At 36.6% G+C, this 72,089-nt stretch overlaps 1 protein-coding gene across 1 annotated transcript; it reads left to right on the forward strand.

The window, feature by feature from the left end:
- The first annotated feature begins 29,982 nt into the window (after positions 1-29,982).
- LOC118995737 (small ubiquitin-related modifier 1-like) lies at positions 29,983-48,558 on the forward strand. Its single transcript, XM_037058829.1, has 3 exons — positions 29,983-30,203; positions 45,277-45,586; positions 48,550-48,558. Exons 1-3 carry the CDS (start codon positions 29,983-29,985, stop codon positions 48,556-48,558), a joined length of 540 nt encoding a protein of 179 aa, XP_036914724.1.
- Positions 48,559-72,089: the final 23,531 nt, after the last annotated feature.

Here is a 72,089-nt window from a genome sequence, read left to right on the forward strand (position 1 = left end):
AAATCTTTAAATATTTATTATAGTTATTTTGGTGACTATACATTTTTGAGGTAATTATCAGATCTTTGGTTTCAGGAAGGTTGATGGATGGCCCTGCCCACTGTATGCTAAATCCCATTGCCTTGTTCACAATGAGGTCGCAGTTCCCATAGGTTACTACCCATAAGACAAAGCTGAAGAGGAGAAAAAAGAGCAAGCTTGGCTTACAGATGTTAGATTGTATGTGCTTCCAAGGCTAAAATAGAGTTTGCATCATACTAAAATGGAGGTTGCATCATACTCACATTCAAGAACATCAGCAAAATACGGTGGATAGGGAAAAATCTTCGTCATGAGTAGGGCTCTACTGTGCATCTAGTCATCCACTTCAGGTAAAGAAGAAGTGGCCCCATATGAGACTATATACAGCTCCCCGTTTAGGGACTTAATGGACAAGAACTAGAAGATTATGGATAATATATAAAGTCATTTGGATGAACATATGCAGTGGTCAGGAAAATTAAAGATTTTTTATATCCAATGTTAATACCTCCCAGAATGCGTCTACCCCTGAAGAACCACAGAACAAAGATATAAATCAGCTGATGTAAGCCAGCCTTTATCATTGGTCCAAAAATGTACCCATTATTATAAGCCCAGTACCATAATAAATTCTCCTTAAGGTCTCCTAGCTACTTCTGGTTATAAATGTCCATTATGTCAATAATAGAGACCAATATGCACCCCAAATATGGTATAATTCCTAAAGGACACCAAGTGGCCACTGAGTGGCAATTCAAATGCATCAATCCTCTTCATTCCTGGAAGGACCTGCAGTTAATCCTCAAAGGAATAGATAACTGTATTCCAGATACAGCTTGTCCTTTTCCTCCCACAGGACTTCATCCAGTCTCTAGAAGGACTTCTCATAATTCATACAGAATAACATATGACCAGGGGACCCATTTCAAAGTGAAAGAGATGCAGAGTGGATTCACAAACATGGGATCCACTGATTATAACACATATAGGACCATTCAGAAGCAATTAGCTTTGTAGAATGCTGGAACATTCTCCTAAAGATACATGGGAAACACAGCTTAATAGCAACAATATGAAAAGATGGAGTGCTATCCTTCAGAATGTATTAAATTGAAGATCTTGGTATGATACTATGTCTTTAGTGGAATAATGCATGATTTCAGATGTATTATAACCACTAGATGAAAAGAAGAGTAGCAATTCTTATCACCACCCCCAATACTTTCCTGGGGCCTTTGCGCTTCTCACCCTGATTCTTTTAGGTGTTATGAGATTAGAAGTTTTTATCTCCCAAGGAAGTGCTCTTTTTTTCCAAGGCACTTAGCAAGGATCTTATTAAATCACAAATTCAGCAGCCAATAGGGCATTTTGGATTTCTTGAGTCCAAAGACCAGAAGGTAAGATGGAAATCCTCATAATTTCAGAGGTGATTACCCCAATTGGCAGAAAGAGGTGGGGCTGTTTTTATACAAGGGCAGAAAAGAGTAAGTGTACAACACAGATGATTTATTTGTTTGCATTTTGGCACTTCTATGTCCAACTGAAACTGTAAACAACACATATAGCAACCTCAGATTGAGAAGGTGATTTTCAATGGTTTTGACACCTTAAAATGGAAGGTTTGGGACGTATGAGATTTACGTCAACCATACTTGCCAGTTGGTGGAGAATTCAAATGATAAATACCAGTTACAGAAGACTGCAATGGCAGACTATAGTTTGTCCCACCAATTTTTCTCTTCTAAAGTTCCTCTCAAGAAAAGTGGTGCGTTGGAAGCACAAAGAAGTTACTCCTCAAACCCCTGTGCAGACCCAGATCCCTGACTGTGCGGAGCATAACAGATTTCCCATGAGCAGTTTCCAGCCAATGGCCACACATGACAGGAATGCCGAGGGAGACATTTCCTGGTATATGCAGGGCCCTGATGGGCAAACTTGTCCTGAGGACTCTCTAACAATCTTCCTGAGAGCTGCACTTCAGCCTAAAACCCAGCGACGGGTCTTCTTTCTTTCTCTCCCTGTTTCACATAGTCTCATTCTGGTGGCTTTCCTAGTGTTTCTCATTTCTCTCCCATTTTTTTTCCCTCACAGACATTTCCCTTAATTATTTTTACATCTAAGCTCATCTTGGCATTTGATTTTTAGAGGACCTAGACAAACATGATTTTATAGCCCTTGTATAATAATCCTCAAATGTGTTTTTTGTGCATTTTAAAAAATTAACTGATTTTTCCTTTAACTATAGGTCATACAATTTTCATACATAGTAATTGTTTTATTTGTAGTAAACACTGTTGATCAGTTGTGAACACTCTGAATTCTGATAATCTCCTCTGCCTCTGGAGAATGTTGAATTTTATTCAACAGGCTGTGAAGTAACTGGTGGATTTTCTTGAACTTATGAAGGTGTGGGCAAGAAAAAGTCAAGTCTGGTTTTACTCTTCATCTTAGGGTGAATATTTTTGTCCTTAGAAATGATCTTAAAGTGTGTCTTTTTTGGAGTGTCATTGGAAAATGAAGCATTGACTGGGTCGAATTAGGAAGGACTTGAAGTCTAAACTCTGTCACTCTTGTGGTGAGAAGTAGCTAAAAATCTCTCCACTTCTCTGTCAGTGTTACAGCTACAGCTTCGGATTGGGCTCCTTGGAGTCTTTTGTGCACAATCAGGTAAATTCTAAGGTTAGCGATGAATTTGAACAACTTTCATATGTACATTTTGGGAGTCCTCCTATATGTCTCTCTCTCTCTCTTTCTGGGATGCTTAGTCATTTTGGTCACTAGACTCTATACTGCCCATAATTAGATCAATAAAAGTATAGATTGTCTGCTTAAATTTTAACAGTTGGTACTGCTGAGAGTAATTGGGTAAAAATTTTTCCCATTGTGTTCCCCTCATTTAAAGGATTTGATTCTCTCCAGTTGCTACCTAATTTTGATTGCTCTCTAGTGTTTTAAGTTCTTCTTTACATCATTTTCACAGTTAAATATTGTTGTCTGTGGGAGGGTTAGTCCACTAACAGGAATTCTGCAATTATTGGAAGCCAAAATGCCCAATCAGCTTTTTAATGTCACAGTCTTAGGACAGTGCTTTTATTATTTTTTAACTGAATCACTATCTTACAGAATAGAGTGGTTTGGCACATAGTAAGTACTAAATAAATATTTGTTGAATTAGTAAATGTTTCTGAATATTTGAAGATCATGAAACAATTTTCAAAAAATCTCAAATATGAAGATTAAAATGAAGACAGAACAAGCCAGGAGAAACAATGCAGGATCCCAAGAGATAAAGAGAGATAGTGTAGCTATGATACAAGTAAAGCTATAAACATTGGACTAGCAGATAAGATAATAAAAAAGAACATTTGAAAATTTCAAATAGTACAGATAATAATATTTCATCATTATTGTTGAAAATATAAACTAAAAGACATTTTCTAAAAAAGAATAAAAAAATTTTAAAAATAAGAAATAAAGATGAATTACTTAAATGATCAATTAGGACATCAAACAGCTTAGTAAGCAGCAAGTAAAGACCAAAAGAGAAATAAAGTGAGGAGATTATACACTTTGCAACAGCATGGATGGAACTGGAGAACATTATGCTAAGTGAAATAAGCCAGGCGGTGAAAGACAAATACCATATGATCTCACCTTTAACTAGAATATAATCAACAAAAGAAAAAAGGAAACAAAATATAACCAGAGTCAGAGTCATGGAAATTAATAAGATTAACAATAGCCAGAGGGGAAGGGGGGAAGTGGGAAGAAGGGTTTTCAGGAACTACTAGAGGACAAGTGGACAAAACCAAGGGGAAGGGTGGAAGCAAGGGAGGGAGGTGGGTTTGGAGGGGGTGGGGAGAATATATGGATAACTATATTCCATTGAACAACAATAAAATAATTTAAATTAAAAAATAAATGGCAAAGTCTTTATTAAAAAAAGAAATAAAGTGAGGACAGACAATATGGAGAAGAAATAATAAAAATAAAAGAATATTGCCTAGTATTAAATGACATAAGACTGTATATTTATTGAGCTAGCTGATGCTTCTAATAATAAATGAAGATAAAATAGATACAAACCAATGAAAGTCATGTAATTCTTTAGAATACAAGAATTTAAAAGTACTCTTACATCTTCTAGAGAAAGTAAATAGGTCATACATGACATCAATAGCCCAAATAGCAATGGATGTCTCAGGAGCCAAAGTGAAAGCTAGAATACAATAGAGAGATTATTTTAAAATCTGAGTGAAATTATTTTCAACTTAGAGTTCTATACCTGCCAATCAATCAAGAATGAAGATAGAGTAAAGCTAATTACAGGCATTTGAAGACTCAAAAATTCTTATTTGTTAAATGTTTCTGTTTGGGGGAATCTATTGAATAGTGTGGAATACAAAATGAGGGTATAAAATTTGGCAGAGCTTTTGAGATTTTGAAAATGAATAATGGATATATAAAAACAGTCAAATGAAAAAATGAAACAATTATTAACTCCTGGGGGAAAAATTAAGAAGTGCATAAAAAGGAAGCATAATTTACACTTTGACTCAAGAATAGGAAAACGACATTGGGGAAGAGAGGAGAGCAGAATCATCACCTACCAAGATGGGAACTTAGAAGACGGTGCCTAAAATAATTTTGCTGAAGGATGTCAATATAAACATTTTAACAGTTTTTGTAAATAAAAGAGAAAGTGGCCATATGAATTGAGAAAAGGTGATGCTGGTAAGCAATATTTGGAATAAAGAAAAAATGTACAAGATATTGCTATTTTCACATTATATGTTTTTCAGCAATATTTTATTTTAAAAGTATTACCTTAATAACTTCTATTTTCAAATAAATTTTAAAGAGTTGGAGAAAAGAATAAATACCAAGCAATTTAATGTAGGAAGGAGAACAGTTTCAAAGGCAATGAGCATACAAGCCTGTTAGGCATTGAGGATTTTTCTTTTAAGATAGTGGATTGCATTGTTGCATGATCTATTGGGGCTTTCCTGGCCAAGATGGACTTCATCCTATAATGTTTGGGTACTAGTGACCATTTCTGATCAGGGAAGTTGTTTAGTGAATTTAATAGGCATCACTGTGAAACAAGAATAAATATTTGGTGATTAGGTAAAGATTGTGAATGTAAGGATAAGATTTGGGTATGGGAAGAAAGAAATGGGTCTCAGAAAATCTGAAGGAATAACCATCAGAGAGATATGGACCACTGATTGATGAGTCAAAGAAGATTCAGAAATTTAAGTCTGAAACAAAAATATATACATGTGCACATATCATACATATATACATAAAAAGTAGGTTTAATTTTGTATTTTCAGTTTGAGAAAAGCTGACAGAAATGTTCAAAGAAGTATATTAATAATTATAAATGTACTTAAAGCAATGAGGTAATTTTTATTTATTATTATTTTTTTATTGTTAAAGTACAGTTATTTCCATTTTCACTCTACCACATGTCCTGCCCCACCCATAACTTCCTCCCACCCTCAAACCTATGCCCTTGGTCTTTGACCATGTGTCCTTTATACACCTTCCCTGATGGTCCTTCCCTTATTTTCCCATTATCCCTCTCCTCCCTCTCCTCTGGTTACTGTCAGTTTGTTCTTTATTTCAGTGTCTCTGGTTATATTTAGTTTGCTTGTTTAATTTGTTGATTAGGTTCCACTTATAGGTGATATCATATGGTATTTGTCTTTCACTTCCTGGCTTATTTCACTTAGCATAATGCTCTCCAGTTCCATCCATGCAGTTGCAAAGGGTAGGAGATCCTTCTTTCTTTCTGCTGCATAGAATTCCATAGTGTAAATGTACCATAGTTTTTGAACCCATTCATTTACTGATGGGCACCTAGGTTGCTTTCAACTCTTGGCTATTGTGAATTGTGCTGCTATGAACATTGGGGTACATGGGTTCTTTAAACTGGTGATTCAGGATTCTTGGGGTATAATCCCAGCACTGGTATTGCTGGTTCAAAAGGCATTTCCATTTTTAGTTTTCTGAGGAAATTCCATACCGTTTTTCACAGTGGCTGCACCAGTCTGCAATCCCACCAACAGTGTACTTTTCTCCACATCCTCTCCAGCATTTGTTTGTTGATTTGTTTATGATGGCCATTTTTGATGTAACTTTTAATATGCTTTTTATATTATAGTATAACTTTTTTAACATAACTTCATTGGAAATTGTATTTTAAAATTATAAAAAATACCTAATGGATCTCGTTTTCACAATTTCTAACTTCCCCATTTGTTTATGATGACCATTCTGACTGGTGTGAAGTTCAGAAATTACTACAAACAACTATATACCAAGAGATTTGAAAACCTGGGTGAAATGGACAAGTTTCTAGAAAAATATAATCTTCCAAAACTGAATAAAGAAGCAGAAACCCTGAACAGACTGATAACAGCTGGTGAAATCAAAGCAGCAATTAAAAAACTCCCAGGACACAAAGTCCTGGACTGGATGCTTTCACAGGAGAACTTTATAAAACATTTAAGGAAAAGGTAACTTCTATTCTTCTCAGACTATTCCAAAAAATCCCAGAAGAGGGAAGACTCCCAAACCTTTTTTATGAGGCCAGCATCATTCTAATTCAAAAACCAGATAAAGATACAACAAAGCAAGAAAAGTACAGGCCAATAATTCTGATGAACATTGAAGCTAAAATCCTCAACAAAATATTGGCAAACCACATCCAGCAATACATTCAAAGAATCATACCCCATGATCAAGTGGGACTCATCCCAACGATACAAGTATTTTTTAATTTTCTTATTAAAAACATGAAAAGTTTTACACAAATATAAAAGTATCCCCTTGAAAGAAAAGAGCATCCTAAAACGTCATTTCATTGCTAAGCAGTTTACCTCTAAGGAAATAAGAAATGAGCTAAATTCTGTCACTAAGAGAATTTGTAAATATGAAATCTTCTGAGATGGAGCAGCTAATGCTCCAAGATTATGGTAGGCCCATCACACCCTATCAATCACCCTATCACACCCTGTGCTATTAGAGCACAGAAAAGATCCTTTTTTCTTTCTATTTTTTTAATGAGTTAGGAGAATATCTGATTGTTTTAGAGGAGATCAGGAGCACTGTGTAATCTAACATGCCTTTTTTGTTTAGACAGTGTAGTTAACTTAAATTTCCACAGTGTGCTGTAAAATAAAATTGCAAAGCATGGAGTTAGGCCACTCTAGTTGTTTGTTCTCTAAAGTGAAGGTGCCTCTGAAAAGGAACAATGCATGACAAATAGCAAATGAAAGTATAAAAAAAGATGTAAAGCAAATTAAAAATGGATTTTTCAATAATTTCCTGAGAGAACACTGAGGTTGGAAATAACACATAATATCGAAGTCAGACTTGCTGAAAGACCAGGATAAAATTTATCCTGTATTTCTGGGTTACTTGAAGATATGCAATGATTTTCAGAAAGAAAACAAAAACTATAACTATGTAAGGGACCTCAGTAATATTAGGAGTCTATACACAAATAAACAAAAAGAATTATTTGAAAAAGAGGAGCAACCTATAAACAAAATATAAAAGAAGTAGTGTCCTTTGGCTGCTAATGCATTTCAGAGATTAGTCATTCCACCATTTTCATTAAATAACAACTATCCACTGAGTTCTACATAATATTTAAGGCACAATCATTGCTAAGATCACATTTTGCTTCTGTTCACAAGGACATTTCTGGTGATGTTACCCTCTCTGAGTACATGCAGCTTAAAAAAAGTCTTGTGTTGGATTAAACTTGTATCTCTTACTAAGTTTTGTAGAATTTCATACTAGCCTTCTATCTGGAATTCAAGAAAATATTGTTAGATATTTTTCAAGTTATAAATGAGACAGTATATTTAAAAAGATAAGTGAAGTAGTTAATACAAATTCCTAGGAAAAAAGACGCATATATATACTTCTTTTATATTGACTTTATTATCTGCAACAGAACTATTTATCTGTTAGTACCCAAGACAATAAATACTGCTGTGACAATTTTTTAAAGATGACAAAGTACTATTCAAATAGAAGGTGTTAATAATCTACAAACCGATAAGTCACTTGATTTCAAGAATTAGCTTATAATTTTCTGTACTAACTAAACTGCTATGATATAGAAGGAGAACTATTGGGACTATTTTGAAGGGGTCTTTTCTACAGATCACCACACAAAAGGGTAATCAGTGCCAAGGAGGTTTATAAAAAAAATCAAGTCTATCACTTGAAGGAACCCAGTTCTTTTCATTGAGTTACGAACATTTAAAGAAATTGTCAGTTAGAATGCTTGTGTACATAACACGGAGATGTCAATCATGCAACAGATAGGGCAAGGGAGCAGAGAGTCTGACTTTAGCAAATCATTTAATGTCAGGAGTAGGAAGATCAGAATCAAGAGGGTCAAAGAAAGTCACTCGGGCTTCAGCCCATTGATTCTCAATACCACTGAATATTTTGGCAATGTGACATCAAGGCTTGTGAGTGTTATTTTTAAAAAGCCACTGAAGGATTTAAGGCAAGGAAGGTGAGTTATAGGATGATTTACAAAGAACCTCACTCTTGCTGCTTTGATGAATATGGACTGGAAGAGAAGAGAGTTTGGAAGTGTGAAAAAAGATACCGTCCAGGTGAAATAGATATGGTCCCCCCTCTCCAATGGCTGTTCCTTCTCGTTCACCTTTCCTGGTGCCTCCATTTTGTTGTCCCTCTTCGTTTTAGAAGCTTTCATAGCCTAGCCCTTCTGTTTCCTATCTCCACTCTCTCCTTTGATGATCTCATCAAGCCTTGAGGCTTTGTCAAATATTTGCCAACAATTCCCAAATGCATACCTCCAACTCAGACCTTTCACACAAACTTCAAGCTCATACATCCAAATGCCTACTTGATGTTTTTTTCTTAGATATCTAACAGATGCCTCATATCCAAATGTTTAAAACCCAACTTTTGAACTCTTCTTCACATGTATCCTATTTGCATCTCAATAGATGGTAATTCTATGTGTTCATTTGCTCAAGTAAAACTGTGGAGTCATCTTTTTCTCAGCCCATATTGAATGTATTTGAAAATCCTCTCGGCTCTACTTTCAAATAATCCTAAATCCTAACATTTCTCATGACATTCTCTGTTAATACCATAGTCCAAGCCATGGCCATCTTCACCTGGATTATTGCAATGGTTTCCTATTATGTCTCTGCTTTAGTGCCTTATACCTTGTTCTCAGCCTCATAACCAGAGTAGCAGCTTTAAAAATAGATCAGACCATGTCACTGTTCTTCTCTAAATCTCATAACCTCTAAACCTTCATTTACCTCCAAGTGAAAGTAGAAGTACTTTCAGTGATTTTAAGATCATGCTATGCAATCTACACTTCCACCTAGACATACCAAGTGAGAGAAGAAATACAAGAAAGCTCCAACCCCTAGTGAATGTAGATTAGTTTAATTTTAATCTTGGTTTGTACTAGTTGTCTATTTTTACATAATAAAGTAACCAAAACTTAGAAGATTTAAACAACAAACATTGAACATCTTACAGTTCCAGTTAATCAGAGATCTGGAGACAGTTTAGCTCAGACATTCTGGCCAAAATTGCTGTGGGGCTGTTGTTACACTGTCAGTACGGGCTGCAGTCTCATCTGAAGAGCCAAATGGAGAAGGATCTATTTCCAAGATCACTCAAGTCTTGGTTGGGAGGCCTCAATTCTTTGTGGGGTGTTGGCTAGATTCTTCAGTTCCTCCCCACATAGGCTTCCAATAAGTATCCTGATAAGATGGCATATGGCTTCCCAGAAGCAAGTGATCACAGAGAGAACACATATACGAGTTTCCAAGACAGGAGCTTCAGTCCTTTTATAACCAATTTTTAGAAGTGATATAACATAATTTCTTTTGTGATCTATGCTAGAAGCAAGTCGATCCAGCTCATTGAAATGGAGAATTAAGCTCAATTTTTTTTTGAAGGAAGGAGTACCAAATTGGTCAGATAGCAACCTAAAATACAATGGAATCATTGTCATGTCCACTGGTGGAAGCATTTGTCAGCCTAAAGTGGCAAGGACAAGAAATAAATTGTTATTATTGGATCCCCAGGGGTATCAGCAAGAAGAATCAGGCCCATTGCCACATTTTGACTCCAAACCTGTGAGTATTTGCTATGAAGAGAGGTTTTAGTAGACACTAACTGCTTGATCAAGGGGAACAGAATTGCCGTAAGAGCTTCCCAGTGTGAACTTGGTATTAATCTTTGCCAAAAAGCCAACCAGTGAATTGCATGAAGTAGTAGCTCAAATACCCTTATCCCTTTATCCACGTATGCACATTAACTTATCTCTCTCAGTTCTATCCTATCACCTCACATGAATTTCTTGATAACTGACTGAGGAAGAAATAACTCAGGCCTCATTTACAGATGTTTTTTACAATGTGCAAAAACCATCTGAAAGTGGACAGCTGTAGCACTACAGTCCCACTCTGAGTTGGCCCCGAAGAATGGGAGTAAATGGGATATTCCTCACAGGGAAAAACTGTGAGCAAAGCATCAGGCTGTTTATTATGCTGGGAAGGAGATATGGCCAGACATATACGTCTACATTGAATGATACAGTGTGGTTAATAATCTTCCTGGGAAGTCAAGGGCTTGGAAGAAAGTATAGGAAAAAGATAGGAGGATATACCTCTCAGAATGGCAGCAGGTGTGAAGATTTTGTGTTTCTTGTGACTTTTCATGAAAAGATACCTCAGCAGAGGAGGATTTTAATTAGATGGATAGAATGGCTCTTTCTGCAGACATTAATCAGCCATTTACCCCAGCTATTTCTGTCACTGACCAATAGACTCATGAACAAAACAGCCACCCTGGTAGGACTGAAGGACATGCAGGAGATCAGCAACCTGGACTTCCACTCAACACATCAGCTCTGATTACAGAGATATAAATCTGCATTGAATTATGGACTGTGGTTAGTAATCCTCCTGGAAAGTCAAGGGCTTGGAAGAAGGTATAGGAAAAATATATGTGAATAAACCTCTCAAAATACCTAATACTGCTGAGTACCTAATCTACTAACAGCAGAGATTAACACTGAATTTATAATAAGGCACCATTTACCAGATGGATCAGCCAAGGTACCAATGGCAGGTAGATTAAAATGAATTGTTTTTATCCTGGGAGGTAAAATCTTTTCTCACTGGAATAGATTTACTTTGGATACAGTTCACCTTTTCTGACTGCATTGCCTTTGCCAAAACTACTGCCTATGGGCTTACAGAATACCTTACCTATCATTATTTTGTTTTACTCAAAATTCTTTCTTATCAAATAACTAACTTCACATTAAATGAAGTGCGGTTTTAGGCTCATATTCATTGACTGATTTTACCTTGTCCCATCATCCTGAGGCAGCTAGATTGACAGAAGAGTGGATGGCCTTTTGAAGACTCCATTACAAGGCTCACCAAGAGCCGCCACCTTACAGAGCTGGCACAGTATCTTCTAGAATGCTGTAGGTGTGCATTCTAAATCAGCACTAAATACAGTGTGTGGTTCTCTCCTGGGCAGCATTCACGGGTTCAGGAATCAAGGGGTTGAAATGGGAATCTCTCCTTTCACTATTACTGTTAATAATCCCCTAGCAAAACTTTTTTTAAAAGATTTTATTTACTTATTTTTAGACAGAGGGGAAGGGAGAGAGGAAAAGAGAGAGAGAAAGAGAGAGAAGCATGAATATGGTTGCCTTTCCTGCACCCCACTACTGGGAACCTGGCCTGAAACCCAGGCATGTGCCCTGACTGGGAATCGAACCAGTGGCCCTTGGGTTTGCAGGCCAGCACTCAATCCACTGAGCCATACCAGCCAGAGATAGAAAGCAAAACTTTTAAAGTATAAATGATTATATTTATAAACCTGTGTATGTATGTATGAATATTCCTAAATGCTATATATATCCTGTATAGAATTTAATAATCCCAAAGATTTTAGAGTCTCCCGATACCTAGACAGGGTTCGAAGTGATTTGTAGCAGCTGTGAGTATTCTGAATACAGAATATTCTACAAGTACTTTGGCCAATGTACTTATAGGAATCGATTGGTTTGGTTTGAGCCTTACATTTTCCTGTGGTTAATTTCCAGTCAAAACTATGAAGATGGTCACTACTATATCCAGGGCCTACTCCATTTCTTTTTATTAAGTAAAATATCATCAGCGGCTGATCAGAGTCCTGTGTCTTCCTTCAAGACAACACAGAAATGTTATGGCAGTTATAAAGGATGAGTGACTATACCTTTGAGGTCATAAAATGAATGTGTATCTAATATCTTTCTCATTGTCATTTTGTTCTTGGCTCTGTGTTGCAGTCACATTCACCAGCACAGGAAAAGCAGCACCAGCTCATTCCGTTACCCGGCAGCCTGCTTTCTTGGGGCGGATAATGTTGAGAACTGTGAGCCCAGAAAGGATAACCTTGGTTAATTCCCTGTTTGCTATGTTTTTCATTCAGGGATTCTGCCTACAGCCCTTCATTTGAACCATAATGAAGTGTATTAACTGTTCACTCTCTTTGTTCATATGTTTGCAAAATTTAGGGTTCCAATCACAGCTTCTCTCATTAGCTGTATTTCTTCCTCCTTGCCTTGTCCAACACTCCTAGCATGAAAGTGCCTCTGGTGTTGGTTACTTTTCTGCCTTTCTCCTTTCTTCTGGCTTTAGACTTAGGCTGCTTGAAAGGGCTGTGTTTGTTGCCATCAGAGGATGACTGATATTAGGCCACTCCGAGATTCCTGACCTCATACTTAACACTTTTTAATTTGAGACCTCTTATATCAATTTTTATAACACATTTCTGCTAAAATCTTGTTTGTGACACCACGTGAATGAGACCTGCAGGTGGCTCTGTGGAGAACGAACATAACAAACATTCCAGTGCACAAAAGTTATTTAAGTTGCATTCTTATATGAGCAATAATTGTAAGGGAATCATATTTCAACAAAGGATAAAATAGTACTGGCTAACAGATGCTTAGTGAGTGAAATTTTAGCATCTCTCTTAGCCTGCTAAAAAAATGCCCTTAGAATCTACACATACCATTCAGAAATTCCACCAGGACCAATTACTTTGTATGGCTGCAAATACTGTTTGGTTGAGTCCCATTACCCAGCTCTAACTTCTTGATTCCAATTATTTTTCTTTCGTCCTCATCAGTGTCATATTGCTGGTTATCTATAAGTTACATAGCAAATCCCATCAAAAATATCTCAGGCTCATGCACGTAACCCTCTACATTTCAGAACCAGCAATGAGATATCAAATTCTTCTCATGCTGACAGCTCCCTATGACTTCAGCTGGGAAGGTGCCTCATTTTTAAGAACTCATGTGATTAGACTGAGTCCACTCAGATATTCCATGACCATCTTTTAATCTCAAGATCTTTAAAGGGGGGAGAAGGTACAGAGAATAAGTAGCATAGACAGTAGGTAGAAAATAGACAGGGGGGGAGGGCAGGAATAGTATGGGAAATACAGAATCTAAAGAACTTGTGATTCATGGACACTAATGAAAGTGGGGAATGGTGGGGGAGTGGTGTGCAGGGTGGAGGGGAGTGAAGGGGGGAATGGGACAACTGTAATGGCATAATCAATAAAATATATTTTTAAAAATAGATCTTTAACCTTAATCGTATCTGTGAAGTCTCTTTTACTTATAAATTAAGGTATTTATAGGTTCCAAGAATTAGAGTCAGGATATCTTTCGGGCAATTATTTCCTCTCACCATTATCATTATATTTTTTAAGTCAAATTTTGGGATCAATTCATCAATGCATACAAAAATATGGGCATATTTTAAATCAACTCTTCCCAGATGTATAGTATCTCTGATAGGCTAATAATAGACTCCAAAATATGTCCATATCCTAATGTCAATTCCAACTTGGACATATACTCCATGTGTTCCAGAAACAGATTAGTACCACATGGCCTGACATCTGTTCCTAATAGTATTCTAATATCATAATGTTCAAATAGATACAATATTAATATTTACTGATTTTTATATATTGAAGTATTAATTATTTGAGTTGGATTGGTTGTCTATAACACTCTATTCCAGAGGGTTGGCAAATATACCACTTCATTCTAACTGGGGAACTATTCAATACCTTTAGAACTTCTAAGATATCCAAGAACTCTAAGACATGTGTCAACATAGGAATACATTTAAATACTCAGGACATCTGATCATACTAAATGGACCAAATTTCAGGGATGCTAATTGCTATGAGTACGATGTATCAAAGCTTTGATGTAAGGAATGTGATAAAATTATTAATCTATTCCTTTACAAACCTGAATGCAAATTGATGAGGTGCAACTGTTTGAGAAGAAGTAATATTTCAGCCTCCAAAGCATTGACATAGTTACACTCTAAGTAGTAAATAAGTGGAAGGAAATCAGTGTGACTCGTTACAAATTATATAATCAAATAAAAGCACATGGAAGGCAATACCATATAAGAAAGGAATATTTGTTGTTGTAAAATATCAAAGGCTTCAATTGACCTTTACCTAAAAATCATCTACATAGGTTACATTTATTAATTTTCATTTAACTTTTGACAGGAGTGGGAACATACCTAAATTAGCTACTTTCTGTCACTACTATAAATCTTGAGGTATGTGGTATAACTCTTTTTTTAATAAAGTATTGAAACATGAATCTAAGATTTACTTTTTTTGTTAGTAGAATTCAAGTAAGTCCCATTAGCAAATAATTACTGAAGCCCTACTATAAGACAAAGAAGCTTACTTGATAGTTAATTTTAAAGAATAACTGTTGTGTTTTACATTTAAAAATCACATTATATATATGGTACAAATTTTATTAATAACAAAATGCATTATCAAATTCTATAATCATCTCCATTCTGCAAGATGAATGGAGAAAACATAGTGATAGTTGACCATAAAAAACCATTTGGTTGCACTAGATGCAGAGCTGTCTGTGATTCTGAGGATAAACGGGTGCCATATGGGAGGTCAATTTGAGTAAGGAAACTATGGATGAATAACCTGAATTTTCTTTGTTTCTGGATCCTAATGACTTGCAGGAGGAGGTAGGCATGAGGCCTCCTGCCTCCAACTCTTTTTTTTTTTTTACAAAGAATGCAAAAAAAAAAGCAGAAGAGCACATTTCTTTCATCTTCGTTTACTTACCTAGGCCTATATTTTAGTGTACTGTACCTATTTGGGTCAGAAATAAAATGCCAATATGAAATAAAATCTACCTTTCCATAAGCATTATGGCTACTAAGTGATTTTTCATATTCTTTCTAGTTTTGTGGTAAGTCTTCTCTGTCCTGAAAAAGGTAAAAGTCAGATGCAAGGCCGCCATACCCTGGAGGTTCACCAGGCTGTGACCACTGTAAGTTTTACTACTCTTTTATGGTCTCTGCATTAGAAATAATCCCTTAAAAGTTTTCATTTCAACACTTATACGATTGTCAACTAAGAAACAGATATTTGGCAGTAGATGAGAAAATTGGAGCTGATTTTTTCTTAATATACAAACTGCTCTAATATGTTGTTCCAGGTAATGAAAATAAGTAGGAATATTAAATTGTGAAACATTGCTTGTTTGGGGCTTTAATTTTTTTTCTGTCTGGCCTGTAAATCAATTGCCCTGAGACTGAAATTTAATTCTAAAAATAGTAGTTAATTGGAGAACTTTGTTGAAGATAATTAATTGTTGAGGTCTACATATAAGTAACATAAATCTTATCCTTTCTTGTGTTGCTGATTTCTGGCACATTCTGTCCTTCCTGAAGAAAGACTTTTAAAATGCAAAATATACTTTAAGAAGAATTTAAAACTCCAGTCTTAAACTGTGTAATTATTTTTAGAATTATTTTTAAAGGAATATTTTTTAGTTTTTTTTAGTCCATCCTTTTTGGAATTGAGCTTTCCATTGTTAGTTTTAAAGAGAGTTTGGGGGCATCTTTAAGCAGAAAATAAATATATTATTTAGACATGACAAAAATACTATATTAGGAAAAGTGTTTTGACATGTGACAAATTGCAAGAACTAAGACAATTCTAGCAAACAAATGAGACATAAAAATACTTATATGATATATTTATAATTAAGAAATTAACTTTAGAAAACTGTATCACAATTTGAACTGACTTTATATCTTAGAACCCAAGCTTTGAACACTTCAATAAAAAAGCAGTCAATTTATAACCTAAAAAAACTTTTTTGATTGAATATAGTCAAATTTCTAACTCTTGACTCATATATATATATGAGAATATATATATATATATATATATATATATATATATATATATATGAGTCAAGAGTTAGAAGTTTGACTCATATATATATATATGAGTCAAACCAGAGAGGTGGACATGTGCGGCTTAGTTCTACACTGGTGCTGGGCCCTTGTCCCTGGAGTCATTCCTGATGCTTCTGTTCCACTGGCTTCTACACCCCCACCGCCACTGCAGAGAGAGCATTTCCTAGACTCCTAAAGTCAGCTGCCTTCTGGCAGTGTTTGGTCTATGGGATGCACTGGCAGCATTGCCTAGCATGGGTAGACTGTATTGCAAAGGCTGCATCATTTTTTAGTTTCAAGTCCTGCAGAACAGTTTTATGTGGTTGTAAATTCTTATAGTGTCAGCAACTTGGTACCTTTTTCATCCTGCCCCTTGTCCAAGAAGAGATCGCAGCTTCCAGGTACCCCTCCATCCCCCCCTGATTCTCAGTTTTTCAACACCTGTGCACCAAATCCCTGCATCATGTTCACTCTGCTATAAACACATGCAGGTAATTCACCATTCCTGGTTAGGCTTTGACTGATCCGAGACTCCCACATGTTCTGTAACTAGAACTGATCCTTGTTTATGCATTGAAATCATGTATTTCTAAGAACTTTGCTGGACAAAAAGAGGTTCTGAATCCATATGAAAGGTTTGAAACTCTCAATCTGGGTGCAAAATCCAAATTCCTGGATAATTCAACACCTTCTAGTCTCTATCCATAACCTGAGCTGTTTTTCTAATACCTGGTTTCTGCCCAAAATGAGCTCCAGGAACTCTAGCCATTTACTTTCCCACAACCACATCTTTGCTGATACCATTGTCTCTTATTGAATACATTTCCTTCTTAATTATCCCACTGAAATCCCTACTCAAATTTCATGGCCTTGAATAGATACAGAGAGATTCTCATTAACAGTGGATTTCATATTTGCAAATTTGCCTACCTGCTGATATGTATTTGTACTCTCAAAAACAATACTCTGTCTGTTGCTTAGCAACCTCCTTGGGAGTTTCCCTTGGTGAGATCTGAAACTGGCCTCCAAAGACAGAGGGCAAATGAAAAAGGCAGGCCACTTCATATGGGTAGATGGAAGGTTTAATAAACAAGAGAACTCTTGTTCAATAAACAAGGAGGCTTGTCTTGGGCAGCCATGAATAGATTTCCGCACCTGCCTACCAAATCATGAAAGTTTATATAGAGGCTCTTACTGGGTTCAATAACTCACACAGGGTACTTTTCCTGGGTTCAGTCACTGTTCCCAGTATAGATGGTCTTATCACCAGATTACTGCCTCAAGGCTATCTCCTCAGGCTAGCTCAGGGGGGAGGCAAGCAGAGCACAGATTTCAAGGACAGAGAAGTGGAGAGCCTCCAGTTGCCTTGGTCCAGCTTGAGGGTTAAACCAGCAGTCATGTCTTCCTGATGACCTTTCCCGACAATGGCACTCTCACAGTCATTTGCAGACCATGGAGAAATGCTGAAAAATTTCCAGTTGAGTCACCCACACAAGTATTTTTGCTGAGGTACAACAAAGGCGGTGGTTCTGCCTTCTTATTCCAGTCCTCCTGCTCTAAAGAAATGTCCTATCCTCAGTCTATTTAGTGCTACTTTTTTTTTTTCATTTTCTTTGTGCTATTTGTTGGTGATTTCACTGTTTAAACAGCCAAGTATAGTTCTGAAGTGCTGTTTTGTGTTTCTAGGTGTAAGAAGGCTGGGATGTGACTGCGGTAGAAAATGTGAGTTAGATAAGGTTTGCTTAGGTTTGAGTTATACGCAGTTGGCCATGAATCCAATGCTGATGAATCAATAATACATATTAAATAAGGTCCCTTTAAACAGAAAGACATATAATACAAGGCTGTGCATTGACAGAGTGATAGAAACGTCACTAGATGCTAGAACTCAGTATTTTCCCTAGAAACAGTGTTTTAGTATTTGCAAATGTAATGTTCACAGTGAGTTGATAAGAATAACTAAATGATGAATAGATTCTACTGTACCTCCCTTTCTAGGAAGCTTCCTCTGGTAACTCTTGCTTCCAATTACCTTCACTTTTATTTCCCAAAACCCTTTGTCTGAAACTGCTTTCCTTCTTCTGAGGCATACTTAAATACTCAGGGCAAGCAATAGAAATGTCTTAACAGAGCTTTCACAGAGAGCGAATTCAAGGATGCAAAGCAAATCAAGAATAGTGGGTTGCTAAGGCCAGTAAGCCAGAAAAGGAGGGATAAGTAATGTGTCAAACCATGGAGCCACAGCGAAATAGTAAAAACCTGTATTTACAACCAGAAAAAAGGGGAGTTCATAGCGAATACCAAACAGATGGATTCTAGGAAAGGCCTCTATTGGAATTGCTGTGTGTGACCAGCCTTTATGTGCTCACCATAAGATAGTATTGAGGGAGACCGCGATGCATTGAAAGTGTCATGAATTAGGCAGACAGCTGCCATCATTCTGTGCCTTCTGTGATGCTTCTTTTTTTTAAGATTTTATTTATTTATTTTGGGAGAAGGGAGGGACAAAAACAGGGAGAGAAACATCAATGTGGGGTTGCCTCTTGCACTCTCCACACCAGGGAGCCCGGCCTGCAGCCCAGGCATGTGTCCTGACTAGGAATTGAACCAGCGACCCTCTGCTTCACAGTCTGGTATTCAATCTGAGCCACACCAGTCAGGGCTTCTCTGATGGTTCTTTATGTCCATATCATATCCAATATGCTAGAATATAAGCTCAGGATCTGATTGCGACTCATTTATGTTAATGTCTAACCATTTCCAACACACAATCACTACAAATATTTCTTGAATAAGTATTGAATACATGCAAAAATAAATCCCATTTTATACTCCATTAATGCAAAAACTGCAACTTTTACTAGTTAAATCTGATTCTCAGGGAGAACTTTTTATTGCTTAAGTTTCAGTTACATGGCTCATGATATTTTTCTTTTACTTTTTGAGAAACTAGACAAACTTTGTGTAGTTAATATAAATCCAGTGTAATACCATTAGTATGGATATCTAATAACTTGCAGTTGCTGTGTTATCAGTGTTTGTGTTATTTTTTGCAAAAAGTTTAGTAAATATAATCTTATTAAATGAGTATAGTAGATCATGCTTTTCATAGAAATTATGAGTTTAACATTTGTGAAATGGACTTTAATTAATTTACATGTTTATAAGGAAATGGTGCCTTTCTCTACATCAGTGCCATTACTGCATGGTCATATCTATTACATTTTCTCAAAAGTATTTTCGGTTTTAGAGGATATGAAAAACGAGGTATAGATAGAATTTTAGCCCGAAGGCAATTGTTACTAACAAGGTTATTGCCTTGGTTCTTAGTTATTAAGTATGTCTCATGTAATATAATGGTAAGGTATAATTAATCCAAGTCAACATTTGATAAATTTTTTTCAAAAATTATAAAGAACATTTCCTAGATGTTTGGACCAGTGAGTCACTGATTATCTCTCAGACATATCTTGAGAAAGAAAGATGCAAAACTGATGTGAGAATGAGGATTCCCACAGAGATACCCAGCACTGACAGAGCCAAGTATTGTTCTCTCACTCATTCTTTACTTGGATAATTTACTCCTAATAAAGTCCTGTTATGTAACTCCATCTGCTCATTTTAGTTCTAATTTTCATGGTAGAAACTGAATATTAGAAATTAGTCACCTAACAGATCAATATCTTTATGTATAGTTACCATTTTCTTGGTCTAAATAATAAGAGTTCCCACAACAGAAAATATACAAGCAATGCTCGCAAGGCTTATTCCAGCATCCTTCTGGTTTCATAAATTATGATTGGATCTCTTTCTTCCAATTCCAACTTCAATGGGTCTTTTTCATGAAATTGGCTTGGTTAACAGCATAGAAAGGAAATGCCTGAACAAAGTAATCTTTTGATGTTCATTCACTGAAAAGCTACATTGTGTCTTATTACTACTTAAATTTGCTGAGGAATGAAATGGATTGTAAGGCAATGATCTGGAGAAATGATAGAACTTAAAATAATTCTTTCCTATTATAGAATAGCAGGACATGAATTTCTTTGGCATTTCTACAAAGATAAACTATATGTAGTTTTACTTCTAGCAGCCATACTTGTTTTAGCAATTTTAACCATAGTCTGCTCCACTATAAATTATTGTCAAATATTTTATTGAATCATAATCCTTAATTCTGGATATGGGTAAAAATGGTCTGAAGAATTTCTTATGTTTATTGCACAGCACAGACAATATAAATAAGTTGGAGTAGTTCATCAAATAGTTCAGTTTTAGAGATCCAAAATTCATTTTATAACAGATTCAATTATCACTGCTCCTAAAAATTTCCTTCTCCTCTCCTCTCCTCTCTTCTCCTCCCCTTTCTTCTCTCTCTCTTTCTCTCTCATACACACTCACATACAGTTTTGGGCTCTTTGTTCTTAATCTCTCTCTCTAAAGGTTCTAGTGAATAGTAACTGTTTGTGGAATAGGAAGCTAACAATGCCTTCATGCCCCTTTCTCCACTTGCCACCCAGAACTTAGAAATAAGAGGACAATAGGTGCCCTGGCTGGTGTAGCTCAGTGGATTGAGCATGGGCCTGCAAACCAGAGGATCATGGTTCGATTCCCAGTCAGGGCACATGCCTGAGTTGCAGGCCAGTTTCCAACAGGCGACACATGAGAGGCAACCATACATTGACATTTCTCTCCCTCTCTCCTTCCCTTCCCCTCTAAAGATAAATAAACAAAATATTTTTTTTGAAAAGTGGACGATAGGTGACCTTTGAGGAGTGAACAACAAAGTCTTCAATTCATAACAGCAGACATAAGCCATGGAACTATAACACCAGTCTAACCCGTGAGTAATGTATTCAAAGATAGAAAAGGAGAAACAGTAGGTTCAGTATAATAAGCTATGGTGGTAAAGATCAGACAGTAGCCACAGTGGCACAACAAACTAGATCAGAAGGGACATCCATGTTGACAAATAAGGATATTTCATCAGAATCTTGATACGTCGCCCAAAGCTCAATTCATTTACCTTTACTTTTATTCTGTGCTTATTATGACCAGGCAAATTTCTGATCCGTGAAGCAGATTCTCAGGCATCTCGGAGAAGAAAAGGAGGAATGTGTCTAGACACAGATGTGAGCAGTCCAGTGCCTGGAAATCTGTAGTCTCCATTATAAATCAATGAAGACACCAGGTGTTGATTCTACACTAGTATCAGGGGAATGTAATTATTATTGATTTTTCTCCCCAATAACCACATTATTTCTACCCCTATTGATAAAAGTTCTGTCTCTTACCTATGAAGATAATGACCAAAACCTAGCCCTTGTTAAATGTAGTGCCATAATACCATTCTCTGAGTTCTGCCAACTTTAATAAATCATAATGTAACTGCATGACTTCCTGTCAGAATTAATAAAAATATGATCTAATAGTAAATTATAGAAATTAATTATTGATACATGTAATAATTTTATAGTTACTTTCTTTAAATTAAAATGAGAAAACTCCTCTTAGTTTTACTGATGGCTTCCAATACTGGATATTTCTGGCCGACAAATTTGGTAATTTCACATGATTGACTTAGCCTCATTTTATTTCTCTATTAAGCTCACTCCACTTCTTTCACAATGACCCCCTTATACCTTTTCTTTGTTCCTAAACTTCCCACTCCCCCTCATTTCTCCTTCTACTCAGTACATACCAATAAGAACATTTTACACTTGTGGGTGCCTAAGTCTTCTTTACTTTCAGCCCCGATTTACTTCCCTCACTAACTCCACATTAGTGGCAAAGAAATTAATTTTTGAAGCCTTCTTGCCTGGTTTGCCTGCTGAGTTTGCCAGTGGGAGGGGCTGGCATGAGAGTGAAAGAGCAAAAAGGAAGAAGCCCAAACTCTCCTCCTCCTCCTCCTGTCTCTGTTCTTCGGGAAGTCTCTGGCAGTAGCTTCAACTCCTCCTGCTCCCACTGGGCAGGCTTCCTCTGTTTCCCACTTCCACAGTGTGACCTTAGCCTGAAATCAGAAATGCCACCTCCTCTCTGTGACCTTCCCATATGAGGGTAATCCTGAGAAATGGCTTTTCCTAATCTCGGTGTTATCTGAGAATCCCTGTATTGGGGTTTTGCTCTGTATAACCAAGTTCCTTCTTTGCATTCTTTCTTGTAAACCCTTAAATAAGTGACTTCTTCTTTTTCCATTAAATCCTGACTGATACAGTACCTAAAGAAGTACAAACTCCTAAATTTGAGACCCATTTTATTCCTATTACCAAATCTACAAACTAGCTGAGTCAATTCATCGACTTCTCTCCCATCATAATAAGGAAATTGTTCTCCTGTCAATGGCAGACTCCTCCACATGCCCTTTGTATCCTATCTTCTCTGCTTTTGTCAGTTATTTCTTTAGTCTTAACTCTTTAATTATATAAACAGCTCATAAATACAATCAGACCATACCAGAATTATTCCTCAAAAAGTACTCCCATATCTTGGCCATTGTATATAATGTTACAATGAATATTGGGCTACTTGTGTTCTTTTGAATTAGTACTTTGGGTTCCTTCAGATATATTCCCAGAAGTGGGATCAGTAGACCAAAAGGCAGATTCATTTTTATCTTATTTTATTTTTTCCTGCTCAGGTTCTACCCTAGGCCCCCTGAATCAGAGACTCTGAGGCAGGAGCCAAGGAACCTGCATTTTTATGTCATCACAACAAAATGCTTTTATTTAAAGTTCAACCTCTCTTCTTTTCTTGGCTCTTTCTAACCTCCAACCAAGGGTGTTACTGTATCGTACCACTTTCCCTCCACAGATTCATCTCAGACATGTCTATCTATGTGTGTGTATAGGGTGTTTTTGTGAAACTTCCGAACAGCCACAGAGAAGCAAGTCTGTTTAGCAGGACTCCTCCCCAAGCCCTGCAGGAAGGCAGTGTTATGCTCACAGGACCAATCAGGGTATGGGGAATGTCTCTCCATTCCCCATCCACCATGAATTCATTCCAAATGGCTCTTCAGAAGTTTAAACTAAATTTTTTTTCTTTGGAGAAGGTGGATTCTGAAGAATTCGTTTGTTTCTCTAGCCACAATTCTGTGTTTTACTTAAAATTCCATTAAATCTTAGAAGTCTTTGGTCAAGTTGTTAAGGCTTTGCTAGTGACATAAAAATGAGAGAGAGTCACCAGGCTTCTAAAATTCTAAGCACGGAGTAGAAAGGGAAGGCTGGCCTCTCAGTCACCTGGGGAAAGTATAACTTCAAATGTAAGCACTTTAAAAGTTTTTTTTTTTCAAAAAACCATCTTTTTTTAAAGATTTAAAAAAATTTATTTTTAGAGAGAGGGGAAGGGAAGGAGAAAGAGAGGGATAGAAACATCAGTGTGTGGTTGCTTCTCACATGCCCTCTCACTGGGGACCTGGCCAGCAACCCAGGCATGTGCCCTGACTGGGAATCGAACCAGCAACCCATTGATTTGCAGGCCCGCACTCAATCCACTGAGCTATGCCAGCCAGGGCTTAAAGGTTTTTTTTAAAATTTAATTTTATTTAACTTTTTAAAATTGTTGTTCAAGTACAGTTTTCTGCCTTTTCCCCACCCCTCCCCCAACCCTAGCCCTCTTCTGTTTTCATCCCCCCTTGTTATTGTCCATGTGTCCTTTATAATTGCTCCTGTAAACCCTTCACTCTTTTCCCCCATTAACCCCCTCCCCTCTGCTCTCTGGTCACTGTCAGCCTGCTCTCAATTTCAATGTCTTTGGCTATACTTTGCTTGCTTGTTTTGTTGATTAGATTCCTGTTAATGGTGAGATCATACAGTATTTGTCTTTTACCACCTGGCTTATTTCACTTAGCATAATGCTCTCCAGTTCCATCCATGCTGTTGTAAAGGCTTGGAGCTCCTTCTTTCTCTCTGCTGCATAGAATTCCATTGTGTAAATGTACCATTCTTTTTTGATCTATTCATTTACTGATGGGCACTTAGGTTGCTTCTAGCACTTGGCTATTGTAAATTGTGCTGCTATGAACATTGAGGTGCATAAGTTTTTTTGTATTGATGTTTCAGGATTCTTAGGATATAATCCCAGCAGTGGAATTGCTGGGTCAAAAGGCAGGTCCATTTTTAGTTCTCTAAGGAAATTCCATACTGATTTCCATAGTGGTTGCACCAGTCTGCAGTCCCTTTAACAGTGCACTCGGGTTCCCTTTTCTCCACAACCTCTCCAACACTTTTTGTATGTTGCTTTGTTTATGATGGCCATTCTGATTGGTGTGAAGTGTTATCTCATTGTGGTTTTAATTTGCATGTCTCTGATAGCTAGTGATACTGAGCATCTTTTCATATGTCTCTGGGCCCTCTGTCCTCCTTGGAGAAATGCCTGTTCAAGTTCTCTGCTCATTTTTTAATTGGGTTGCTTGTCTTCCTAGGGTAGAGTTGTGTTAGTTCTTTGTATATTTTGGAGATCAAATCCTAGTCTGAAGAATCATTGACAAATATATTTTCCCATACATTTGGTTCTCTTTTCATTTTAATGCTGTTTTCTTCAGCCCTGAAGAAGCTTTTTATTTTGATGAGATCCCATTTGTTTATTTTTTGCTTTATGTTCCTTGCTCTAGGGGACATATTAGTGAAAATATTGCTGTGTGGAACATCTGAGATTTTCTTGCCTATGTTCTCCTCTAGGACTCAAGGACAGCTTATATTTAACCTGTAAAAATGTATAAAGGGGGATAAAAAACTGGAATTTATTTATAAAAATTGTATATTTATTTGTACATGTTTAAACTTAAGTCACCTTTAAAGTACTCTCTATTTGATGCAATACACCTATCAAGATGTTTTTTCCACTACTCAAAACAGTTTTTAAACTTATCTATTTTGATGCCTTTTAGTACTTCTGCTGTTTTTTGTTTCATCTCTTCCACAATGGCAAAACATTTCCCTTTGAGGACATTTTTTTATCCAGGGAAACAAAAAGAAAGTCATTCAGGGTCAAATCAGGTGACTAGGGAGGGTAGGGCCTGGGGGCCATGCTGGATTTGGTCAAAGAGTGTGGAATGCTCAGCGCCATGTGGGCAGGTGTACTTGTAAATCACCCTTCATGAAATGGGCAAATGTTTGAAAAAGTCTTCAAAAAAAATTCACCAAAGCTGAACACAGCCTCTGACAACAGCACCAGCTAGTACAATGATACAGATGGGTTCCTATAATACTCACCTAACAGGGGAAGCCTCTACTACAAGAGGTCTGCCCTCCAAAAGACAATTCCAGTAAATCTGCATTTCTCCAATTTTATCCTGTCTTACTTATCTCATGAGATAAGATTAATACAAACCTAGCAGTCTTTGCCAAAATCATAGACGACACATTGAAGAGCCTTCTAATTCCAATCCATTAGCATTATAAGTAACCTTTACTAAATGCATATTGTAGTTTTTTTACCATGCTATGCTCATTACAAACATTAATTACTTAATCTTATAAAATACATATGAGGTACGTACTATTAATTACTCTCTTTTTATAGATGAGGACGTTTCAGGAGAGAAAGCTTAGGTGATGAACTGAAGGAATTAGTAACTAATGCAGCCAGGATTCAGGATAGACTGTTCAGTTTCAGAGTTCATATGTATAGCTGTTACACTACATCTCAAATTACGATAAAACCATAGTTAACACATTCATAAAAGTTATTATAGGCCAGGCATTGTTAGCTGTAAGTGCTTTAAATATATTAAATTATTTATGAGAGGTGCATTGGTATTATAATGCCTATTGTATAGATTAGTAAATGCACAGAGAGGTTAAATAATTTCCCCAAACCAGTCAAGTATAGAGACAAAATTTAAAACTGGATACTCTGGCTCAAGTCTGTGCTCTTAATAACCTTCATACTTCCTCTCAGTTGTCTCATTGCCTCTACCTGCAAAACACATTTTGAAGTTTCTTATTTTTGTTCCTAATGGCTAGAGAACGAAATCGTGCTAAGATTCTTAGTAAGGAAGAAACCAACATCCATAAATTATTAGGGAGCTGGGATGGCAATCAGAATATCTGAGACAGATGAGGTCAGGCTCAGAATTCAGGGGCATGTTTAGGGTTGTTATTAAGCTGTTTGGGTCTGGCTAGCTGAGGAGTGTAGGCCAACAGAAGGAAAAGTCTCCACTAATTCCTCCAGCAAGCTGGCTAACAGGCAGAAAGCAGGCAGAATGCCTCTCTTAGTCATTTAGTGTGACATCAACATGCAGGCAGAAATATACATTGTAGCCTCATTTTATAAGAACTGGAGAGGTTAAAGGAGACATCTAAATTGTTAATTTGTAAGTGACCTAGAATTTAGACCTAGGTATCTGATTCATCATCAGGTGATCTTCTTATTATATCATGTAGACTTTCCCCAGGTACCTGTTTAGGTTTCCACAAGCCAAGAAATAAGGCAATAGGTTTGAGAGCAACGAAGTTACATGAAAAAGCAATGCCAGGTGTTGAGAAACAAGGGATTAATATCTGGTGATCATTTTACCAGAGGGCAATTTTAAGAGCTTAACTTCAGTACTGACACATTTTTGTGAAATACTCTTTCAAAGTAAGTTTATATAATTTGGATGAAAAGAGGAAGTAGTAACAGACTTAACTGTGGAATTTTTAAAAATTCTGTCTTTATGTCTTATTTAGCTGATATATTTTCAACTAGATACTAATGAGCTACCAAAGATATTTCTATAATTATAAAAATGCATAATATGTGGGAACAGCTAATTTATATATAATTTAAATATGTCGTGAGAGATGAGCAAAGAACTTCAAATAGAAGTATCACTCATTTGACAACCTAATTACAAAACTGAGATTGAAACACAAAACTGATTAAGTATCCTTGTATATACAACACATTTTGTAACCAGTTAAATTTCAGCAAAAGGTACATAAATTCTCAAAGCTTAATTTTTACATTGCCTTGTATTGTGAACGTTAAAAGAATAAGGTCCAAGGCACCAGAGTTAGATGCAGCAGTCATGTGCAAAGTGGGGCGATTGGAGCTCTCACAGCTGTGTAGAGTACAATTTAATGAATGCTTTGATTGTCACGCTTCCTGAGAAATAACAAGGGACATGCTGGTACAGGACAAGGGTCAATTTATCAAAAAGCCTCGGGACAAGACAGAGAAAGACCAATGTTGTATAGTATCACTTATAAAAGTATGTGGAATCTAAAAAAAAATCTGACTTCATAGAAATAAAGAATAGCGTGGTGGTTGCCAGGGGCTTGTGGGAGGAGAAAATGGGGAGAGATAGGTCCAAAAGTGCAAACTTTAAATTAGAGAGAAATGAGTTCTGAGGATCTAATGTACAACAAGATGACTACAGTTGACCGCATGGTATTGTGTACTTGACATTTGCTGAGAGCAAGACTTAAGTATTCTCATCAGACACAGAAATAGAGTTAACTATATGAGATAATGGATGGAGATATACACATATCTCCAATTACCCCTCAATAAGCTAGGGAAATATAAGATGATCTTAAAAACACATTTTGGGGCCAAAAATTTGTTCCACATTAAATTTGTGTGGAGCATATTTGAAATATTTCATAACCTTCTTCAGGGGTAGCAACTTGCATCAACTTTTAGGCAATCATATTAATATTTATAACAAGTAGGAAGAGACTATGAGTAGTCTCTGTCAGATAAAGTCACATTTTGCTGCAAAGTTAGATCAGGTCAGGCCAGGTTTGCCCTTTCATAATATGTTATAGTAACTCTTGGTTTTCTGAGCTTTGGATTTCAAAATTTTACACATGTAAGGCTTTGTAGATTTCCAGACCTTCCTGGTGATTAAGAGTGACATCTAGTGGCAAACATGTTGATCTGCATAGACATAAAAATTTGTTAATGGTTGTAATCCTGGTAAAACTAAAAGTTAATTAAGCAGTGAATCACGTATTTTGTTTCTGGAGATAAAAATATAGATGAGAAAAATTTTCCTATGTATGTATGAATACTAATTCTACTGTGGATGGAATGAGGACGTGTTCTGTCAATACAATATGATCAGTGTTGTGAAAGAACAGTAACGTGAAAGGGTAAGACTGTTTCTACTAATAAAATGCAGAGGAAATCACTAGCATGAAATAAAAATGGATACAATTATGGTATTAATATAAAATAATGTGAAATAGGCCAAAACGAATGACTCACACTTCATATATAATAATATCCTGAATGACAAATGGTAAAAAAGTTTGCTTATTTCTGTTTGTGAAATTCTATTTTGCTCAATTCCATTGCTCTTTATTATCAACCCTTAATAGAAAATAAAATTAAAACCATATATATCTATAAAATAACCTGAGGCTTTTTGGAAACGTAAAACTATTTTTAGAATAAAAATACCAGAAAGTCATATTTTAATATTTAAGTATTTGCAACCAATAATTTAAACTATAAAATATGGTCAATAATCCAGGCATGAGTAAAATGGGAATTGATAAAAAAGGTAGCCATATTATTGCCTCTTAACAATTTATCATCAAGACATTTACTCTGCTGCTAAAGTATTATGAATTCTTATTTCATATTTTGTCTTAGAGCTGCACCCTTTTTTATTATATTGGTTACCACTCTTTCTGAAATTAATTTTACTCATGATTACAGCATTTTAAAACTTTGTTATTATATTTATACATTCCGAACCATGTTTCCCTCGTTATAATTTTGTTTTCTAGTTTCAAGTATAATACAAATATTTATTTTTTCTGTTTGGTTGAGAATCTCTAGAGTCACCAGTCATGTACGTAAGCTTGATTTCTTTAACTAGGTCTCTGTTTGGATCGCCCCAGGATGACCCAGAGCAGCTGCAATTCAACGGGTTCTTCTTATGGTAGAGGACAGGCGCAGGCTGGGCAGCCAGGGGGCTCAGCCCCAGTGCGGCGGAGGGGCCGATGGAGCAAAAGCCTGTCCTGTGTCATCCTGGACCCCATCCCTCTGGGCTTTATCACTGTGGTTTTGTTTATTTTTTCTAACAAAAACAAAAAGTCACACATTCAAAAGAAAAAGAATTTGCCATGTTCCGTTTTCAGTAGTCACACTACCTATATGTAGACACACACATACACCACAAACAAATGCAACTTCAATTTGATCAAATGATATTCATATTTACTAGATGAACTAGAGTCTGATGTTTTCTAGTCTTTTTGATTTTCCTTTCTTTTGCTTTTATTTTTACTTGGTTGTCTAATGGTAGTCACACCCTGCTCTGTTGATTTCATGACCCACTAATAGACCTTGATATGGAAAATACTGCTCTGGGAAAATGTTAACTTTCTTAGAAAGATTATATGTACAGCAACATACTTCAATAATAGAGCAAAACTATGTATGCCATATAAAGAGTTAGTGTTTGGGGTTCAAAATGGACAGGCCAAAAAGATAAAAAGGTATTCCTATGGGGAGAGGCAAGAATTCAAAAAAGAATCAGTATCAAAAAAGCATTTGATACTCAAAGATTGGATGGTCCAAAGCACCTTTTCATCAGCTGAGAATATCATATGGTTCTAACAAAGGAAAAAACTATACTGATGAAGAGGATTGTTTTCTGATCTGTATGCGTCACATGCTAGTATTCAACAAAGAAAATGTTTGTGATGAATCGCGACAGTGCGTTCGCAACTCTCCTCAGTTCAGATTTGACTGGTTTCTCAAGTCCAGGACTGCGGTGGAGCTCCTGAGGAGGTGCAACTCCTGGATTTCCCTGATTGAAAGACATCGTGGAACTAGAAGAAAAGGGGAAGGCAGAGAAAAGGAAAAGAGGACCAAAGCCTTCAAGACTGAAACGTAAAACGAATGGAGCACCTGATGGTCGGGGAAGAAAACAGAAGCTGAAACTATGAATGCCTATTTGTTTCATAATCACTAACTTTAAACCAGTGGTTCTATAATTTACAGGTCTTCACAAGATGCACTGCACAATACTCAATTGTTATGTCGTTCAAAGACATCAGGTTCATCTGTTTACTGAACTAAAAAATTAGTATGTAGTTTCATTTTTTAAAATGCAATAGCTGTGCTGAATTTTTTATCATTAACACTTGAAATAATAAAATAAGCTTCATTTATTTTTTAAAAAAGGTACTCCAGAAAAAGAGAAAAAAAGCTCATTGTATCTCATTCTATTTAGTGACAGACTATAAAAATCTTATGAATTCTTTCCATAAGAACTGGAAAATATGAATATTCTTTCCAAATATGAACATTTTTATCTCTGGGTATAAGAATTTTGGGGATTACTACAATTTTAGCTGAAAGTGCTACTTTGATTACTAGTTTTTACTGCCTGTACCAATAATGGATTAAAGATGACACAGACTTAAAATTTCATTGATTTTCATTTTTGCTATGGTAAAAGAACATTTTCTTTCTTATGGTGACAGCAGGTATCAAATTGAATATGACTGCTAATTTTTGAAAATTACGGCCTAGATGTCTTGCTCCTACTTCTGCCTTATTCAAGGTAAATAGCTGTTCTTTGAATTGAAACATTCCATTCATTTTGCTAGCCTCATTTCTTTGCCTATTGAAAGTTTAATATAATTATGCCTCAAAAGCATAATGAAAGGTGTGACGCTATTTTTGGATGTCATCTCTAGATTTACAACAGCTTTCAAACTCTTCTTTCCAACTTCTTCTTTCACTTAAATCTGTTCTCCTCTAAAGTCATTATCATCTTTTATCTAGAGAGTAAGGGTCTGGAAATGGGCCTTGAGGAATATCCAGTTAAAAGCCAGAAGGAGAAGAGGGGACACTGGGATAATGAGATCAGTAGTGATCCAAAAGGAAATCAAGGACTGATAAACAATCCAGGAAAGGAAAGCATTTCTATTGTATGCGATACCCAAATGTCATGCACCTTGGATAAGCAAAGAACATTAAGCTCAATAGAAAAGTGGGAACCAGAGCCAGACTGTGAAGAAATGAGAACTGTCTCTTCATTCCCACCATCCATCCTTAGTACAGGTTTTCTTAGCCTTCTGTGTCTTATTAGCATCATCTCTACACAAGCTTCTCTCCATGAGACTGAAAGCTTCATGAAAAGTCCACCTGCTACTTACTTTCGTATACCTAGTGTGTCACGTAATATGTATGCATTTCACTTAATAGGATTTATGTAAATTTCAGATTACTTCTTTTTTTTACTTTGCTCAAACTTCCATTTACCTTGTCCCAATAAATGACCCTTACACCAGGGACATAGGGGCTTCAGCACAGCTAAGAGGCTGCGGCAACTCTATCAGAGGTCTCTTCCTTATTTCTCTGTCCCCTGTCCTGACATACTCTTTTCACCACTGAGACCATATGCCTCATCATATGTTCAATGAAGTGTAAAAAAATACTTTTGTTGTATCTGCCACTGCTCATTAGTTTGTATTGAAACGTATTTCATTTGTGGAACTGTCAAAACTATAAACTCAGTCAACATTTCAAAACCTTATTAACTTTTAAGTTTCAACACAGCAGTGAAGTAATACAATGTTATTTGACATTTCTGTAATGGAAATAATTCTTTATCATAATTTTAATTAGAAAAACTAAATATAAATTGGCTACAATCATAATGAAGAAGGCAGTAAAATATTCTACAAAGTATCCATTTGGGAGTTGAAGTAATAAAGCATAATTATCCAAAGCCATGAGTTCAAAAGAAGAAGGAAGGAAAGAAAATTAAAGTTATACCAGACTGAGAGAGAAATAATTTTAGATGAATGAAAATTTTCCAGTACCTTGGGTATATAATTTTGTAACATGTAATACAGGCTTCACACATTTCTCTTCTCAAATTGTTTATCACAACTTAGAAAGATTCATAAACTATTTTCCCCTTTAGATACCTGGGTTTTCTTCTTATTTCTTCACAAATGAGCTTCTTTGGAAATGCTGATTCATAAAACAGAGATGCAATTTTATTAGCCTTTTGACGTCTGTTTGTTTCTCATTGTGATGAACAGTGGGACATGATTCACTTCCTGACCAGCTTCTCTTACATCCATTAATTATCAGCATCATGTTATTCCCTTGGCTCTTAGCTCTTGGGATCCTTATGCCTTTTACTTCTGTGCTTGCCATTTGTCTTTTATATTTTTTGCCAAGTAGAAATCATAAGGCTTGTGCCTACCCTTCTCATTTTCTTTGACTTTGCACCCTTTTATCCTATTTTATATTGATTTACACATCCTTCATTTTTGTTTTCCTTATAGCTTTCATTTTTATTTTTATACATGTAATATATAACTGGACTCACTTTCATCATTTTTTGACAGGTCAGTCAATAATTCAACAAATCATCTGATGAATTCTTGAACATGGCTTTTATAATTCAACAAATTTTGTATCTTCTGAGTGGGTTTCTTCATTGTTTCCTTTTACAGTCTATAAATTTAGTTTCTATTCCTTTTTTTACTTTTTAATATTTTTTTAAAAGAGCTATTTTTTAAATCAGTATTACAGTCTGTGTGTATGTCAAGGTATAGCAATATGTATGTCTATGACAATATGTATTGTCAAGGTAGTATCTATTGAACAGAAATGAAACTCTTACTTTTCCTCAGCACCTGTAAAAATGCAGACCTATAAACCACTCAAATGAAGCTTAATGTCTTGCTAATTAAAAAAAAGATAATTGTATGTGAAGCTGGATAAGATTCAAGTCAACATATATCATTCTTTGTTTTTTATTGAATGTATGTTATTTTCCAGCAACCTTGTATTTTATATCTTATAAACAAACAAACCAAAAACATTGCTCATGGATTTATCCCAATGAATTTCAGTTCCAATGCTTGGATAGCATAAATTTACTTTCCAAGTCCACATTTTTACTTTCTGTATTATTCTCATTTTCTCTTAGTACAGGCACCATTTTACCCAAAGTTGAGAGTAGAAACTGCCCTCTACTCAGGTGAGAATGTGAATAAGGTCTCTAATTCTTTTATGATGGGAGTATTACCTTGATACCTGCAAACCTGCCATTTGGAGTGTGCTCCCACTTTGATCAAGGGCACAAAATGTTTGAGCACCACCTACTTATTGAAATATTACATTATCTCATTTAATAATGCTGGAAGCCATCAATTCAAGACTGAGTTGGAGCCAAGTTTATTTTTGAAAAAGGTAAACCAATACTTGTCAAGCAGCTATTTCTTTAATTTTCTAAGCTTTATATTTGTGTTAATTACAAAGCTATATACCAAGATCATTCACTTGTATTACCCTAGGAACTACTTCCATACATGGTCATTTAAATAATGCGATATCAAGAGGCAGTCATGTAAGAAAATGTTTCTGCATCACCTTCCAAAATACTCTTATTTCACTCTGCCCCACGGCACCTTGTTTTACCTGCCAAAACACAAATTTCTAGGGGACAAAATTAAAGTCTTAAAGATACTATCTTTTGACTTTTTTAAAGTTCACCTTCGGTAGTTCTATAATGGCACATATTAAAGAAGCACCAGACTTAAAAAAAAAACAGAAAATTTTCTTTTCTAAAGAATTGATATGCTTCATTTCATCAGATAGCAGATAGAAAAATCACCCATGGTGCTTTCTTTTTCCCTTGGCTGCTGGAAAAATCTCAATCAAATTTTATGTTCAGTTACTATGGTTTTCTTATCATTGTTTCCTGGCATAGTATTTACCACCTCTATAATTGGCTAAATTTTTATTGCTTTTTAAATTAATTTTGCCTACAGTGTATATATATCTTATTTAAAGCCACCTTAAACCTTTTGGAACTTAGATGTTTTATGAATATGTATAAACATATTTTCATTTGGACCATCCAGCGATACTACTTGATTTTTAAACATTTTTCTCGATATTTTCTTACATTGTTAAAATGAAAATTTATTTGACTTTCGTATAAAAATGTTGGATAATTCAAATAAGTACACAAAAGAAAATTTAAATTACCCACTGTTCTTTTATGAATTGTTTGGCTATGGACACAGAAACCCAAACCAGCTAAGGCCAGAAGGACGCTGTGCACAGGTTCAGGGATAAGAGGAAGCCTGCACACAGGAGGGCTGGAGAAGCCGATAAGGGGGGAGTCGGGTACGATGGGGACTTTGTTTCCCCTTTCTGCTTATCACCTTTATTTCTTTTCTTTGTAAATTTGTTCATACTGCTTCCGTGCAGTACCTGTAAGCACATGTAGTAGAAAAAGACTGATCCAGCCTTAGTTCTACCATAGATTCCAGTTTCAAATTCCCAGGGACGGAGATTTGGTTAGATTAGCTTGGGTCAGATACCTACTAGCAGATACATCTAAAGCCAACTCTTCACGGATGGTTTTCAAACAAGAGGCTATGGGATCTCCAACTCACTCTCCAAAAGACAACTGCAGCCGCCGTTTCCTTACTACTCAACATATAATTACTGCACTTCTCTATTTTTGAGAATTTATATCTTTTCTAGAGTCATTTTATGACTGTAAATGATATGTATGCTTTGGATCTTATAATTTCCACTTAATTGTAACACAGACATTTTCTTATTAAAAACTTTTAAAAAACATGTTTAAGACTAAAATTTTCTATTACTGCATAACAAAATACCACAAATAAGGCAGCTTAAAGCAACTTAAACTTATTAGTTGGTAATTCTTCGGGTCAGAAGCCCAGGTGGGCTTGACTGGATTTTCTGCAAGTTGTGTCAGGAGGCTGAGAGCCCGAGGTGGGCCTGGGCTGGGCCTTCCCCTGGGGCAGACAGGAGAACGCTTGTGAGCTCATCTAGGTTGTTGGCGGGATTCAGCCCCCGGCAGGGATGTGGTTCTGTTCCTCATTGCTGTCACCTACGGGGCCTTTTCTCAGCACATTTAAGCCACTGCATTTCTTCTCATTTGACCTGCTCTATTCCTGTAATGCTGTAGTAGAAAGTATGTAGAAAACTGCTTTAAAAAGGCTCATGATTAGATACAGTTCACCTGGAAAATACCCCTATTTAAGGTTACTGGGTTATATATAACACAACACAATAATGGGAGTGATATCTCATCATTCAGTTTCCAGGATTAGGTGTGAAATCTTGAGGAACTACCACAAAAAAGGAAGGAAAGAAAGAAAAAAGAGAGAAAGAAAATAAGTAAGAAAGATCCAAAACACTAATTAATAGCTCATAAACAATTTGTTTACTACTCCTTTGATTCTTAATGATTTTTAATTTCATATTTGCAATCTGTTAAGTCAGATAAATATTAACAAATTAGATTCTATTTCAGAGCTATTTGTTCTATTACAGTTTTCACATGCTTGTTGATATATTTTATACCTTAAATAAATGTATTTTCATGATATAATAACTAGAAAGGCAACTCTTCCTTGAGATTTTTTTTGTTTTCCTAATTATCTTATCTACATATGCTTATATCATGCTAGACATTTTGGTGTATTTTTAATTTTATAAAATAATTGAAATTTGATTGAAATTGTATTAAACTATCATTATATTTGAGAAATTTTAAAATCCAATCTAATAATACAAGCAAGGTCCATACTTACATTTCAACATAATTGTAGAAAGCCACCCTATTTTTCACATAGTATATTTTCAAAAATATATTCAAAGGCTTATATCTACAAGTAGATACCAGTTCCATAAGTTAAAAGAGAATTTTTTTCCAAGAAAGCTGAAATGTTGCTATGTGAGTTCTGTTTTTAGTTGAAAAACACTTTTTTCCTAAAGGTTATAAGTAGTAATGTAACAATGGGAAATTACAACAGTTGGGAATTGTAACCCATCCCACCATTCTTTTTACAGTGTTTCTGTAAGTGCTGGCTCTAGTCTGTAGCTTGCAGATGAACAGCGTGTTTGTGTAAGAACCCCAGGAACTAACTTCAACAGATACGGATTCCAGCCTTTAAGCATCAGAGTTCCAGGAGATTTGCTGACCTTTAACCACGGAGCCAGGGTGACAAAGCCAGGGTGATACACAGCGACCATCACTTGCCTTATCAGAATGGACTGGGCTCCTTGACACATAGAGATAGTCCAATATAAGAACTGAATAAAAATAGTTTCCAGAATTAGATACAAAGATATATCAGAATTTAATAAAACACAAAAATTACTTCTGATCCATAGGAAAAAATCTGTATTTTTCAATAAATAGTTTTCTGAAAACTGACTAAATACTTGAAATATTGAATGAATGCATCTGTGTCCCCACCTCACTTCTTGCTTCCAATAAATCATAAGTCAATTTATTTATTCATTTGACACATGGTTTTGAGCAGTGTGATTACACTGGACCTACCTACGTGATCCAGGACAACCTCTCGTCTCACAGTCCTTGGTCACATCTGCAAAGCCCCTCTAACACTGTGAGGTCACATATCCACAGGGTCCGGGGTGGGGATGCGGGCGTCTTTGGGGAACCGCTATTCTGCCTGTCACATTGGTATTACCCCAAACTGGCAAAGTCATGAGGAAACCAAAGACATGGATGCAGCTTCTAATGGATTCAAATTAAAATCCCACATACTATTTAACCCAGTAGTGAATCATGCATCCTCCTAGCAGTAAATCATTTACCTATACTACAGGAGGTTTAATAAAGCACTGTTTATACTAGGGAAAACTTGTAATAATTAAATATTCAGTAATCGGGGATTGATTCAGTACATTATGATACATTCATGTAATGGTTTTTTACATTTGTATAAAATATTAATGATATCTTAATGTTCTAATGTAGAAAAATGCTTAAGCTAACGGAATTGGCAAGGAAAGTATACAAAAGGCGAGGAAAAGATCCTGTTTGTATACTTTTCTAAGGTGTTATTTTTTTCCATGAGCAAAACTTACTTCTGTAACAAAATCCAATCATAATGCGATGTTATGGGTCTCTTACATTTCTTCACATTGGTACCTTCACAAAGGTACTGACAATGTTTTATGTCGGACTATTCCTTCAAGATGTTTGTTTAGTGAAGTCAGAGATAGTCTCCTTCCAGAGCAGAGGACAGATTTACTGACTGTCAGGATAAGAAAGAGAATGTCTCCCTCTGGTGCAACAATCGGGCCAGTTTGCTTGCAGTCTTCTTAGAAAAGATGGATGGAGGCTTCCTAAACCCTGAATTCTCCAGTGTGACACAAACCCACTGCGTGTTTAGCATCCGTCTGTGCTCTCCTGCATCTCACCCCCTGGGACTTGGTAGGGGGACTTGATTGGAACATAAATCTCACACGGTCACTGCACAGGGGACCTAGCCCTGAGTGCATCTGTCTAGGGCCAGCTGTAGTGTGTGGGCTCTTGACTTTGTGCAGGAAACATTTCACAACACGAGTCCAGGTGACGATGAGGGTACGTTTATTAAAGCTGGGGATAGTAAAACAAGTGTCAACATAAGAAACACTCAAACCTGTAGAGAATTTTTGTGAGTTTATTTGAGCCAAACTGATGACAATTGCCAGGTAGCAAAACCTCAACAGATTTGAGAAAATGCTCTGGAAAATAGCAGTTTTGCACCTATTATTTTTTTTAAGTATTTGATTTTTTTAAAAGATTTCATTTATTTATCTTTAGAGGGGAAGAGAAGGAGAGAGGGAGAGAAATACTATTGTATGGTTGCCTCTTGTGTGTCCCCTTCTGGGAACTGGCCTGCAACCCAGGCATGTGCCCTGACTGGGAATCGAAACTCGATCTCTTTGTTCTCTGCGCTCAATCCACCAAGCTACACCAGCCAGGGCTGCACCTTATTTTATACATCACAACTGAGAGTAGAGGCATAAGGGAGTTATATGAAATCTATTGTTAATAGATTAGGGAGATGGGAGAAAGCAAAGTGGGGGGTACCTCTGGATTGGATAAAAGATAAAATGATAGACATATATTTATATTTCTTTTACATAGCTGGGTACAGAGTAGCTCAGCGTAAACAATTAACATGATAACCGTAACAATGCGGGGACTCCTGACCGCCCCATGGTGCAAGGCCAGTGCTTTGAGGGGTCTGGAAAAAAAATTACGCTGACATTCCAAAGGAATGTTATCATAGCTACAAAAAGATAATAGACAGGCTCAGATAAGGTAAAGACTGGCTTTTGACAGGGAATTTTCTGGCCTGGGATATGACTGCCTGCCATGACCTGCTTTTAATTAGAAAGTTTTAATTTCAGACCATCCACTGGGGTTACTTTTGTCCCCGAGTTTGTGAGGACACCATGCAGCCCCCACCCCCACCCTGAGCTTGTCAGGTTTGGTATGTGGCCCCTTTTTGTCCACACAAGGAAGGGCTTAGCCCAGGCTGGGCTGCCTTAACTCACTGGAAAGTCAGAGAAAAAGGGACCGTGGGGACAGAGTCAGGGATTATTCTGGAAGAGCTTCTGCTGCCCATTGTTCCCCTGGTTGCAAGTCTTGTGGGGAACCTTAGAGTTTCAGAGAGATGTGCTGGTTAGGGAAGAACAGGGAGAAGAGAATGGAGCAGGAGGATCCCCAGAGGGAGAATGTGAACTGGGTCCTTCGTCTTGAGTTTCTCTCTCTCTCTCTCAGAGGTGGAAATCTCGGGGAAGGTGTCAGGGGCAGGTTTCAACAGAATATTCATCAGTTCTCCAGGTACTCTTTCAGGGCTACGGTCTTCACTGATTGGTCAGTGACAGGACAGGGGGTCTTTAGTCACTACTGTGGTCAGGGATTGCCGACCTGGTTTTGCTGCTTTTGTGGGCCTGGACCCAAAATACCAGTGAGGCCTAGATGTTATCTCTAGGGAGGTGACCTGTTTTTGACAGTAAGTTGCTTTGCCAGTGTGTTCAGCTATCTGTGGACAAAAAGGGGCTGCATATTAAACCTGACAAACTCAGGGGAGGCCTGCATGGTGTCCTCACAAACTCGGAGACAAAAGTAGCTGCACTGGATGTGAAACCAGAAAAAACACCAGAGTTCGGGCTGCCTGTCACTACCAAACCCAATAAGCAGAGACAGGGATTGAATCTTTATGGGTGCTTTATTCAGATGGCTGGCGATCTGAGAAGATGACAGGTACATACCCTAACAGACCATCCTGCCTTTTCTTTCCAGGCCAAGGTTTTTACAGCAGGGAATAAACAAGGTGTGGTGAGAGGGTTTTGAACTTCAGGGAAGGTCGGATAGAAGAAGCTGCAACATTCCTGTCCTGGGCAGTTAGCTGTTCCCAGGGAACAGTGGTCATCTGTTTCTCCCTGGAACACAGTGGCTCAGATGCCCCCACTTGTCCCAGGCAGTGATCTTTAGCGTTGCCCCAGGAGGTCAGCTATTTTCCCAGGAGCCAGGGTGGGCCTTATCTGTAGTTTCTGAAACAAAAGCTTTAATATATACATTACTGGATAAGCTTATAACTATTTACTTTAAACTAAAATTTTCCAACTCTGAAGTCCCCTATCAGAAGGTCTGAAATGAAGAACTTCCTAACTAAAAGCAGATCGTGGTGGGTAGTCATGTCCTAGGCATGGCATGAATCTTCCCTGACAAACTCCAGTCTTTACCTTGTCTGAGCCTATTATCTTTTTTGTACCTATGATAACATACCTTTGGAAAGTCAGCGTAATTTCCTTTTTTTCCAGACCCTTCAAAGCACTGGCCCAGCACCAATAGGAGGCCACTGGTCCCCTCACTGTTACTGTTATCATGTTAATTGTAGACACTTAACTATCCTGTACCCACCTATGGAAAAATAATAGGTGTCTATCATTTTACTTCTGATCCATCCTAGAGGCCCTGCCCCACTGACAACCCCCAACTCCCCCACTCCTGCTTTGCTTTCTCCCACCTCCCTAATCTATGGGTAGTGAGTTTCATTTAACCTCCACTTTTGATTGTAATGAATAAAATAATGTGCAAAACTGCCATTTTCTGAAGTATTTTCACAATCTGTTGAGGTTTTGCTACCCAATAATTGTCATCAGTTTGTCTCAAAAAAACTCATAAAAATTATTACATGTTTGGACACTTCTTACACTACACATTGATCTGTTTCCCTATTTCACCTGTCCTGGCCCACTGGCCTGTCTGAATACCACTTGCTGTGCTTTAAGTAAATAAGTTTTTTTGCTTCTAACCAAAATATCTTCATGTGCCTTCTGCCAGTGCCCATGAATCTGTGACAGCTAAATTGTTAGCTTCCAAATAAGGAAAAAATCCTTTTATTGTTCTTCACCCACAAATTATGCAAATATTTAAATAAAATAAGATACACAAAGTTGTAATTTAAATAATGCAAAATTTAATTTGTAAATCACACAAAATATAACATGTTGACATATGAAGTTATTAAATACTCTGAATGACCGAACTGTCTGTTAGGAGAAAATTCAACATGGATTTAGCATCCCAGTAACCTCTGGTATTCTAAAAGAGGTTTGCTTACAGTGGTATCTAAGCAGAGCTAATTAGCACATTTCTGTCTGAACGATATCAGGAACCCACATGCGATAGAGGAGAAAAAGCTGAGTTATACTAGAATGCAGTTTATTAATATAGTATTTAAAGGGTAATATAGTAAACATCATGTATTTATACAAATTAAGCAATTCAGAATACTTTGGGGTTCGAGCAACAGATTCTTAAAGTCATGGTCTTGGGCTGCTACCCACATACACAGAGTCCTTCTTCACAAATTTCTGTAGAAACATTAAGTAGGACAGACAGCAAACAAAGGCAAGAAGGAGGAGGGACACTTGTCCCACCCTCTGACTCAGCAGTCCTTGAAATTCTATGTATCTTTTTCAGTCTCTGGGAAAGAAAGCCTTTGAAACTGTGCTTTCATCTCAAGGCCTGAAAAGCTGAAAGGGCCCCATAGTGCCTAAAGGAAGAGGCCCATTAACACCTTTGGGTAGTCATGACCTTGTCCTGGAACACCGGCACCACCTTCACCCATCAATCAATATGTAACTTCTTCAGCCAACCCCCATCCTGCCACCTATATAAATCCTCAGAACCAAGGCTCTCGCTCTCTTGCTCCTGTTTTTGCCATTCCTGAGCTTGCTACGCAGGCATTTGGCCACCCTTACTTCCACAGTTCTTACCCAGCTTTGCCCTGAACCTATGCCTTTCAATCCCCTAACCCCACCTTAGTTAGGCCCGTTCTCTTCCATGAGAGCAGATGACCAATAAATCCTGCTTGCCCACTAATAGACTCACTGATCTATAATACTTTATGGCATTGGTAAGAAGAACTGAGATTCCAGGTTTCTCCTGCAAAAGAAACATCAAATAAAAAACAAACCGTTTGGTATTGACATAATTTTCTTCAATGAATGTCATTCTCCATTATTTAAGATGCTCTCTGCTTTTATGAATAGTAACAACATCCACAATCAGTTTAATTCCTCATCTACTTCCACAAACTCCCAAGAGCCCCCTACTTAGGATGCTTACCACTTGGCTCAGAATTTAAGGTTGTCACTAATCTAAGGTAAAAGCATGGTTTCTTATTCTCCACAGGACAGAAGAAATTTAAGTGTGTTGCTTTAAATCTGGGATCAAACTCTCCTGAGATTATCAGGGTCAGAGTGTGAGTCTGAGCTTTTACATTTGAGGGCCCAGAGCTGCCTGCAGTCACTTACAGTCATTTTGCCTAATAAGTCATCTTATTCTCTTTTTCCTCAACTTCTGCCTTTTTTGAATCCCATCATCTAATTCCTTGATTGAAAATCTTGTATTCTAAGGAAGCCAAAGACTTAATAGGTCTTAAATGACCTATATGGTCCTATATGACCTGGCCACTCCCTTTGGTCTCTGCTTCCATTTCTCCAAAAAGCAGAGCCTAAGACAAATGCTTAGAAGCAAGAAGTTTAGTTTGGGAAGCCATTCCAGGCAACCAGAGCGAGGAAACTAGAGACGAGAAACCTGTCTGAGAACTCATTATGGAGCTGGTGATCTCTTTGGGCACCATAGTTCAGTGATCAGGAACCCTCGGAGGTCAAGGGTCCTCTGTGCCCAGACACGAGGGGGGAAGTTTCATTCACCAGTGGTCATCCCCCGTTGCTCTTGGGCGGCTCCAGGGGTTTGCTCGGGAGTGAGCAGAGAGGAGCAAGTCCCCAGGATGGTGCAGCAGCCCCAGGTAGACAGTGATGACAAGGTCTACACGCCTGCTGAAGCAGCAATGGCCTGAGTGAAAGACTGCTGACAGAGGAAAAATGTGAGCTAACTCCCCACCCCCACAGGCACGCAATGCCTCTCTGAGCTCTCTCCTGCTACGCTCGGTCTCTTTGATGCTCCAGGCACCACTGGCCATGAGGCATTTGCTTCAGGTGTTCTTTTTGTGTGAAATGCTGTTTCCCTAGATGTCAAGTCTTCACTCAGACTGTATCTTCCCAAGGATGCAGATCTGTACCACTCTTATTAATATCAAAGTGAAACCAAAAAGCTGGCGTTTGTGCTGCCTGTCACCTACTAGACCCAACAAGCAGAGACAGAGATTGAATCTTTATGGGAGCCTTATTCAGATGGCCAATGTTCTGAAAAGAAGGCGGATTTGCACCCTAACAGACCATCTTACGTCTCTTTTCAAGCCAGCCTTTTTGTATGACAGAGAACAAAGTGTGGTGAGGGGTTTGGAATTCAGGGAAAATTAGATTTAAAAAACCCTGTATTATTCTTGCCATGAGCGGTTAGCTGGGCCCCAGGCAGTCAGTCATCGGTCTCTCCCTGGAACACATTGGCTCAGATACCACCTTGATTACTTACGGTCCTTGTGGATACAAAAGTCAATCACTGTGGTCTCCTGGAGTCAGGGTGGGCCATACTGCAGTTCCAGAAACAATAGCTTTTCATATGCATTAATTGCTAGGCTTATTAACTATTACCTTAAACAAAAAATTTCCCACTCTTCAGTTCCTCAGCAAAAACATGCCCTTACCCTTATCCCCACACCCATATTCAATACCCCACATCTTTCATCTTTCATAAACTCAACCCCCAAATCTTTCTTTGTTTCCTTCATTCCTTAGCAATGATCACCTTCACATATACCTTATTACTTTTTACTTATGTGTATTGTTTATAACCTTTCCGCCACCCCCAATCTACAGAATGAAAGCCCCACTAGGATCTTTGTGTGATTTATTCTCTAACATATTTCAAACAGTCTTTGTACTGATTTCAGCCCTTTTCTTTTATAATTTGTTTTGATTCAGATAAAAAGTAACACTAATTACCCAGGTTTGAAAATGGAAATCAAGAGAGCAAAGGGCTTACCTTTTTTGCAATAACTATTAGACATTAGTGCTCTTAGAGGAGGATAATTAAAATGTTTGGAATTAGAAAATGTTAATGCTTGAATTTAAAGCAATTTGTACTTTTATAAACATTCTAAAGGCACCAGATGCAAATCTCTCGTTTAAGTAGTTTTCTTTTTATTATAAACCATAGGTCAGTATGCCCTCTTGATGAATATTTAAGGTTAAATGGATGACCACATAATCTAATAGCAACTAATTGGCAGGAATAGGAAGCAGTATTATAAATTTTATGTTTAAAACTTTGTTTTCACCAATTTAGAAATCCTTCATTTTTATTCAACTGCTGAACAGAAAACCCAATATAAAGTTTGTCATTCTTTTTTTGAGAAAGGTGTTCCCATGACTTAGTTTTTTTGTTGTTGTTTGTTTGTTTTTTAAGCTTCATGCTTTGATTACTTTGGCTACTATATTTTATAGCAGAGGCAGGAAGGTTTCTGAGGTGACAGCCAATATTTAAATATTGTCAAATCAAATAATTGAGCATAAGCAGAAAAAGGATCCAGAGATGTCAGAGATCTTCATGTTATTCCCCAGGGCAGAGTGGTGCTAATTAAAGCGTGGCACACAGGCCAGTGACAGGTCTACTAACTGCTTGTCATTGGGTCACGACTAGATAAGTATGGAAATTAGAGTAAGCATTTGAAAACTCTTGTAGCAATTTGTCATTGCAGTGACATCAAAGTACATAACGATTACACTCATCTTGTTAAAGCAGGTGTAGAACAGTTTGGGTGTTGTCAGACTGTCCTGGCGAGTTGTGTATGGCACCAAGCCCTGATCACTCATGCACAAGACATGTACTGACCGACATTCTAAAAGCAAATAAGTGAATACAATTGATCCCTCTACTCAAATAACTTAAAAATTCTTCTGTAGAGGTCTTGTGATTCTCCTGTCTCTGTATTTGAATTCGTCATGGGAAAAAGAAGTTTCAGTTCCATTCTCAAGTGAAGCCTGCCTCTGACTTCATCACTGTTCTCTACCCAGAACACGGTGCCATTGTTCTGAGGACTATACGAAGGGCAGGAACTCACTGCAGCAACCGTGAAGAAGTGATGACCCCCAAGGGGGTTCCGAACTCTTTATAACCTTCTACTAATTGTCTCTAGAAACAATTTTAAAAAAAATATGTGTTTTCTTGAGCATCATTTACAACTATTTATCTATTTCCCTCCCTCTCTTTCTTTTTTTTTAAGGAACAATTCATAGCGTAGTCTAAACCAGTGATGACAAAATCAAATTCTTGACAGTATTAAATAGGTGTCAGAGAAATTATTCAAAACTTAGAAATAAGCAAAAGAGATCATTGGAAGTTCATTCAGTGTACTGTTGGACTTGAGCTTCTATTTATTGCCTAGTTACCACTATACAAGGAAAAATATTAACTTGTAAATTTTATTCCATACAAATGCAAAAACATTCTTTCTTGAGGATGAAAAACCCTAAAGATTTATTGCCTTGCAAAACATTAGCCAGTTTAAGATCAAACCCAAATACTGATTATCCTCACTTATTATTGAGTTATGTCTCAATAAATCCAGTGTAACTTGAAAATACATTTGAGAGATACGGATTTGTAAGCCATGGAGCAAGGTTCTGCCTACCTGAGGTTGCTGCTGTGTGGAGACCCCAGATGAAGCCACCATCACCATGTTTCATCAGGGGGCAAACCTTCCACTGAGGATTTGGGGGATAAGAAGGAAGGAGAACACATTAAACTCAAGGTCATTGGACAGGACCACAGTGAGATTCACTTCAAAGTGAAAATGACAACACATCTCAAGAAACTCAAAGAATCATATTGTCAAAGACAGGATGTCCTAATGAATTCATTCAGGTTTCTCTTTGAACGTCAAAGAATTGCTGATAATCACAATCCAAAAGAACTGAGAATGAAGGAAGAAGATGTGATTGAAATTTTTCAGGAACATATAGGGGGTCATTCAACTGTTCAGATATCCTTTTTATTTTATTTTCTCTCCTCCCAATCCTTTTATTTAAAAAAAAAAGTTCTTTTGTAATGTGGTGTTCAAATGGAATTAAAAACTGGTCCCTTCCCCATCTCTTTAAAACACCTGGCAATTGCAATCCTAGTGCCCGTTCATTATTGGTTGTTTTCATGGTGATTATTTTTGGTGATCAAACTCAGACCCTTTATGGTGTCCTCTCATTTTTAAATAAATAGCACATGTGTGCAGAGGGAGGCCACCTTTTTGAGGTTCATGATAAATAAGGTCGGTTAATACAAGTGTTCATAATGACCTTCTAATTGGCCCTGAAGTTCTAGCTTGTGAGAACTTTATTCCTGGACTATGATTTTCAGTGGGAGGTGGAAGATTTTAAGAGAACTGAACTGTGGAAGGTGACCTTTCCTTAACCTGAAGCTACTTTTGAAACCTAAAGGTCTGGACCAATAGAAGAAGAATATCAGGTTGGAGTCAAGAAGACAGATAAGGGGAGGGTAAGGACTAACTCCAAAGATGGCTTCACTGAAGAGAAAGCATTTTAAGAGTAAAGAAAAATCTTGTCAGAATATCCCAGAAAAGTTCTAATTTTTATTAGCAGTTAGCATATTTATTCATGCCTAAGTATATACAACAGAACACTGTTATTTTTTATTTGTGTATGTTGGCTGGGGATATGGATTTTATATTTATTTACTCATTTTTAGAAAGAGGAGAAGGAGAAGAAAGAGAGATGTCAACCAGTTGCCTCTTGTACATGCTCAACTGGAAACCTGGCCCAAACCCCATGCATGTGCCCTGACCAAGAATTGAACCAGCGACCTTTTGGTTCACTGGCCAACACTCAGTCCACTGAACCACACCAGCCAGGGCTGGGATATGGATTTTAAATGGACATTGTCTGTACCAGCTTCATTAAAATAAACAAGTATTTGTAAAAACTAAAAAAAACCTTTAATACCCCCACCCTTTGGAACATCATAGCCGAGCCTAGCCAACCACAATGTGCCTAGAACACAATACCCAAAAATGCTGGCAACACAGCACACTGGACAGTACAAGTTGTTCACCCTCGTGGTCACATGGCTGACTCGGGGGGTGTAGCTCACTGCCACTCTCCACTCTCACAAGAGAACACTTTATTGCCTGTCACCCAGGGAAAGACTAAAATTCAAAATTCAAAGTATAGTATCTCTTGAACATGTATCACTTTTGCACATAAAGTTGAAAAATCTGAAGTCAAAACATTGTAATTCAGGGACCATCTTTGCATGTGTGTGGGTGTATGCATATACATGCATATGTATATTTCAAATGCTTTTTAAATCATCACATCTTTCTTGATAAGTTTATTTTATACTTATTAGATATAATTTTACCATTTTGAATACTATAGTTAAATATAATGTAGTTAACATGATTTTTTCCTCCAGCCCAATTGAATTGGGTTTTTTAACTTTCAATTAAAAACCACAACACAAAGAAGTTTATTCATTTCTCCTAATTTTGAATTTTCCATGGGAACTGAGATCTGATTTGTAAGTTGTTGAATGAATTAAAATATGTACTAATAATTTTTTACAGAAAAAAGACAAAACTGAATTTTTCATACGTAAAGAATAATTTATATTTAGAGATATAATTTCACTTTAATGGTGAAATTAAATGGCCCATATATAAGAAAGAATTGGCAAAATAAACATTTGAAGGACTATTTCTGTATCATACTATTAATATTGGCCAGTTAAGTGAGATATTATTGATGTATTTATAATTGTTAAGATAGTTTTCATCCTCTTAATCATCATAAAAAGAAGTTTCAGGAATTTTAAAGTGGAGGCAAATATGCAGAACAGCATTAATTCATTAAAGTGAACTTAATTTCAAGAATACTATTGATTACATTGAAGATTAATATTCTTTCTCATTGCCTTTTTTAAAAGAATTGATTTTTTTAAAGAGAGAGGAAACGAGGGAGAGAGAGAGATACACACACACATTGATTTGTTGTTCCACTTATTTATGCACTCATTGTTTCTTCTTGTATGTGCCCTGACTGGAGATCAAACCTGCAACCTTGGTGTGTGGGTCAACAAAGAAACCCACTAAGCTACTAGGCCAGTGCCTCCTTCCCTTTTAACAAAGGAGGTGGAGTAATATCTTGTACTTCAGCTGAGAGAAGGGTTCCCTTGTGAAATATACTTAATTAAATGGCTTTTTATGAATGTTTTCCTACTCTAGTTTGGTCTCTGTCTTTGTGTTGCATTTTAAAGAAATGTATAAAGTATTAACTGAAATGGCGGACAAAGCAGGTGCAAAAAACAATACTAGAGGGACATCAAGAATTCCTGGAAAAATTGTCACACTGGGTGTGAAAATGCAAATTTTATGAATGTTCAGGGCAGGTAAATGTTCCAGGAATTGGTGGCAACGACATACTGGAATAATAGGTTATGAAGGACTTCTATACATTGTCTTATATTATAAAGAACATCATAAAAAACACTGTAGTTTGGATAGAAGTAAATAACAGTGCATGTGTGGCAGCTGAAAAAACTATGGCGAAGAGCCAAGTCTCACACCCTGAGGTATTGATGAGAAGCAAACAATATCTCTCTTGGGCACATCTCCATATGGTCTACAGTCTTAAAGACACTGCGTAGCTCATTTTGAGGATCACACTCAACTTTGATGAACATCCTCTCCCCGTAGTTTTTACATTATTATGTGGTGTTAGAAAATTCTAAGTTGTTTTGAGTGTTATTTTCTCCTTAGAGAGGGAAAAAATGAGCTAAGTTAGATGTACTTAATGTTTCGATTATCTCTCCTAGTGTGCCCTCACTATATGTCTTGATAGCACTTCATTTAAAAAGTCATCTGTATATACTGATAAGCATAACCATAGAACTTAATATTTCAGTTATTAATTTGTTTAACTTCTAATATAGATCCAGTAAGCTGAGTAAATATGATTTACAGGGCATCCCGAAGGGTCCAAATGAATAAATACTAATGTAACCGCAGAGTGTAACCTGCACAATCCTTGATTGGGGGAAGGGAAGAGTGGATGGTACAACATTAAGATACATGGCATAACAAAAGGTAAGTTAACAGCTGTGCCTTCTGGAAAGGAAGAGGGTTGCTGCCCAGGACAGATTGTGTAAGCGACTGTGAAAACACTTTGGGGCTTGTGACATAGCTTGGGGGAAGCTCCTATAGCACCTGTGTGAGAGGCAGCAGGTAGATGCCCACCTTGGGGTTCCCTTGCACCACTGGGAACTTTTGCCTTGACTAAAGATGGCAGTCAGAAGAGGGAAAAATACACTGAGGAGATGACACTCACACACCATAGTAAGGTGGACACTCACACACCATAGTAAGGGCCAGGTAGGAGGTCACTCAGGAAGTTCTGGAGGAGCTAAAAGAGAGGAGTGAGAGCCACAAGGTCTGGAGTGAGAGGGGAAGTGTTCCTGGAAAGGATGGTGGAAGAGCTGATGGAACTGTAAGGGACCTGCCTAGCCAATGGGATTCGTGAGAGATGCTTGGAGCTGAGCTGTGACTGAGAATGCTGAGCTGCAGACTTCTGCTTTTCTGAAAGACAAAACCTCTGAGTGACACATTCTGAAACTGGTCCGGTTTGGCAAAGGGAGGCAGGACTATGTGTTCTTAGGTGTTTTTAAAGGGAGCAGTTCTTAAAGAGGGCAGAAATCTGACATTATCCTAAACCTGAATAACTTTTCAATAAATAACTGCTTTCCTTTTCCACCAGACTCTTGCATTAGGAATCATGCTTCTTGGCAGCAGGCAATCGAAGCCCAACAGTTGTTCCAGAACATTGGCTGCTAGTATCAAGCAATTGAATAAACAGCTTCTTAAAGGAAGCTTAAGATATTCAATAACTTATTCTATAGATATCTATTAGAGTTTATGTAACACATCTTAGTTGCAATGAAAACATTTTATTTGGTCATTGCATGGAAAAATAATGTACATAATGACATTAATACAAATATTAAAATATTCTAATCACATAAATAGCTTGTAGTAATGGCAAAATATACCTTGCAGTAACTTTTTTGTTCTGTCTTCATTTCTAAGCAAGAATAAAATAAATTATAAGGGTTACACTGTAAAGAGGGAACTCATGCAGAAATAACTGTCCTGTAATGTTTCATCAACTACGATGCTTTTAATTGTAATAATAATGTAGTTACTTTAAAAATAAGTATGTATATGATTTCTAAATGTTAGTTAAGACTTAAAAATTGATAAAAATACACATGACCATATGGAAGGACACACCATCTATTCCACTAAGTCGATCCAAAGATTTGAACAACAAAAACACTGACTGCCTCTGTCCAAAGCAACAACAACCACGTTGCCCTCAAAATATACCTGTGTAACATCAAACAACAGAAGAAAATGAAACAATGTCTGTAGAACTTTGAAGAAGAAAATGAGTGCCCAGTCATATCTTAGCAAAGTTTGATAGTTAATAATGCAGATAGAAATCATCTTAATGATTAATGCAAAAAGACCCGCTAAAAACTAAGAATTGAATAAAAATAAGGAGATGATTATCCAGGTGATTTTGACCGACAAGGATTTGACTTTGAGCATTAAGTCAGACAAATATGTAGAGCTAAATAAATTCATTGTAAATTTGCTTGCAAAGTTAACTAAGTAATGAAAAGAGAAAATTAAATAATGATTATATCCTGAGTTAAATTAATGAAATTATGTAAAGGATGAGGAAAGAGGGGGTACTGTTATTCCCAAAGGTGAAACAAAGATGCTACATTCTTAATTCTTCTTATAGGAGTTTCAAAATTATTATTATAATTTTTCACTTATAAGAAAAATGTGAGCATAAATTTTTAAAGCTTTTTATATGGAAATATTAAAACCTTTTGACAGCAGAAAAGAGCTCTTAGAATTTATCATTAAAAATTAATGCCATATTCAGAAAGTAAAGTACATTGAGATCTTTAGTACCATATTATTTTTAGCAGCAGAAACTTGGAAACAACCTCCTTAACACTAGGAAAAGGGTTACATACATATATTATTCATAATGTAGTTTAATAAGTAGCCCTTATGAGGATGGTGAGAAATAATTCATAATTATATGAGGAAATACTTAAAATTTTGGATGAAAAATTCATGCGTATGAAATTTATATGTGCATGGACACACAATACACACTGCATACAAAGTACATAAAAATCAGCTATATAAACTTTGTAAAATATGTTGAAATAAATAGACAAAAACTGGTTGCTATTTGTGTAATAGTTGTGGAACTCTGGATAGTGACTCCTTCCCTTGATACACAGACACACACACACACACACACACAGACACACACACACACACACACCACAGTAGTGATGCTTTACAAAGCCATCCTAAACCCTGAATTAGCGAGCACTGAACGATTACTCTTGGGGAAAATGTGAGGTTATGTGCTACAAGCCTCTGGTCACAACATTTTCATAAAAACATCAACACATACCCTTGTTTTACATTTTTTAAATTTGGAGACACATTATTTGATATATATTCCTTAGAAATAATAAGATGTAGCATTTATTTGTAATAAAACGCTAGCCATGAAAGGTTTAGCATTTTCCCGATTCTGGGTATCTGACTGTACATTTCTTTGGCTTTCAGCTTTACAATAGCGATATTCAGGACACCTTTTTTGAAATGTATTTGACATGTAACACTGTGCAAATTTAAGGTGTACAACAAGTTAATTTAATACATTTGTATATTATTGCCGTTGTAGTGATATGATTGCCATTGTAGTGATAATTAGCACCTCTATCACATTATATAAACACCCTTTCTTCTTTGTGGTTGAAATCATTAAGTGCTAGTGTCTTAGCAAGTTTGGCAATTGTAAAATGGTATTGTTGTCTATGGTCACTATACCCAGTGTTATATTTCCAGGGCTTATTTCTACCTGTGGCAGGTTCATACCCCTAAACAACATCTGCCCTCACCCCCTGATAACCACCATTTCACTTCTGTTTTTATGACATTAGCTTTTTTAGATAAATGAGTGATATCCAGTAGTACTTGCAGGACACTTTTTTATGGATCGTCATCTCATTAATTCACGAATTTAGCCATTTTATATTTTTCCATAGCTTCATACAAATCGATTAATATTTTCTTCTTCTTCCTGGATATGCCATATTGTTCATTTATTAACATGGGGTTCAATGAGAACGGCACTAAAACTCATGCTCTAATGAAGCGTGCCCAACACATGTGTTTTCTTCTCCTTAACACACATCACAGCCTTCTTTTTAGGACACTGAACAGTGCTATGTTTGGGCCGCATTTTAAACAACAAATCGCCAAGAAAAAGCACAAAAATGCAAACCACGTGGCACTGAGTGAGCTGTGTGTAGAGGACCTATTCCCGGTCTAAGAGCTGACACCAGGTCACCTTGCTTGACCTTTGCTGGGAAAATGTGTGTGGTAGGGTAGATCACATTTCTGTTGTTCTTGTACAGATAGTATGAATGACCACACAAATAATCCACAAAGAACATATGAACAACCTTGAAAATATCAGGAGTATTGATGTAGGGGTCATAAATAAATTTGAACTAGTAAGTGACTTTGCAAATGCAATCAGTGAATAATGATTGTGTGTGCATTTGTGTGTTTACATATATGGCATAATTTATTGTGTTCACCTGTTTTATACCTAGAAAATATGAGATAATTGGCTAAGAAAAAGAATTATAAGAAAATTGGTCTATAAAAAATTACTAGTTTTTTCCTATACATGAAGAATAAAATCACATTCATAATGACAACAAAAATAATAACCCCCTTAGAGTTTTACTGATGGAAATTTCTAATTTTAATGAATATCAATTTTAATTATTAATTTAATTATCTTTTAAATTTCATTTATTTATCTTTAGAGGAGGAAGGGAAGGAGAGAGAGAGAAATATCATTGTATGGTTGCCTCTCCTGGGTCCTCTGCTGGGAACTGCCCTGCAACCCAGGCATGTGCCCTGACAGGGAATTGAACTGGGACCCTTTGGTTTGCAGGTCCTCCCTCAATCCACTGAGCTACACCAGCCAGGGCATAAATTTAATTGTTTAATACCAATCAAAATGATCACAAATTTTTTAAGAAAAATTTTAATAATGTTTTGAAGAAATCTCAATATAAATATATATATAGTAGCCAAGCCATATCTTCAAGTGTAGTATAGAATTTCATAGCAAATATTAAAACAAATTATAGTTCACAGAAGACTAGACAGAAAAGATGGAGCATAACAAACTAACTGTAAACACACCTTGTTGTACTGGACATAAGTACTTAAGTAATGAAGAGAAATCACAACCTAGCAAAAACAATAGTTATAAATAGTGTTAGGTTAATAGGGACTCTTATTTATTATATGTGTGTGCTTATACATCTATTTTGCAGTTTTATATTGAAGCATCATTGCTTCTATATAAACTGCAAATATTCTTATTGCTTTATTAAGTAACTGTTTGATCTAGAACACATCACTTAGACCCTCTGCATCTTAGATCTTTCATTTGTAGAATAAGGTGATAGATCTATCATTCTAAAAAGAATGCTGGTAGATGTCTTTAAATGTTCATCTGGAGCAGACTCACAGTCTCATGAAAGCTAATCATGCATCTGTCTTCCCAGTTCCACTTCGAGTGACAGCAAGTTAGTACTGGTAGCTTGAAATTGGCCATAGTGGGAATAGTTATACCAGGGAAACTGGCAAATGCTGCAAATCAGGTGTTTTTCCCCTGACAAAACCAGAATTTAGATATTTATCAACACGTCACTACTTATACCTTTATAGATGATATCTGGGTTATAGGATAAAATGTCAGTCTAAAATAATGTTCAATGAGTAATGATTTCAAATAGTATGAAGGAATTCTCTGTAGAATCAGAATACTGTGAAACTATATTTGATATAGATGTAAAATTAGAGGCTCAAAAAGTTTAGCGATATGTGGGATATAATACACTAAGCGATTCCATTCCAGGCACGCGAATGATCTCTGGGAGTAACACTGAGACGTGACTACACACTGGAATCACATGAGGCACCTGCTGAGTCCTCCCTTCCCAAGAAGCTTATGATTTAATTGGTTTGGACAAGGTCCAGGTGTGAGTGCCTGTTTAAAAGTTCCTGAAGTGATTCTAATGTGTAGCCAGATTGTTCTAACATAATTGCCTTCCAAATTCCCATTTATGCCAAGATGTGCTTCGATATTTTGTTTAGTTTTAAAAGTTGCACTTAAAAATTCCAGTTTTTGTGCCTTTGACATTTGCAGATTAACAGAGGAAGTGGTAGGTGAAGGGGCTCAGAGCTATTTTCTTTGGCTATAAAAAAAACCAGTCTGCCGTGTAGACTATGAATAAAGTGGCTAAGATTCTAAGGCTGGTATATATAATTTCTAAATCAGTGGAGGAAAAAACTGGGAATAAGGCAAATTCAACAATCCAATGAAAACAAAAAGGAGAAAAGTATAGATGCATAGAAATATCAGCATTTTCAGAAACACTAAAATGGTAGAAATAACATCAATTACCATAAACATGAATAGACTAACATATAAAAAGATAAAGAATACAGACTTTATTAAAGAACATCCCTTATGTGTTATAGGTGTATATGGGGGATACATAAAAAAAACAAGGACAAGAGAAAGTTTTAGTCATTTGCTTGTGTTGTTGTTGTTGTTGTTGTTTTCATTGACTTAAAAATGTTTACTATGCCAGACAATATTCTATATTCTAGCAGCACAACCGTAAACCAAACTCCTCCCCTGTTGGAGCTTTTGTTTTTGGAGTCAGGTAAGGTCAAGTGTGGGCACACCACAAACAAAATAATCAGTCTGTAGTATGTTAGTAGGGGTGAATAATTTAGGGAAACATGAAGCAGAAAGTGTTTGCAGAAAATGTAGAGAGAATGCAATTCTAAGAATGATCAGGGAAGCAAGACTAAGAGGAAGAAGTTTATGTAAAGACTGAAGAGAACAATGGTTCAACAACACAGATGGAAGTGAGAGCCGGTGAAAACTGGCCCACCTGGGTACCTGCGTGGCTCTTGAAGGACAAACAAGAAAGACTGAGAGAGCAAAGGTAGAGCACAGGAGATGAGAGCCCAGAAGTACGGCCAAACTGCAAAGAACGTGTTAGGTCATTGTAAGGATTTGGGCTTTTGTTTTAGTGAAATTAAAACCCACTGAGATGTAATAAGCAGTGGATGGACCTGGCTTAGAGTTTAAGAGCAACCTCTACCAACCACGCTGAGAATAGCAGGATGAAGAAGCAGTTAGGTAGGAGGCCGCTGTACTGATCCATGGGAGAGAGGAGGTGGCTTAGGCCAGGATGGTAACAATGGAGGGAATGGAGGGAGGTCCAGCCTACAACATTTTCTGAAAATTTCATGAACATAAAGAGGAATCAGAGATAACTAGCATTTTTGGCCTGAGTTACTGGAAGTATGAAGTTGCCAATTAACAGAGAATTGCAGATAAGACAGGGAGGAGATAGTATTGTGAGTTCAATTCACTGTGAACCTGACAAGAACAGTTTCAGGCTACGAATAACAAGCTTGAAAATGAACAAGAGGGAGGAATTAGAGAGAGTGAGTTTTTGCAATTCTTTCAAATAGTTGTACTGTAAAGAAAATAAAAAGTGAGGCAGTAGCTGCAGGGCAAAGTAGTGTCAAGACTGTATTCATGGGATATGAAAGATCATGTTTGTTTGATGAGGGGGAAAACCTCAGGTACGGAAAATTTTTTAATGAATAAAAGAGAGCACAAAATTTGGGGGATATACAGGCAGCTGTACTATGAAGCTAAGAAAATTTAATCTACAGGGATCCTCACTTTCACTTTTTCTAAAGCCCTGGGAGGTGCCCTAGCAGCGGATTGTCATGTTTTTTAAAAAAATTTTTGGTAACATTTTTAAATGCAAAGTACTTTAAACACAAAACATTAAGATCAGTATTGCCACCCATGTTAACTTCCCTTTCACCCACATACCCATCAGGTTAGGTAGATAGTGTTGAAGTGACCACAGATATTTTGGGAATCAGGTGAAAATAAAATAAAATTGGGGATACCTTTAGTTTGGGTATTTGGAGGCATATTTTGGTAGTTTATGGTCACTTCTACATGATTCACTGTAGAAATTCCCAGCCTTGTATCTCCTCCTCTACCAGAGTGTTAGCTCGCCTGACATCCTGACAATAAGGCACAGAATCAGAGGTCAAATCTCAATTATGAAAGTGACTTACAATGCCCAGCAGCAGAATTATGTTCGTAGAGGGTCAGTAAAACATTTATAATGCGTGGAACCAGAAGCTAGCCTGCAGAAAATTCTTCAAGTCATCAGATATCTAAACTTGGGGGCAAAGGATTTACTTCTCACTTGTAACTAGTGCCAACACAGGCTGCTCTCCTGTCTGGGATACACTCAACAGTTTAGTACATAAAATCATAACTGTGCTATCTAATGAAATAATTCTTATGTGTTTCTACATTAAAGCAATGTGAATTATTTCTCAAGAGGCAAACATCGAAATTTCTAATCATATAAAAATAATAATTCATTAAGAACATCTCTGAAACCTAGCACTAGATGCAAGAGTGAGGACCAACCCTGGTGCCATGGAACTGCCTGTTGGGAACCAGGCTGCCAGTGAACTCTCCTGAGTTCCACCTCCTGTTGCCCGCTGTACCGGGTACAGTGGTCCCTGTACCCCCACCCCTTCTTCTACAAAACTGGTTCCTGATGCTAAGAAGGTTGGGGACCGCTGTCATAAGGCATCCTTCACTGTGTTCCCCCTTCCTTTATTCCCTTACTCTTGCTCCGGGGCATCACCTCCAAATAAACTACATGTCTACAAGCCTTTTCATCAAAGTCTGCTTTTGGAGGATGTTGAGCAAAGCACATGATTACAATATTCTTATTAGAAAAGGACATTCAATACTAAGCCAAATCATGACATTCCTTCTGCAAAAAATACTGCTCAGATATTAAAGATAGTTCAACAATTCTAACCATTTTTAGGGGCAGATGGAAATTCCAGAATTCTATATTTTTTCCTTGGACCCCCCCAGAGATAAGCAATGCAGGACCCTGTGGATGCTGGGCCCCTGGTCTCAGAGCAGCGTAACCAAGGCCTTAGGAACTCTGAGGGGTGGGATGTGCTCTTTTATGGCTTCCAGCCGTGATATGTTTGTTAAACTGGATCTGGGGTCTCCAGCAGCATATGCACTTCACCAACCCTAACCCTTTCTTAGTCTTCAGAAAGTCTAATGTCTCCACTTCCCTGGAGCTTAATGTAAATACCCAACTTTAAGAGCAACATATTGCCTATTTTCTCCCAAAGCCAAATTGTTTGTCTTTATTCAACCTTCTCTCTTTTATGCAAGGAAGATCAGAACAAAGATTCCAAAACATGAAAATACCTTCTGAATGAGAAGAAACAATTTTTTTCGTTTCCTGATTCATGATGGAAAAGTAATCAATAAAGCGGGGACTCACTAATTAATTAGTGAACATGTTACTCAGTAATTAATAATATTCTCCTATTTTGAAGTATTATTTAAGAGAGATTCCCAGACATGTAACACTGAAACAAAGTTATTTTTTAAAAAGTGCTCTGTGTTTGCTATACACAAGCAAGTTGAACCCTTATGGTTCTCACAGAAACCGATAAACTCACCAGTTTGCCATTATAACTGTCACTTTTTTTTTAAGAATCGGCTGCTGGTTTAATAGTGAAAATGAAAACTGACCACACAACCCGTAGCATTAATTTTTACTCTGCCATTTTAAAATGATATTCTGTAATTTTTGTCATTATTTTATCAACAAACAACAGGAAGCAGTCCATTGTTTGTGTATAGTTCTCTGTCGAAACAGAAATCACTGTTTAATTACATCATAATCCATTGAGATTACTCGTCTGAACAATTTACAACCAGGGAGTCCTCATTATCTGTAAAAGGCAAGTGTAAAAGTAGAATCAATTAAGTTAAATGCTTCACTGAAGCTGAGAGAACTGTTCCCTAAATATTTATTCTGATCATCTTCCAAGAATATAATGTATACACAACCAAGGAAGGAGCTTAAAAACAACACTAAACAGATTGGTGTCTCTATAGTCTTATTAGCATTAAGTAGTTATCAATGACCTCAAAATTTCATTAGCATCCACCAATATTGACTAATAGTATGAACAATAGACTTAAGTGATTAGACATGTTAGGTAATTAGTGGTAGAAAGCTTACGCTCCCTCCAAATCACCAACAGTATTCAACTTGGGCAAAGTTAAGTTCATGGGAATTACAGCTGAAACCGCATTCCCCATGAATTTCAAATTTAATTAGTAAATTTTTTGTGAGTGTCTCAGCTTGTCTTTATCTGCCTAGGACATAATTTGGAGCTATTCTGCCCACTATTTCTAGACTTCGAGCCATTTTAACACCTTGAGAGAACAAGGTGTTGCCGAGACCACCTTGCCTGTGTATGTGACTGAATCCTGTTCAGGCCTCTGTTTAAACTTTTAAGACTTTGGCAGGCAGGTGCAGAGATTTACCTGTCTGACAAGCCTCATTAGTGAGTAGCCCCTTGCTTATAAAACCTGCCAACAGCCCATCTGGGGTGATCTGCCTCTTTCTTTAGTCTCTGCCTCTGAGGACCAGTTTTGAATTTTACCACGGAACTCCCAAGGTTGACAGTCAACGGTGACACAGCTCGATGCTTTGAAAAATCAAAATGCCACATGTTTCACTCCAATAATAATTCACTACATACTTTATCAACCTCTTGAATGTCCTTAACAATTATGGCCCTTAAAACTAAAGTACATGAATTAAGTTGAAATGTATGCTACTGTACCTTCTTCTTTATTAACAAACTCTATTTCCTTGAATTATTTCCCTTAGTATCCTCAGATAAAACATGGTTATACCGACTTTCAAAACTAGGTCAAATTGTATGACAAGCTGTACTAATTTTACTTAAGTTATATTTTACTGAAATGAAAAAGTATTCATTGTGGAGGGGAAAATGTTTTTTTAGACATCATGCAGTTATTGCTTTTCTATAAAATATAATATCTTTGTAGGAGTTGTCCTTTGTAAATTGGAAAAGAATTCCCATGTAAGTTAAAATACCCACAAGTGCCCCCAAACTAAAGAATATATTAATGTATCATAGTAAAACTATAAATAAACTCTGAACACATGTATGCACATTAGAACCGTCAGGGAAATTCCCTTTGTCTGGAATGTTCTTTCCTCATCTTGCTTGTCGTGTATTGGCTTGTGATGATTTCAAACCCACTCGTTTATGACTTGAGTAAGGCGAACTTGTCCCACTGAGCAGCTATGCCAGAACATGGTCGCACACAGCTGTTGCTGTCCCTAAGCACTCAGTATCTCAGCCGCTGAAGGCAGTTCCGCGGACTTACCAATAAGAACATGGGGAGGAGCAACAATCACACCATGAACATTAAACGTTAAATACCGAGAATTTGTGAGGACTCACCAAGAGTGCTTGGCCTGGGCTACTCTTTGCTTATTTAAATGGCTCTCCGAAGATCTTGAAGGTCTTGAGGCCCTTGCTCCCACCATGGTCAGGCTATTCTTGACGGGTGGTGATGTTCAATGGTGAAGTTTCAGAAAAAGAAGGGACAAGGGACGTGTGTTTCCTGCCTCAGTGAAGCTACTCCTGGGAGGCATTGGTCCCTGCAGCAATTGCCATGGGAGCAGCCCACCCTGCCTGCGCTGCCAACACAGAGCCATTGCCTGGCGCTGCTGAAGTACGGACCTAAGCCAGCCACTGATGCCCAGCTAATAGTTGGAAGGACTGAACCTACCCAAAACCAACTGTTAGAAAGGTACACCTCAACGAAACTTGGACTTTACTTATTTTATTTCCCCTGTACCTAGAACAATAGTGTGATTAATCTATCATTCCTTAGGAATGTTATTTTTAAAACTTTTTTTTATTGTTCAAGTGCAGTTGTCTCCATTTTACCCCTACCACTGCCTCCATCCCCGCCATGCCCACTTCCCTCCCCTGATCCTACCCGCCTTTGGTTTTGTCCATGTGTTTTATTGGCTCATTAAAAGACATTATGCTGTATACAAAATATTATTTTAAATTATAGTTCCCACAGTGAATCTATGTTAAATATGTTATTGGCAAAGACAATCCCAGTCTCTGAGAGTAATCAGTCCCAGAAAAAAAATGCCAAATTTGTGAATCCTATTAGTTATGATCAAGTTAATTGTCTGATTTTGACAGTGTCACTGAAAATAGACCCTTTACATTTAATTACCTTAAAAAACAATCTCTCTTTTCCCTAAATTCCTAGAACATTTCTTACTGTGCACCTTCTTCAGAATTTAGCTTAAATGGTTTGTATTATTTGTTTTTTTTTACAAGTTTATCATCTCTCCCTAAAAACTATATGCTCTTGAATCTGAGAAACTAAGTCCTATAACTGTTTATATCCTCTGGACTTCATGTGGCTTTTATGTGTAATTATCAGAAGTCAGAGGAATTCTGTACTGATTAATGAACTTTGAAGCTTCATTAAATTATTGGTAAGATGTAATTACTTGTAAGATGATTGATAGGAGAAATCACAAATATTACAAATATACACGTAAGTATATTGTCATTATACTTTCATTCATGACATTTCTGCATATGCTTTGAGGGGAAGATGAAACGTATCTTGGAAGTATGTTAGCCAATTATTTTGTAAAGGGACAGATAATAATATTTTGGATTCTGTTGTCTATCTTGATTCTGTCACAACTATTCAACTGTTATATATTGTGAGAATATCCACAGTCAAGAAAATAAGCACAGCTAGTCACAATATAAGGTATTTACCAAAACCAGGGGCAGACCAGATTCAGCTGCCCAAATCTAGAGGGATGCTCTAGTGTTTTGTTCTAGAGTGTTAATCAGGATATATCAAGCCAAAAAACACATCTTATTTCATTTGAACCTATGGATACAAATTAAATAAACAATTCATCAAAAAAGATTATTTTTCTCACATACTCCCTATATTCAGCAAAGAAATTTAACATAGGCATTGTCTTGCAAAATATGAAAATATTTTGTAGTACAAGCATAGCTTTGTTTAGCCTTTATTATATTCTTACATGTATCTATGTTTTCAGTTGTAAGATAAAATCATAAAATAAATGTGGTTATATTTTTCCCTGAGAATGGAAACAATTATTTATTTATGACTCAGAGTTCAATTTTAAAGTTTAATGATGGAGTATAATTTTTCATTGATCAATAAGTTCACTTGGGAATCTCCTAAACAAAGGCCACTTTAAGGTTGTTCCAGACACCACAGAAAACTTTGCAGAACATTGGCCCTCATCCTATTTGTCCTAGAAACACATTCCCTGTGTATTCTTGGTCCTTCTCTGTTGTGTTACTCCAGATTTCTGAAGACACTATTGTAAAGAGACAGATACATAGGTGATAGATAGAATTATCTCTGCATAATTCACAAAAGTACTCAGAAGTCAGAGTCAAGCTTTGAATTTTGGGTTACATGTATTATTAAAAATAATAGTAAACTTGTTTTTGAGAAAAGTTTATTTTGCTGAAAACAATCAATAGTCCCAGACGAATGTAAACAATTCCTTTTGTTTTCTCTGTTCCAGGTGTGTGGTAGTGTCACCTGCTGGTGTACTTGAAGCAAATGTTAGTGTTAGGAGTAAAAGCAGTCTGCGTGCTGGACACAGTATAAAGATGCATTGTAGAGATCTAGAAAATGAAATAATGTTGAGCATTATTTGATATAGAAAAAGTTACTTCACCTATTTTACATTTTATTTTATTTGTAAAAAGTATCTTTATTTATTTATTTTTAGAAAGATGTGAAGAGAGGGGGAAAGGGAGAGAAACATCAATGCCTGAGAGAGACACGGATGTGTGGAAGAGAGGGGCGTCTCCCACGACCCTGACTGGAGATCTGGCCCTCAATCCAGAAACGTGCCCTGACCAGGAGTTGAATCAGCAACCTTCTGGTTTTCAGGCTGATATGCAATCCACTGAGCCAAAGCAGTTAGGGAAACTTTTTAAGATTCATTTTTAAATGCAATACAATTGTTCATTTCAGACCTTTAGTGAATTTATTTTTGTAACAGTAAAATGTTTAAAGCTTTCTCATGAAATGTTTATAACTTTAGGCAGCAACATTGTTTTTATTCCACTATTTCCTTTGTACTCTTTCTAAAATTTCTTTATACTTTTCAGCTTTCTCAAACACAATACTCAGAACACAGTTTATCTAAAGGCACTCGTTTGATAGATAGTAAACATGCCTTTGACCAACTTTCCACTCTGTTTTCCAGGTTAATTGGTGAGCCATTATTATATGTTATAGTCAGAGTATTTCACATACTAGCCTTTCTATGCCCCTCTACATTTGTTTTTCCAACTTCTTGTATTCAAGGGAGCCACCTGAACAATTTTTAAAAATTAAAACTTCTTTAAAAATAATCAGAATGGATTTATTAGTGTCAGCTTATGAAAAAGACCTATAATTTGTTTTTTTAGATTTTATTTATCTTTATTTTTTAAAAGATTTTATTTATTTATTTATTTATTTATCTTTAGAGGGGAAGGAGAGAGGGAGAGAAACATCAATGTATGGTTGCCTTTCGTGGGTCCTCTGCAGGGAACCAGCCTGCAACCCAGGCATGTGCCCTGACTGGGAATCAAACCACAATCCTCTGGTTCTCAGGCCCATGTGAAAAAGACCTATAATTTAAAGCTAGCATGATTGTAGAGGAGAAGAAAACACAGATTTCTCTGCCTTAGAAAGTATTGTTAATAAATGAGTCAACTAAAAGTTTTAATATCATGTGTTAAGCCTAAGTAGCTGGCTCAACCCTTCATTCACCCCATCCCTACAATATATTTTAGATAAGAGTTAGTCCACAATTTGTCTATTGCCCTTTTTCTCCTGGGACAGAAAAATGAGAAGAGCAGTGGCAAAGCAGATGCACCCGAGGGTGAGAGTGCGTGGTAGTCCAAGTTCACAGCAGCACAGTAGTTCCTCCACATCAGCCTTCTGAGCATTTCTGGAATCCCCTCTGACAACCGTCCCACATTTAGTACTGATGTCTTCATGCAGGACTCTAGCTATGCAGTGGCTGCCACTAAAATATTGAATATTTGGGATATTTACTATTTCCTTTAATGCAGTCACCAATATACCCTCCCTGGACCAAAAACCATGGTATCATCCCCTGCCTCTCTTCTGCTATGTACCTTTTGATATTTCTATTTTATTCCATTTTAATTGTCTAATTTTAAGTGCTTTTGAAATAATCAAACTCAATTAAAAATAGTCTGAATATAAAGAATAAATACATTTAGCCCTGGCCAGGTGGTTCAGTTGGTTGGAATATTGTTTTGTACCCCAAAAGGTTGAGGGTTTGATTCTCATTCAGGGCACATACCTAGGTTGGGGGTTCAATCCCAGCGTGGTGCGTATACAACAGGCAACCCATCTATGTTTCTCTCTCTCGATTTCTTCTCTCTTCTCTCTCTAAAATCAATAATAATAAACAAACATATCACCAGGTGAGGATTTAAAAAGAAGAATAAACACATTTAAATTTTTAATCCTCACCCAAGGACACTTTTTATTTTCCACTTGCTTTTTTAGAGAAAGGAAGGAAGAGAGGAAGGGATAGAGAGAAACATCAATGTGAGAGAGAAGTGACAATTTTTGCCTTTGGAAAGCGCCGACCAGGGATCTGCATGTGATGGAGATCGTACACATTTAGACCTGATGTCAAACTGCAAACCAGGTATGTGCCCTTCTGGGGAATCAAACCACAACTTTTTGGTTATGGGGTGATGATCCAACCTACTGAGCCACAGCAGCCAGGGCAAGAATAAACACACTTAGCAAATAAATAGCTGTTGTAGGCTTTTTTCCCTTGAAGAAAGTTTTCTGAAAAATTATCAGTAGAACTAGTGGCTTAATAAATTCTTGGTTATGGCTTTGGCTTTGCATGGTTGATTTTTTAAAAAAACTTTGCTTAAACCAAAGGAGTCATATGAATGTTAACAGTTTATCTACCATGCATACTAGTGCCAGGTTATGGGGAAGATGCAAGGTCCATGGGCCCTGAAAGTCCACAATTTGAATATTGCTTTTTCTACCTAACATCAGAGCTGACCCAATGGGAGTTTAACAGTCAAGTTGCCAGGACGATTCTCACCTTAGTTTCTATTAGCATCACAGGCCATTTTGACAAAACAAAGAAATAAAATTTCTCAAACATTGTGAGCTTGCTAATGTAAAAGACATCTAATGTGACTCCTATAGCAAAAATATTCAATGCTTTGCAATACTTATATACCATACCCAAATGTAACAAAGCCATATATTACCACCTATCTCTGTGGAGACACATTACTTGACCTGAATGGACAATACTGTATATTGATTCAAAGCATTAATCTTCTGAGGATGAAATTCATTCTGTTGCCCTGTGTTGCTTTATGATTAAATGATGGCCAATGCCGGCGGCCATCTGCTTGAATGAGCAACAGGAAAATGACTAATTCATTTTGGTGCTAATTTGTCGAGGATTTGAGTTGGCACATCATTGAGGAATCCTTTTATTTGCTTAGACAACTTATCTTTTTACGTAAGTTTGCTAAAAGTACATTTGTTATCTCTAAAGAACTGTTTTAAGAGAGAGTTTCAGTATGAATAGAAAACTTCAACTTATGCCATTACGCTTAAAATTCTAAAACTGTATTTGGAGACAGTCTAGCCCATCTTGGACGACTCATAGTGCGGACTCTCCCAGTGAATAAATCTCTCTGTTGGAGTAAATTGGATGCCTTTGAAGATACACGGATTACCAAAGAGCTAGGAAAATGAGATTTAGTAAAAACTGATACTAATTTAGTGAAAAATGCCTGCTTATACGATAGAAGATCATTTACTATAGAAAACAAATTTTTCTGCTTGTGTGTTATTAATGCTCACTGCAACTCTCTCACTAGTGGTCATACACTAATTCAAGCACAGAAAACTGTGGCTGTGATTTGCTGAAGTGCAAAAGTGCCCACAGTAGTAGTCAATGTGAGTATATATTTGACGTTCTGATGACCAAATGCTCAAATGTAGGGCATTGGGAAGTATTTCCCAAGTCACGAAGATCCTGTGCTAAGAAATACAGGGACTGAAGCACTGGTCCACTTACCTACTTAAGCTGAGATCAGTATGTAAAGTTTCAACACCTCTATTACTTGCTATTGAGATTATTGGTAAAATACTTGAACAGCCAAAAAACAAACAAAGAAACATCCTGACATGTAATAAAAAAGAATCAAATTAAAAAGCAGTAATTGATACCATATTCTTTCTATGTATTATTCCATAATTAAGGGGTATATTGAGAACTTCACACTCATAAATAGCTGGTAAGAACCTACATTTTAAAATCTCTTTAGAACATAATTTAGCAATATGCATCTCATCCATGAAAATATTTCTATCTTTTTAATTTAATCTTTTTAAAAAATTTTATTTATTTACCTTTAGAGGGGAAGGGTAGAGGGAGAGAAACATCAATGTACGGTTGCCTTTTGTATGTCCCCTGCTGGGAGTTGGCCTGCAGGGAACTGGACTACAACCCAGGCATGTGCCCTGACTGGGAATCAAACCGCGATCCTCTGGTTCGCAGGCCTGTGCTCAATCCACTGAGCTACACCAGCCAGGGCTAATTTAATCTTTATTGTATTTTTTCCATTACCATTTAGTCCCCTTGTAGCCCCTACCCCAGCAATCACCCCACAGTTTCCATCCTTTGAACAAATTATTTTCATTTTTGTAACAATTCACTTTAGTAGTCTAAGGAGTAATCACAGATATTAGCAAATAGTTATAGTCAATTATTTCATTGGAGTATTATGTGTAATTAGTTAAATATTGAAATTATCCTAAATATTTGAAAATAAGTTTAAATAACAAATACAATACTATATGTGATAAAATATTTTATAGACATTTAAAATATCTTTATTAGATTCCTGAAACATGAAAAAATGCTCATGCTATTTTATATTTTATATCATAAATGCTCATGCTTTTTATATCACAAAGATGACATAAATATATATTGACAGAAATTATTAACCAAATTGTATTTATTTAGCTAATTAAACACATATTGCCAAATGCTTTTAATGTCTTTTCTGCCTTGGTCTTTTATTTTCTTTTTACATGGGCAAATGTTATTTTGGGCAAATAAAATAGTATATAATTAAAAATTGATTGCAGGTTTTAAATTAGAACTCAAATACTAATTTAATAAAATTTTATATAGCTACCACAATCTAGTTGGTAAAAGGAGGAAACACACCTGATCATTTTTATCAATTTTTAAAAAATATATTTAAAAATTCTTCGATACCTAAGGCATCACGGATAATCTGGATAATGAATTGGTGGTTTTTCTTTAGTTTTCATTAAATCTTTACAAGATAAATATTATTGCCCTCCTCCAGCTCTGGGTGCTTTTCAGCCTCTAAGTCACAGGCTGCCCCACTTGGATCCCCAAATTAAGTCTTTCCGCCATCCCGTCCTAAAGCCCAGGTCAATGTATGCCTGCTATATGTCCACTGGGAGTTCTGTTCTGTAATAGATCAATCTTGCAACTTATGGTTATGATGAGTCATAATGGCATTTCTTCAACTAGTCAGAGATGCATGAGAGAGAGCCCTTTGTCCTGGTTTACCCTACTCACGTCTGTTACCCAGTATAGTTGTTAATGGTACCACTTTCTTTCTAAAGACTGTCCATATTTGGATGATAAATTACATGGCCAACTCTAGTCACAAGAGAAGTAGACTATTTCAAGGAAAGGGTAACCAGTGGTTATCATCAAAGACTTGTCAGTGGAGATAATTACCAGGGAGTAAGAAAGGTTTGTTCAGTAATATCATGTAAACGGCTATTAAGTACCCTCCATGGAGGACTAGTCCTATTATTGGCTCAGTGTCAGAAATTAAATTACTCATTAAATTATGATCATTCCATTTTTGCCATTATTGAAATAACTTTTTGAACCTTAATTTTCTTATCTGTTACTAATGATATCTCCCATAATAGTTACCAAAAATGAATTGTGTACTTTAATAAATTGCATATCTTTAGTTCACCACATCTACTTTGGTTACTTCTACTTTTCATTGTGTCTCATTTATTTGTACTTTCATAAAGTATTATAATTTAATCTGTATTTTCATAAGAAGACTGATTTAATTGTAGCCAAAGGGCCTAAGTTTGAGTTTTTTAAACTTCCCATGAAATTATTCATTTCATTTTCAAATATAATCTTTTAGATTCTAGTATTAAATATTAATTGAAGAAAGTGTAGATGTTCTTTCTCCAAGTCATGCTTTCAAAAAATGAGATAATCATTGCATTGCCAACAACTTTTTAAAATCAAGACGGGCTTATGCCAGAATTTATCTCCTCCAAATGCGGTGGATGAGGCCAGGAAATAAGTGGAAACAGACAGGATTCTTACTTATCTCAAAGGTGTAATGAAGAAAATGTAGTAAAAACTATTATTCTGGAAAGAAGTATGTATGAGGAGATTTTAAAAGGATTATATGACAGTGATATTCTCTTTAGCTTTTTAAATTTAGACAGTAATTTCCAGCTCCCTTCCACATCCTTACTTATTTGTTTCTTTGGATAAAGATAGGTTTGGATTTTTTTTAAAGAGCTGATATTAGAAAATAGCACTGTAACTAGGATTTTACCCTAGTGGCCCTGAAGACAAGTGGGAAGCAGCTCCCATTGCTCACTGCACTTCCTCCGACAGCCTCAGCAGCTTTCTACCTTGGTCCACGACTTCTGCCAGCCCTCAGTGCCTTTCCTCAAGCTTAAATACTACGTATTCTTCAAGGCTTCATTCTAGCCTCAAGCACTCCATAAATAATTTTTATAATGATTTCACCTTCAGCAATATCTTTTTCTTCAATCTACTATACGTAAGTCTTAAAACTTAGGGCAAGATGCATTTTGGAGATGTTCACTTACCTTTTCTTCTTGCATTTTCTATTTTTTCTTTCTCTAGCTTTCCTTTCTATCTCTTCAAGTGCTTCCATGGCTTCTGTTGCAAAGCTTTCTGCATTGTTCCCCAAAGTCTAAAGACTTGAGGAAAGGAAGGTGTGAGCCTTCAAATTGTTCCAGCTGAGGGAATAAAGTGGTGTCGATACTTGTAGAAGAGGGACTAGCAGGCAACTCTCTGACAGGACCCAGGGACCTCAGAAAGAATGGACCCAAGTGCTTGGTGAGGTTCAGTTCACACCCAGAGCTCTGCACTGAAGATCCCTGTGTCTCAGCCATGGCAGAAATGTAACAAAGAAGGCATGAAGTGACCATGTAGGTCAAGACAAAAGATACCTAACCAGTAACCACTGCAACGAGGTGATCCTGACTTCAGGGACCTGAGACCCTGGAAAAGAGTGGGTTTGCATATCTCCAGGAATGCCTTTAAGTTAAATTTCCCACCATCCTTAAGAGATGAGGTACTAGAGTTAAAAAGAAAATGACTTAGAGAAATTAACATGGTTAGTATTTTTTTAAGATTTTATTTATTTATTTTTAGAAAGGGGAAGAGAGGGAGAAAGGAGAGAAATAGCAATATGTGGTTGCCTCTCGAGCACCCCCCCAGTGGGGACCTGGCCTGCAACTCAAGCATGTGACCTGACTGGAAATCAAACCAGTGATCCTTTGCTTCAAAGGCCAGAGCTCAATCCACTGAGCAACACCAGCCAGGGTGGTTAGTATTTCTTATATAACTGAACTTATGAATGTAAAGTCACACATTCTCAAATTATTTCATAGAGCTTCATGGGAAGAAATTATGCTCTATTCTTCATTTTAAAGTAGAGCTGGTGGGAAGATCTTGTAAACGTCCAGGTGTTTAAACATGGATAGACCTGAAATCTCAGACTCCTTCACCACAATTTTTTTTTTTTTACCAACCTCACCTCTGGTTGTTGGTGGTGGTGGGGGAGGAAGGCCTTTTAGAATTAATATACACTGGAATTATGCTCTGGCAAGTGACTGTTGTTTTTGAGAGAACTTGCTTTGCCTTTTAAATGCTCCATTCCTAAAGTCAAATTTATGGCTGCCCCTCCCATATGTAGAGGGAAGGTGTCTCTTGGACCATGATATCTTCAAAATGCATAAGCTGGGTTGTTGCAGTGAGATAAGAGTGGCAGGGGAGAGAAATATGGAACAGGCACAGCCAAAAGATTCCCATACAGAACTGTCTCTGTTGTTTTCCTTTGAGTATCTCTATTCACACCAACTACAACCACCAATTTATTTACTTTCCTCTACTTCGAAGCTCTTTAAAAACAAAAAGCAATCACACTGACATTTGACAGAGTGGAGGGGTAAAAGAAACAAAGGCATTGTACCAGAAGTACAAATTGCTTGTCACAGAAGAGTCACAGAGATGTAAAGTACAGCATAGGGAGTACAATCAATAACATTCTAATAGCTATGTATGGGGTGAGGTGAGTGCTAGAAATACCGAGGCCATGATTCTGAGAGTACATGATTGTCTAATCACTCTGCTGTATTATGTCTGAAACTAATACAGAAAAATATTAAATGTAAACGGTAATTAAAGAATAAAAAGAGTAAAAAATAAATAAAATGAAAACCCACAAAAACAATCTGAGTTGCAGCCTCTAATTCCTGATCTCCTTTTCACTCAATTACTGAGAAATCTGGTTTTGTATTGGATAGTTCTTGACTTTTTCTGCCAATGTATTTTCATCTTTAGTTAAATCTTTCCATTTCTTTGGGTAGCTACACCTTCTGTTGGATGTAACGTTTGATGCATAGAGACTGTGTGTCCACTGCATTCAAGATCCTGGCTGTTACTAAGCCCAGCATTCGCTTTCCCAAACACGAACCCAGACCTGGTATAGATTCACCAGGCTATTTATCCCTGTTTGTTTTTATTATCTGGCAGAAAGGTTCTTGGTTACGTAAGTACAATTTTCCAGAACTGAAAGCATTAAAATTGTCATATTTATGGTGATCTTGATATATAGACCTTTTTCATGTTCATATAAAACCAAATATGTATGTCTTTTTCTAAAAGAATCTTTTTCTTTGTCTTTAAAAATCAATTTTCATCATAAGATGAAATAATCACCTATAAATCCTACTTGCAAGATTACATTTTTTAAACAAATACTTTAATCCATGCATACTTATTTGATATATGCTCGGAAATGAAGCTCTTATTTCAATGTGTTTTTCAAAAGTAAGCCAAGTGTCACAGGACCATTATTAAATAACACTTTCTTTTCCAACTGGTTTTTAAAGACATCTTCATCAAAAATGAAATTCTCACATTGATACTTGTATAACTAATTTTGAAATTATTAATATAATTCGATATTTTATTGTAAATATGAAATACTAAAAACTACTTTGTTAGAAAACAATTTAATTATTATGTTTTTAGGTTAAAATCTTGCCTTCTCTGTCTTTTGTTTCAAAGCGTTACAAGTGACCTTTCGCAGGTGCTGGAAATTGATTTAAATATGCTGATGAAATCGCTTGGACGGCAAGATGTTTGATAGAAAAATGAAACCTTAAACTACCAACTGTGTTTGAACAGATGATGTTTTTCTGCCTAATGCACCAATATTCATTAAACAGAAGTATGTGTCCAAAGTTCAGGTATGAATAAAAATGAAATGGATTTTCTGGATGCTTACACGTTAATCTTAATTAGGTCATCGTTTCTCAATACCATTATGATTTGTACTTTGTTTTTCAATAAAAAGAAGCAATTGCAATATTATAAAGCCCCCATGAACTCAGAAGAACTTTTGTTCTCATTCCTAATCATTTTTGAAGTGGAACTTTGTAGTTAGCTTTACAAACTTGCATAACTGACTAATTCTAGGAACTCGTTCCCCTCTAATTGTCATCCTTCTTATGTCTCTAAATTTTCTCAATTTTCTCCCCAGATTATGGGTATCAAGTAAAAGTAGAGAATGACTAAGAAAAATAATTTGAGGAAAAAAATTCTTTATTTTATATCGTGCTTACTATTTCTATCGTGATGAACTAAATGAACATCATGATATACTTTCTTATGTGTCCCCAGAACAGGACCAGCATTCCCTGCCATGTGCGTTCTGGTCCCTGTGAGCCATTACACCGCCTTCTCAGTGGATCTTCTCGACATGTGGGATGCGATTAGTCCAGTCTCTCCACCTCTCTTCCCTGAACTTCCTCTTCTTTTACATCCCGTCTTTTTTCCCCACCTTCTCCCAGGTATTTGACTTCTTGGAAAATATGTACAATTAAAGTGACACAAGTAAGAAACATGTTTATTTCACTGTGTATCAATTAATCAATAGGTGTGTTTATTAAAGGAAGACGAATTTTACCAAATAATTATGTTTTTGTATTTTATAAATATAATGAATATTTTAATTACTCATTGTTCATGACTTCTGAGTTACTAATATATTTTTTTCATTTGAAATATAATGATCAGCCCTGGCTGGTGTAGCTCAGTGGATTGAGCATGGGCCTGCGTACCAGACGATCGCAGTTCGATTCCCAGTCGGGGCACATGCCTGGGTTGCAGGCCAGTTCCCTGCAGGGGACTCATGAGAGGCAACCATACATTGATATTTCTCTCCTTCTCTCCTTCCCTCTCCTCTAAAGATAAATAAATAAAGTCTTTAAAAAATATAATGATTACCCTTGGTCTAATATATGTTTTTATTTCATAGACTGAAGTAATTAAATGATTTTAGTTATATTCAATTTTGTTTCATTAAATGACTCCATAAAAACTTTTTAATTTGTATTTATTCACAGAGTTCCAAGAATATCAGTGTCACTGGATTTATTTATTTATGTGTTTAACTTTGTTGTCATGAATGTTTCCAGGTCAGTTCACTATCTTACTTGGATTGATTATTTATGATCCTTTAAAATTCAGAATTTAACTAATCTAATTTTAAAACTTTCTTCAAAACACTTTCTTTATACCCTGCATGTTTTCCGAGAACCATGAGAAGAACAGCTTTAGGCTTAGCGGTAGTTCCCTTTTTCAGGGTCCAATAGAGTGGTTTTCATTCTCAGAATCAATCTAGGACAGGAAGAATTTCTCTTTTAGGGAGGAAAATTCTAATTTCATTTACATTTTATGGAACTCTTCAAGTTTTCTTTTTTATTTATATATTTCTTCCTTTATTTTTATTTTTTACACTATTAGAGATGCCCCCATTGTTCCCGCTTTGCTCAACTCTCTTCATCTTTGCCCTCCCTTCCTGGCCTTCACCACACTGTTATGTGGGTTTACGGGTTACA

Source organism: Sturnira hondurensis, unplaced genomic scaffold (genome assembly GCF_014824575.4).
Source record: "Sturnira hondurensis isolate 20B ecotype Veracruz unplaced genomic scaffold, ASM1482457v3 Scaffold0010428, whole genome shotgun sequence".
NCBI lineage: Eukaryota > Metazoa > Chordata > Mammalia > Chiroptera > Phyllostomidae > Sturnira > Sturnira hondurensis.

What these genes read in the sequence shown, in the direction of transcription:
- LOC118995737 (XM_037058829.1), top strand. Translation starts at nt 29,983, where the DNA reads ATGCTAGTATTCAACAAAGAAAATGTTTGTGATGAATCGCGACAGTGC. An exon ending in AAAGCCTTCAAGACTGAAAC is followed by an intron (nt 30,204 to 45,276) that starts GTAAAACGAATG and finishes CCCCAGATGAAG; the next exon opens with CCACCATCACCATGTTTCAT.